A 72,089-nucleotide genomic window follows, 5' to 3' on the forward strand; every position below is an offset into this window, starting at 1 on the left:
CACAACAGTGAGAGGCCCGCGTACCGCAAAAAGAAAAAAAAAAAAAAAAGTCAGTTGAAAGAAGAATATAAGTTTAGAGGGTAGCAGGGAAAAAAACAATCCCTAAAACAATGGTATCATTTTATTTTTAATTAAAATCCAAGCCTGTTCCATTTCATTTATCTTCCAGATTGATAAGGGAAATGTGCTTTAGGAATAATCACCACAAAGTCACCAAGCTAAGCTTCTTACCACCACCCACCATTGAGAAAAAGAGAATGTCTATGGCAACTATGTGAAAACAGTCAGGCTTGGAGCACACAGCTGTGGTTCTCCTCCTAGAAAGACTGCCTCACACTCCCAAATTCAACAGTGAGTCCAATGCATGCATTTCAGGGGACTTTTTCTTTTTTCCCAGCATTGAATGATACAGAAGAAAGCGTGTAGAATAAATAGCCGTACACTCACCATCTATGTTCTACAGTCAATCTTTTACTATATTTCCTTTATCTTAAACCTAACTTCTATCTCTTCCCTAAACATCTAATAATCCAGTTCATTTATTTATTTATGTATTCATTCATTCATTTATTTATTTTGCTGCATTTTAAAGTAAGTTTGGATGAGAACATTTGCTAGTTCAGGCGGCCAATTGTTTTATTTGTACTTAATGCAATGAAAGCAAAATGAACAAATTGCCATGGCATCTGTAATGAGCAGCATTCGTGTGTGTTTCCATATTTTTATCTCTTGTTCTCATGAGGGTTGTTTTCCTATGGAGAACTGAAAACAACAAAAGCATTTTTCTGTATCATATTAATTCTTAAAATGCTATATATTTTAGTGTAAGAGGTAGATCCAACAATTTCTACGGCATATTAACAATTGGGTGGGATCTGAATTGGATGTTTGTTCCTTGGTCTCTCACCTCTGACATGATTTTCATGTTCTATGTACTGCATAGCTCAATCCAGTAATATATGTGTAGAATTCTTCTGATTAGATTTGATAATAACTGACGTGTGCTGAGTAGTAATACTAGCTACTATTTTTGTAGAGCATATGCTTCATATTTGGTGTTAGAAAATTTTCATGGATTATCTCATTTAATCCACAAACAGCTCTATTGCCATTATAGCATTGAGATTTAAAGAGGTTAAATAAACCTACCCAAGGATTTACAATAAGTATGTGTTCAGCAGAGCAGGGATTCACACTTATGTTCATCGCTACAATGCAAGCTCTTAACTACCACACAACACGTTATTACTTTACCGTGAACTTCATGTCCTCTTTGCTTGCATAGCAAACTTTTGAAAATAACTGTAGGGTTCTTAAAATGATGTTAATATACAGACAATGCATTAATTATATACAAATAGAAAATATAGATAAGCATAAAGAGATATAAACATTTTTTAATATCTTGGTCTACTTCCTTAGGCTCTTTTTTCACTTGAAAGCATTTTGAAAATAATATCTACTCTGACAATATTATTTATTGAGACTATGTGATAATAGTAAAGTAGTTAATTAATCATATTTTTGAACACATGATGGCTAATTTTATATGTCAACTTGACTGGTCTAAAAGATGCCAGAGAGCTGGAAAAAAACATTATTTCTGGATTTGTCTGTGAGGATGTTTCAGGAAGAGAATAGCATTTGAATCCATAGACTAAGTAAAGAATATCACCCTCACAGTACAGGTGGGCATCAGCCAATCTGTAATGGCCTGAGTCAAATAAAAAGGCACAGGAAGGGTAAATTTGTTCTTTGCTTGAGTCCAGACATTCATCATCTCCTGCCCTGAGATATCGGCGATCCTCGTTCTTGAGCCTTCTGACTAAGACTTGCCTCTGTTTCTCCAGCTTGCAGACAGCAGATGGTGGGACTTCTTGACCTATTCTTATACTAAATCTGTCTCTCTCTCCTATTGGTTCTGTTTTTCTGGGGAACCTTGACTAATACACACATGATGAAACAGAGTCTAATCTAAGTGTTTTACACTAAGGAGTGTTGACATATTTAATCCTCATGGGAATCCTCTGAAGCAGGTAATAGTATTTCCCCATTTTACAAATGAGAACCCCAAAGAAGGGAAATATTAGGTAACTTATCCAGGATCACCCAAAGAGTACTGTGTGGAACCAGGATTTTCTAAAACTCTAGAGCTCATTCTGTTAATCCCAATATGATACAGGATTATAATAAAGTAATCTGGAGTACACAAACTTTGTATTTCTATAATTTAGTTAATTGTTCTTTATTTTTGGCTAGGTTGGTTCTTTCCAGTTTTCAGTATTACAAACATTTCTATACACACATCTCTGTTTTCTTGCCTGATGATTTTCTTTGGTAAATTTATAAGAAGTTGAGTTGGTTGAATAAATGAATATCTTTCTGGTTGTCCATATCTGCTCCCATACTGACCTTCAGAGAAGCCAGTGGGATTTACCTTCCCACAAGCAAGGTTAAAGAGTGTTCATTTTCTGTTAAGCTTCTCTAACATTGGTTATCATAATTTATTTTTGCAAGTGACACATGGGCCTTAATTTGTATTATATTGTAATGTACATTTTCTTGGAAACTAATAAACTTTTGTCACAATTTGATGGGCACTTTAGATCTTGTCTTATTTGTACTCCATCACATCGCCTGTGCTTTTTCTTGGTATTCACATTACTTGGTATTGATTCGTGAAATCTCATTATTTTAAGATTATTGCCGGTTGTGTATGGTGATGATGGTGGAGGGGCAGGATGTGTATTCTTTGCCTTTTAACCTTTGAATGATACATTGTGAGAAGCTGATTACCTATAAGCGAAATGTAAACATCTAAGGATCATAAGCTGTGGGTTAGGTTCTAGCTTTGATGCTTTCTATGTAACTTTGGACAAGTCACAGCAACGCTCGCCCTGGGTTTCCTCACCAGGAGAAAAGAGTAGCTGATTTCTGCCATCCAGACAGTGCCTTTCATCTGTGATTCCAGCACACAGAGATTTGAGGCTTTGTGTGGAAGAGTGACAGCCCTTCAGAGCTGGACATTTCACACTCACCAAATGCTTCCCAAGCCACATCTCCCTCCTGTGTCTGATTCCTTCCCTGGATTATAGTTTCTAAGGGGATGAAATTATGTCTTGATCACTCTTATCACATTTCCCACTCCCCGCTTTAAGTTCTTAACAGGTAGATCTGAATAAGAACCTGAACCCGTTTCCTTGAATAATGCTCAGGTAGCTTCTTCTGTTTAAATAAATAAATAAATGCTCAAAAGAAAACACTTTAAGAAATTGTTTTAACAAATGGATTGATTTTCTCCCTCCCACTTTCTTTATTATTATTAAATTTTGATTTCTGCAATCTACATCTTTTTTCTCTGGAGTGTTTTAATTAGATAGTAGAATTTAAAAATAGGGTCTCCCATATATTAAGAAAGTTACAGTGGTGTTTATGTGGGACAGATGGTAGACTTTTGATTTGAGAGGATTTTTTTATTATTATTATTCCGTCATCTGAACTTTGCTTTGGTAATGCTGCAAATTAGCAGCTATTCATTCTTTAATGAACAAGGGTTCATGTAAATTCCAGCTATGAATAGGCAATTAGAATTTCTTTGGGTATAATGGGTTATTTACCAGGCTTCCATTTCAATTTTGAACACTTTGCTTCTTTAAACAGCATCCTATATAATTTTGCAGCCATCTAATTACTTATGTATATATTTACTGTATAGATACTGCCTTTGTACCTATATATGCCCCAAATTGCTTCATTAAAATAATCGCAAAATCTCACTCTACCTGAAGTGGATATACAATGATGAGTTCAATGAAGATCAGTTCTGCAAAGCCCTGATGGAATTGCAGGAGATGCTGGGAGCAGACATTTGGAATGTTTTTTAAAGGAAGCCTGGTGTCATGGCTGCAACGAAAAATGGCGGAACTCAGACACTTGCCCTTTTAGACATTTCATAATTTTTTTTTCCATTTTCCGAAAGCTTTACTTAGAGAATAATCTTCAGTTGCGGGAAAGATGATCTATTGTATCTCTGGTTTTTTTCTTGTCCATTTTCTGATATGTTTTAGACCACCAGATTCTGAGGCTTATGAAGACCCAAGACCACTGGCCTAGGTTTGGTTTCAGAGTCTGCATGGTAGACAGGAAACCTGAACAATTTAGGATTAAGAACGAGTGTAATGATTTTCTTGCCTCTAGCCCTCTCTTTCTCCATCTGACCTTATTTCCTCTGAAGCCAGCAAGGAGGAAACATGACAAAGTCTGCATATGTTCTCCCAGTGATTATGCCCACTGGTCCCTCGGGGATGACCCACTGGTTACCTCTCACTACACTCTCCTAGTAAGCACTCAGCAAGTCACGTCACCTGTCTGGATGTTACTTGTCTCCTCTTGAGAATAAATGGGGGTTTCAGAAAAGCTTATTTGTCTTTTAGGGACATTAAAGATCTAACCTTTAATGACATCTCTCCTCAGTCTAGCCTGAAATAATCTACTTCCAACACAATCACTCCATTTATGCATTTCAACGTGTTTATAAATATTATATACACTTTGATAGATACGATTTGGAAACCATTCATCATTCTCAAAGCTGAAATTTGCATCTTGTGTCATAACTGTGACTCAGCATATTCACCTGTGAAACTGCACAGAGTCCATGAGAGCCCAGCTGAGTGCCAGCTCCTCCTGTGATGTCCCCAGCTGCCGACGGGACACTCAGGACACCAGAAAATGCACAGTGAAAGCTCTCATACAAAAGACATGATACTGAAATTCTCCCAAGGCAAAGGTCACTGACTTTGCACCCTCTGGCCTCATAATGTAATTTCCAGGGTGACACAAAGCATCCAAATGGCTTCTATTTTTAACAGGATTGATAGCATGGCAGCAACTTTAGCTCCTTTATATAATCTATATATTTGCTGTAAAATATTACAAAATGACAGGCCGGCTTAACCGTTGCCTATGCCAGTCCACTCTCCGCTCCCTCCACTCAAGGCTCTCTTTGGATCTGCAAAATTATCAGAGATTTCCATGGCCACTGAGAAGAAGGGGCTCAATGCCCTCCTTCTTCCCTGACAGCAGCCCCGTCACAATCCTGCTGCTGGCCCTCCTCACAGGGCACGGCAGGGTCAAAACAGGAAGGTCTAACGTTGGCTCATTTCGCACATTCCAGGTGAGTGGAGAAGGCTTCCCTTTTTTACATCACCCGGATTTTGTTCTCCTATTGGTGTTTTGAGGCATGGGTACCCAGGTGACTCAGCCATCGCTGTATCTGTCAAGGAACATCCAGGGCATCTCCGTGCGCTGCACAGTGACCCAGCCTCCTCCACCTACCCACCTTCCCCTCCCAGCGGTGCTCGCAGAAGGGCCCTGGTCTTCAGCTGTACTGGAAAAGCAACAGGCTGCTCAACCCCCTGGGGCAGGATGTGTAACCTGCATCCCACTGCTGCTTGTATTCCTGAAGTGCAAATCTAAACACATCGTCTTCTTACTGGAAAGGTAAGAGCCTTCCTACCAGCCCCGGAAAGACCCCTGGACTCTGTGGCTCATTACTCAAAGCCTTAGGAGAGATCCAGGTCTGTGTCGCCAGCCCGCACTGCCCTCCCTGCTGGCACCCAGGCCTGGCAGCGCTGCCCTGCTGCCGCTTCCACAGTGGATAGCGCGTCTCCCCTCCTCTGCATCACCCTTCCCTGGGCTAATGTTTTCTTCTTTCTGGAAGCATCGAAACCTTACTTTCCCCCCAAGCGCTGTCTAGGTCTCCAGACTTCCCTCCTCCTCTGCGCTCAGTCGGTGCCCAGCTAGCCCCTGCAGTGGCTTGCAGATGGGAATTAGCTGGCACTGACCAGATGACCCCACTGGACTGATAGCAGCCTTGGGGTGAGCCCTGAGATTTTGGTGCATTTCTTACAAGTCATGGGTGTGCATCAGTACTAGTTTTCCATGATCCATTTGCGGGGTGGGGCTAGAAGCTTTTTAAGGGGCCCCTGGTACATCCAGTCCTTGCAGCAACACAGATCCTCCAGCCTGTGCCCACCAGTGTGTTGAAGCCACCCACAGCCGGGCCTGATGCCCGATCCGGGCTCAGTTACTCAGCCTCTCTGATGTCATGTCTCACCACTCAGGGCGCCTGCTGGCCTGACAGCCCAGCCAGGGAGAAAGGAAGGGAGGGGGCGATGACCTGAGGCCGACTCCCCATAGAGGCCAGCCAGGGGGCCTAGAGGCCTCTGAGGTTCCAGGGGGGCCTCCCCACTAGCTTGGATTAGTCAACTAGGTAAATATTACTCCTGGGTCTGTCTGGGAAGAAATAACACACAACATGTTCTGCAAATGGAAAAGCTGGTCCCGCCAGTGACGGAGGATCCAGGTGGGTCCCTGCCCTGCACTCCATCAGGGTAGGTCATTAAGATGCTAAAGACGCTGCAGCCAATCAGCTCCCATGGTGACAGCTCTGTAGCCTTCATGAATAATCCATGTAGCACCTGGAGGCATGAAATTTTCATAGGCAGCCTAGGTCTGGAGCTGTGAGTGGTGGGGAAGCGAGAGTCCCAGGCACGCCTGGTCTGGGAGAGGCCCACGATGATGAGGAGGAGACCCTCACACAGGTCCTGGGCAGCACAGGCCACATCCGGAGGCCAACATGGACTTCCGACACTCGGCAGAGGGCCAGGAGCTACTATGACTGGAGCACTTCAGTCTCTGTGTTACATGTAAGAAGCAAAAAATGGAATTCATTTTCTAAGAACAGATCTGAGTCTGGTTCTCTAACAGGGGGAGAGGCCCCTCCCCTGCTGCCCCGAAGTGCCAGTGGCCCCTCACTTACAGCCACCAGGATTCTGAACCTGTTCCTGTTAGGTGTTAGAAGAGCCCGGGCAGCAACCGCAAAACCCACTCCCTGACTGAGCTGCTTCTTTGTCCTTTCCTTGTTTAACTTCTCTGAACCTCTCTTTTGCCTTTTATAAAGTAGATAGAAGCTACCTACCCACGAAGATGTGAGAATTAAATGGGATCTAATAAAATTACTGAAATGGCACATTTTTTAAACATTAGGTCTCCTTTATCTCCCCCATTTGTGACTCACAAAGTCGGCCCTGCTCACCGATGAAGCTCACCTCTGTCCTCCAAGAGGAAATTCTTTTCTTAATCAGAATTTTACTCCAGACCCAGACTGTTTATTGAGCAATCAGGTGTGAAAGTCTTTTAGGTGATTTAAAAGTAGGAGGTGGTTGTTTCCAAGAGAGTTAACATACAAGCCTCTCATAAGTTGGAGTCTATTTATCACATTAATGAGTATTGTTATTTAAGTGCTTTGAGCTTTGATCTTCAGGTGCTGATTTAAATCACTGCTAGTCTCTCTAATTTACTCCATTATGCCAATAATCCTCCTTCGCTTTAATGATTCGTTTGTTTTCTTCTTTGTTCCATTTGACTGGACGTATTTTGATATTTCATGACTCACATCCTTTGTTTACCTACTTCAGATTTTATAAACACAAGTCATTCAGTAGACAGGAGGCGTCAATTCATTTCCAAAGGAACTTTGGTTCTTCATAGGAGATCTCCCTTGACCCTTTTCTCTTTTAAAGACTAGGGTGCTATTTCAGAATTATTAAACTGAGGCACAAAATAATTTACAACATATTAGTTTCATAAGAAATACTACCTTTTAAAATACCAAGTACAGGAATTGTACCAAGTACAATTATTAACAGGAAAATTGCCTGCATGTGGGTAGAGGCCTGGGGTAGCAGTGTGCACCCAAGTGGAGACATTCTGGCTTGGAGAGACCCAAGGCTGCATTCTTGGTACATTGCTACCTACAGCGCTTTCCCTCTTTCTTCAGGAACTCCTTCCCAGATTTAGGAAGATAATTGTCTTGTAAGAGCTCACTAGGCTACTTCTCCCACCCCTGCAGGTAGGACTGTCCTTGGCTTTGCACCTTGCTAGGTCAGCCTCATGGATAGACCCTCAACTTCAGTAGGCCTAACTGCTTCAGGACTCCCAATGAGAAGTTTATTCAAGGCAGGGTTTTCTGCCCTGTCCTTGCCCAACCTCCCCTGAGGTCAGCACATGTTGCCAGGAACTGATTTGGTTTCAGGCAGGATGCTCACCTGTGTTCTCTAGGGTCCACTGCGGGAATCAGGGTGTTGTCAATCTGAGGTGACACAGTTGGGTCTCTAGAGCATGGGGAAATCTGCTGATGACCATGACGCTCTGTGCTGTATCCTTTCGGGAGCCACAGGGTCAGGTGTATCAACATTGACAGGGGACCTTAGATCAGGCCTGTGTCCCCATGGACTTTTACGGGAGATGGGGCTGTGTGTAGTCATAGTCATATTCTTAATTATGAAGAAACTATGGACTTAATTCAAGGAAAAGCAAACTACCCACAGAGTTTCTACAGTCCAGGAAGAAAGATAACGTATTGTTTTTAGTTAAACAAAAATACGTTTTTTTTTTAAATTGAAAATATATTTGTACCCAAATGAGTTGAAAACTTACATGCAAAAACCTGGACATGAATGTTTATAGCAGCTTCATTTATAATGCTCAAAACTTGGAAGCAACCAAGATGTCCTTTAATAGATTAACAAATAAATAAACAATGGTCCATCCAGACAATGGAATATTATTCAGCAATAAAAAGTACACGAGTTATTAAGTCGAAAAAAAATGTAGATAAACGTAGAAGTGTTTTGTCAAGGGAGAGAAGCCAGTCTGAAAAAGGCTGGCTGACATTCTGGAAAAGGCAAAACTATGGAGACAGTAAAAACGTCAGTGGTTTCCAGGAGTTTAGGCATGGGGGAGGAGAAGAGGGGAATGAAGAAAGGGAACACAGGGGATTTTTAGAGAAATGATACACTTTTATATGATACTTTAATGGTGGATACATGACATTATTCATTTGGCAAAACCTATAAATTGCACAACACAAAGAATGAACCTTAATGTATACTATGAACTTTAGTTAATAATAATTGGTTTATCAGTTGTAAAAAATGTATCATACCAATGGAAGATGATAGTTAGGGAAACTATGTAAGTGTGGTTGGTGGGGGAGTGAAGAGAGAGTATATGGGAACTCCCTGCCTAATTTTTCTACAAAACTAAAGCTACTCTAAGAAATAAGGTCTATTAAATTAAATTAAAAATACATATTTGGACACCTTGAGTCAACCTCAGTGCAAACCAGAGAACAAATTATTAGAAACACATAAAACATCCATAAAGAGTTAGAAATATTCAACTCTTTACTTGGTTTTAGCATAGACAACTTTCAAATGGACAAAAACAAGATACATCTCAACATTTTGAACAAGCTGAGTTGATAACTGACTTTACAAGACAGTTTCAGTCTTTATAAGATGCATCAGAACACATTGAATTTCAAGTAGCTGCCATAGAAATATTCCTCAAAATCCATTAAACCAATGAAGGACAATGTCAGACAGCACTAAAAGAAACTTTAGAGGATGATTTCAATGTTCTGGAAAGTCTGAACCTGATTTCACAAGAAGCTGAAGGGTTGGAAAGAGGAGTGAATGTTGTTACCATACTGAAAAAAAAAAAAAGAATCTCAAGAGAGACTGAGTCCTTGGATGGATACTTGCAAAAAAAAGTAAGAGTTTGGGCTGCTGTTCTTGGAAAAGACAGCATGGATAGTAGGAACTTGGAAGTAGCTATAATCAATGGTCCTGAAAATGGAGACATCCTAGAAGATGAATTAAAGTAATTTCAGAGAAACTGATTGATGCAGCTGAATTAAATACATATTTTAAAACTTTTGAAGAAGAAAGAAACCAAATGTATACTAAGTTAACTGAAGAAGATGAAATAACCAATGCACTTAATGATCCAATGAAAAGTCTCCAAACTGAGAAAGCTTCATTTTTGTTAAAAAACCCAGAAAAGTAGAGGCAACCACTCCACTGGAAACTTCAAATCTTCACAGAAGTGCATCAAGAAGAAAAAATGAGTTTTCACCAAATATCCAATTTAGGAAGAATTTATGCTGTAAAGATAAAGGAGTTTTCCAGAGCAGATGGAATAGCAGTGTATACAAAGATCTGGATATCCACAAAATATATGCCAAAATTCACTCAGAAATACTTGAAAGCTTCAGTGGCTATTGTCAAAGGCAGCTTACGTCCTATGAAAGAAAAATTTATGATAATAGGTTGGGAGCTCTACTGACTGAGAGACATCTGGTATCTTATGGTAACTAAAGAAATGCATCAAACAAGATAATATTGAAGGAGAGTTTAAAAGTTTTAAGTAGTATCCATATACTTGATATTATAAATCAGGTGTTTGGCAGAAACCTGAGAGACCACCCAGGAATCCTCAGATTGACCAGATTCCAGAGAAGGAAGAACCTCGCTGTCTGTGATAGGTCCAGATCCAGTGTCCTGCTTCCAGTGTGGACCAGACACCACCCCCAACAAGTTCCATCAGGTCAATCCCATCCTGATGCATCAACTCCTCCACAAGATCAAAAGAGAGCTTGTTCTGGTGCTCCTGGCGATGGATGGGGTTGGGTCCTTCTTTCAGTTAAGCCTGCCTACCTGAACAGGGTGCTGTTGTCCCAGCCTCTGGTCCCCCACCTCATCCCCCAGTCAGATGTGCCAGAGGTCTCCAGGGAGAAGCCCCTGACAGGATAACCTCAGCCCAGTGCTGCCAGCCCTGCCCCAGCATGAATGGTCCCCAGTGACCATCCGATAGCATCTGATTTCTGCCCTGTTCAGAGAGGCTAAAGAGTCGGGCACTCACTCCTTCCTCACCCTGTTCATCCATCTGTCAGTATCCAGTGGGGTGGCAACGCTTCCAGCTTGAGTCCTTTGGAAAAAGATGGAAAATGGTCTTCACCTGAGAAGCTACTAAATGTCCATTAAAGCTCTAGCTGTACTAAATGAAAAAAAAAAAAATCCACCACCCCCTATTCCAGAAAGTGGAGCGAGGGCTAACGCCTCTGGGTATGCCTTTACTGAGGAACTGCCTTGTCTCAGCACACCTTCCCTTGGTCAGATGAAGTGTATCCAAACCCGGAAAATAGGTGTGTCACCTTCAATTTGATCCCATGTTCCAAAGAACCTACTTTTGAAGATTAAAATCCAAGATGAAGCAATGTTTTCCTCTATTAAATAAATTTGATTTTTTCTTTCAGTTTTATTGCTATTAAGTGATTATACAATGGCACAAATGGAAACTTGACAGGATTATAGTTATTAGTGTTTTTTAACTGCAGATTATTTAAATGTGACTCCTAAATTATATTTTTCATTTATGCAATCTATTTTCAGGTAGCATAATTATAGTATTTGTATTGTTGTTAACAGTCCACAGGATAATCTGGAAACATAGCAAATTTTTTATTTTATTTTTCTTGTAACATAATTTTGATTTTTTTCTGTTTAATTTTATCGCTATTATTTAAATGATTATACAATACCTCAAACAGACTTGATAAGATTGTAATTTGAGTTGTGTTTTTATAAATGCTCATTTTGTAAATGTATTAGTAAAATGATGTTTCATCTCATTTTATCTCCAGAGACTGTACATGTACCATTTTTGTAATTGCTATTTAACAATACCTCTATTGATCTAGAAAATAGCAATATTTTTCTTCTCTTAAAGTAGTTTAAAATTTTCTCTCATTTGGTTTCACTGTAGACAAGCAATTGCATAATTACTCAGATGAAAACTCGATAGAATTATAATTCGTATGATAGTGTTTTATATTTTTTCTTGTTTAAGCATGAATTTTGTGAGTAAATTATTTTCTTTTTCCAATCTCGAGCTAGCGTGGAGATAGCATTTCAGTTGTTGCTGTTTACAATCCTCTGAACATTGGCAGTAGTAAGAATATGACCTGAGTGTTTCACAATTATAGAGATTTGAAACTCAAAGATTATTTCTGCATACCAAGGCCTACATCTTCTCTGGTTATAAGGATAGTACACTTAACCTCATAAATTTATGTTTTAAAAAATAATTTGGGAAACACTTTATATGTCTAAATATCTTTTACTTCAATATTCATCATGTACTTTAGCTTTTACAGATTTTGGGAAGCTGCCTGCTTTGCCTATGTAATCCAACTCTGGGAAAGAATTAGCCACGTGCAGTGGGAGTTTTCCTGGAGAGGTAACCTAGTGTCCCAAATTTGTTTTCCTACAGTACTTTTCTCTGTCCCTATAACATTGATCCACATCTCCCAGGACCAGCATTTCACTGAGCACACTTAAGGAAAAGAGTTGTAGGTATGATGGAGTCATTGGGGCGTTTAACAGGGAGTCTGAACTTGCTTTAACTTTGAAGCCACAAATGGCCCCACTCTCCTTGAGCTAATCTCCATGGGGTTTTCTGCTGAGAGGGAACATTAACCTTCACTGAAAAAGTCTCTAAGTGGACCCTGAACTCACTCAGGTGTGTTAATTGACTCATTTCAGTGAGGCCACCACCCTTCAGTAAGGCCAACTCAAGTATTTTAAAACTTTCCTCTTTTAAGCTTTATATTAGATATACTCCTACCACTAGAAAGTTTGAATATTCTGAATATAACTACATATTTACCTTTACCAATGAGTTTGATACTTTTGTGTTTTCATGTTACTAATTAGCATCCTTTTGTTTTAGCTTGAAAAACTGCTGTTAACATTTCTTGTAAGGACTGTCCAGTGGTGATGAACTTAAGCTTTTCTCTGTCTGGAAAACACTATCTCTCCTTTAATTCTGGAGGACAACTTTGCTGGGTACAGTATTCTTGTTTGGTGGGTTTTTATTTTCCCTTTCTTTCAGCACTTTTAATAAATCATTCTACTCCCTTCTGGCCTGCAAAGATTTTGCTGAAAAATCCACTGAGTCTTATGGGTTTTGTTGTTGTTGTTGTTGTTGTTGTTGTTGTTTGTTTGGTTTGGTTTGGTTTGGTTTTTAACATAAGTTTATTCTCTCTTGCTTCTTTTAAGCTTCTTTCCTTGTCTTTAACTTTAATGACAATTTAATTATAATCTCCTCAGTGTAGGTCTCTTTAGATTCATCTTTTTTGGTACTTTTTAGGCTTCCTGGATCTTCCTGGATCTTTCCCTGTGTTAGAAAAGTTTTCATCCATTATTTCTCTGAATTAACATTCTGTCCTTTTCATGCTATTATAAAATTCCACTTTCTGATTGGTTGTTGCTGGTGTAAGGAAACACAGTTGATATATATATATTTTAATATTAACCTTGTATAATATGAGCTTTCAAAATTTGGTCATTAGTTCTATAGATTTTTGTAGATTCCATAGCTTTTTCTATCTAAACAATCACATTGTCTGTGACTAAATAGAGTTCACCCTCCTTCTATCTAACTTTATAATATTGATATATTTTTCTTACCTTTTGAAGCTGACCAGGACCTCTTGTATAATGGTGTGTGGAAGGTATGGAAGAGAAAATACTTGCATTATTCCAGATGTAAGGGAATTGTTTCAATAATTACATAAAGTATGATGTTAGCTATAGTTTTTTTGCAAAACTCCTTTATCACACTGAGGAATTTCCTCTCTATTCTTTGTTTTCTAAGACTTCTTTTTTAATAATGAATGAATGTTGCATTTTGTTACATATTTTTATCTAACTGTTGAGATAATCATATTTTTTTTCCTTTATGGAGAATTGCATTGATTTACAAATATGAAACCAACATTGATTCCTATAATAAATAATTTTGTCTAAGATGTATTATCTTTTTACTCTATTACTGGATTTGATTTGCTCTTTTTAAAGGATGTTTTTGTGTATTTTCATAAAAAAGCATTGAGCTCTAGTTTTCCTTTAAAGCTTTTGACAGATTTTGGTTCAGAGTTATAATGTTTTCTTAAAACACATAAAAAGTGCTGCATCTGTCTCTATTTTCTGATTTTGTATCAGAATTTATTCTTATTTTTTCCTTAATGGTTTGAAAGAATTTACTATAGAAACCATCTATGTATTGAGTTTTTGAGTGCCTTGAATTATTCTAATCTTGAGTTATATTTCTGTAATGGATGCAAGAGTATTCATATTTTTAGTTACTTCTTTTGTAAGTTTTAATAAATCATGTTTTTAAGAAATTTGTTTTTCTACCTTTTTAGATTAATGTTATATATTTGTTTATAATATTCCCTTGTTATCCTTTAAATCCTGTAGAATCTTTAGTGCTATCTTCTATTTATTTTTCTGAGGTTAATTTATGTTTTCTCTCTCCTTCTTTTAAATCTTGATTGAACTCTACTACTTTTTTAATCCTTTCATGAAACAAACTCGTGACTCTCTGCAGCCTAGTCATTTGCCTCCTTTACACCAAGAAAGCCATAAAGACTTCTGTCCCACCCTAAAATTGTCTCTTCCTCTCCAGTTTCCTTCTCATCACATTCCAGCCCCAGACTCTGCCCTGTAAGTTCATTAAGGACATTCTGCTCTGCTTGGGCTCCTCCTCCTTATGCCATGATCAGATGCGTACTTCCAGGCAAAAGGCCAGTGTACATTTAGGGCTCACCTAAAGATCACATCCCTGTGCTGCTTGTTACCGAAAATCTAAAAACAGTTGCCTCATATATATTTTTCCCAGTTTTATAGTTGTTTACCATGGGTGTAAGAGTTACTTCATGGTGGCTGGAGATAGAAGCGCCTTTTTCATAACTGTGGGTAGTTTGTTTGCATTTATGGCTGGCTTTTGTTATTTGTAGACATTCCATACATAAATATTTTATATTCTCTATCTTATGATTTCAACACCTGTAATCTCTGTGATCTAAAACTTCTATGTGCTGATTATCAATTATTGTTTCTAGTTCCTTTGTGTGTTTGGGGATCTCTGATTATAAATTCATATTGATGGAGTGGAATCTCCAGAAATCCAAAGAGCTTAAGTTGAAAATATCTTCTTCCAAAAATAAATGTTTGTACCAGAATGTACTGCTCACCCGGTTCACTTTAACCTACTTCTAGGGTCCCAGACTTAATGTAAGAATCCCAAATTCAGCATGTCTATCTACTGGCTCAATATTCTGGTAAAAACCTGAGTTATGATACTGGTATTTCTCTTCAGCATACCTTGTTCCCCATTTTGCTCCATGCTTCTCCTTAGAGAGGGTCTACATTTACCCTAGTTTCATTTTTTTCCCAAGGGAATGGGAAACTTTGGGAATTATTCCTTTTTCCTTCAAGCCCAATAATATATTTAAGAGCATGTTTGATACAAGGTCTAGTTGTTTTATACTTGGAGGACACACCATAGCTTATCGACCATAATACGGCCAGAGACAAAAAAAAAACAAAAACAAAAAAAACGAAAAAAGTATTTACAGGCTAGTCCTCAGCCAATGCAGGAACAATTATCATGAGACACAAACTTTGGGTAACTTGCTCATATTCATATTGCTAGAAAGTACTGTGGTTTGATTAAGATAATCTGATTCCAGATCCTATGATTTAATGGCTGCATTGGGAGGCTCTGTGTAGATGTCTTGTTCTATTAATATCTATTGAGTTAACAAAAAAAATCATGGATGAATGGATGCATGTTTGCATATATACATATATGTCATCATTGAAATAACCATGAGTGTGCATAGAAAGAGATCAGTTCCTTTTAATAAACTCCTCCACAAGTCACAGGATTAGCAAAGTTGGCAAAATACCATTTTCCATTTCACCTGGAAGCATGCTTAATTTTGTGACTACTAAATACAGTTCTAGATCAGAAAGTTATAACAAAATAAGTGCACCCTTGACACTGAACAGACCCTGAAGTCAAGCTGTGGTGCTGATGCAGGGGTATGCCGTCATTTCATAGTTTATGTTATGAACACATCCCCAATTACTCTTCCCTGATATTTTCTACTCAATTTACTTTCCTTACATTCTCCCCACCCCCTTTTATAAGTGCCCCACTGTGTCTCCTCATTACCTCTGCATACATGAAACACTCCCTTCTTTGGTATGTGGTTTCCATTTTGTGGTGTCTTCCGACTCTGGTGAGAGTTAAGGCAAAGATAGCAAGGTGACAAGTGTATAAAATCACCACCGAGAGTTTAATAGGTTAAGGTATCCTGCCAGCAAATGTGGCAGAAGTAAAAGGGAAGAGTGTCCATGGAAAGTGTAGTATGACAGACACCGTGGCACTCAGTAGGGCACACGGGAAAGATGCAATAAGGAGGAGTGGTGGCCTAGAGCAGGGGGGACTTGGATACTTGCCCCCTTTCAGGTGTCAACCACATGTGTGTAATTGGGTAAACAGCTTCTCTCTCTTTAGGAACTCGGTTTAAAAATTAGAAGAGTAGGAGCCCTATGGTTCTATAAACATTCTCCTCACAGAAATCATTTTTGAAACTTTTTTCTCTACAAAACAAATACCATTATTAAGTAAATTATTCTGTTTGTGCTATTTTTTGTCTTTTCAAGTGTTCGTGTTGCTACATTAAATTAATATAATTATGTCAAAACTGCTTAAATTCTCGTGTCATTTTTGCATTGGTGCTAAGAGCTCAATGACCCAAATAGGAACCGTGTAAATTTCAGCTTTAAATACTCCATTTTTATGACTAAGTATAACCCAGCATCCTCAGCAGCAGCTGTTGCATCTCTATCTATTGTAGAGTTCTCAAAGTGCTTTCATGAGCATTCATTAAAGTTTTTTGTTTTTGTTTGTTTTTGTTTTTGTAGTAATCCCTTTCTAATTTAAGTGAAGTCCATGTTATTGCCATGGTTCAAGTCTTTTTAATAAAGTGCCTTACTGAAAGTATCATTCTTAGCTAGGTGACAAACCTAAAACTAGAAACCAGATGTCTCATTGAGAATTAAGAAGAAATAATGTTTCTAAATCACTACTTATTGAATCTCTACTAAGTACCAGACTCTGTACTAAGGGTTTTCAGGCTTTATTAAATTTATTACTAAAAATAGCAAGGTAAGTGACATTATTGCAATATTATAGGTGAAGAAATTGAAGTTTAGAAAGGTTAACTAGCTGGTCCAATGGCAGAGCAAGAATTTGAAGCCAAATGGTTTTGACTGTAAAACCCATTCTCCTTCCATTTTGTCAAGCTGTCTCTAATCCAACAGTACTTCCATTGATTAAATAGCTTCTCTTGTGTCAGGTTTTATCTTCTTCTTTGCCAGGCACTTTCACATGCAAATCTCATTTTACCCCAGGGAAATACTGTGCAAATTGCTTTTTTATAATAATATACAGATAGGAAAACTGCAGCTCCATGAGGAAGGGACAGTTTCCCAAAGATCACATGACCGTTATGTAGCAAAATTCAGATACTACAACTGAGTAATAAACCTATAAGGCTGCATCACACATTTTCTGGTTTTGTCTATTCATTAATGTGATCCTCTTATTCTACTGTCAGAGTCCTTAGCACAAGGATAATTTCATACAGCATAGTGGTGAATTCATCATAGATGTTCAGTAGATGTTCAGTCTAATAATTGAAAATAGGAAATGCATAGGACTGAGAAATCCCTTTCCAAAAATATTCAAGAAAAGGATCATGTACAAGATATTTCCTGCCTTACAGACACTTTCTCTGCATCTCCACTGTGTTTCCCACCCCAGGAGGCTGACCACATGGACACCATAAATCAGTCCTCTTGCAGTCCCTGGCTTTGCTTTGTTCAGCCCAGGCCCAACCTGCTCTTTCTTTTTGCAACTGCCATGAGCATGAATTTTGAGTTAGACACACCTCATTCTCTTGCCTAAGATCAATGTTTATGGGCCAACCATGTGCCAGGCAGCATGCTGGTTCCATTGCTATGAAATCAGTAAATCATAGTCCCTGCTCTCTATAAGAATGGGATCAAGCCCAGCATTGTCCAATAGAACTGGAAAGCAAGCCATACATACAATTTTAAATGTACATACTAGTACCTACAATAAAAATTAAAAAGCAAGTCCAATAATCTTAACAGTGCATTTTATGTAACCTAACAGACCCCAAATATCACTTCAATGTGATATCAATATAAAAATTATCAGAGATAGTTTACCTTATTTTTTCATACCAAGTCTTTACAATGTGATGTGTATTTTATACTTACAGCACATCTCCATTTGAATCATCCACATTGAAGTGCTCCAGGTGGTTTATGGCCACCATATGGGAGAGCCCAGGTGTAGTAGAAGAGGAAAAATATGTAAGCAAATAAGTATAATAATGTCACCTTGTGCTGAAATAATGTGTGTCTCTGTGCTGTGCAGCAGCTCTTATTCAGCTGGTAAAGAAGAGTACAATGTCAGAATAAAGGGGAACTTCCTTTGATCATATACAATTAATATTTGTAGTGATGCAGGGGGTGGGGGACAAACTTACAATTAGAGGGAAAGCCTTAGCAATATAAGAAGCCTGAGAAATATGCTCAAAATTCTCTAGAACTGTCTTCATTTGGAACAAGCAGCATGTGGTTGGCTGGCTTCAAACCCTGCTCTACTTTCCATGTTGTTAAGCTCTCTAGTAAAGCCATAAACACATTCTACAAATTGTTTAAAAAAGATAATTGATGGAGAAGACTACTCGCAGAGTCAGAGTTTAATTTTGCTGAAACTGGGCTGTGTTAGGAATGGACATGTTTAAGGACTTACATCTCAAGAGAAATCAGAATTGAATATGGCCCATTGACCATACGACACAGTGAAAATCCAGTGGAGACGTAATTGTGTGTGTGTCTTTACTAAGATTGCTGGAGTTGCTTCTTAAAATTATTTATTTATCTATTTATTCATTTATTTTTAGCACTTCGGTGTGAAATTTCATGGGTGCTGAGTGCCGGTACACCAACAGCAACATAAACCCTGTTATTTTTACTGTATAGTTTTGCATAACAAGAACTTTTTCAGTAAAGCCAACTGTGTTAGAGCAGAAACACCTGCATTTCAAGCATAATGGTAGAAAATGCATTCAGTTTTATGTGTAGGTCCAAAACATGTTTCAGACAGGAGGATGCAGTTCAGCTAAACTTGAACTGGGATCAAATTGTAGCTCTACTGATTTCTACCTAAGTGGTGTGGACACATTTCCTCGCCCTCTTGAGCCTCAGTTTTCTCATTTATAAATATTTTCCTTGCAGGGTAGTGCCTTCTTTACAGAATAGCAGTGAGAACTAAATAAATGTCTGTGGGGCTCGTGACCCTATGTAAATACTTTAGAAATGTGAATTCTCCTCTGAGCCCTACAGGAGAACAGGACACATAACACCTTTGTCACTCACCTGCCACATTGGCAGAATCCATGTCTTATGAATCTTCTTGTAGAAACTTTAGATCAACAAGGAAGCTAGGTGTAGTCTATAGCTTTGTGGAGTCAGAATATACTCCCCTCTGACATGTAGCTTCACACACTCATCTGGGTTTGACACTCTGTGAGTATGCCAGAAAACAAAAACAACCCCACAACTTCTCTAGACGGATTGCACACTGGTGGCCTTCAGAAATATGCTTTAATAACCCTCATGTGTTGACTTAGAATGGAAGGACACAGGTAGTAACAGATACTGTTGCTCTTCTGTAAATAGCACATGCTGGGCACTCAGGGAGATCTTATTATTTTTTTTATTTCGATGAGTCAAATTTCTTTATAATTAACTTCAATTTCTAGTTCATTCCCAGTAAATCAGGCAGCTCAAAACTCAAAACAGTAATGGAGCAAAACATAGAAGGTGACCAACGACAGGTGCATCGGTGCTCCCTGCCCTTGTTCAAGGTGAAGACACTCAAATGATGCTAGCTTTTCCTCTAGAGAACAGAACACTCTCTGAAGGGACCTCCAAAGCAGGAGAGCCTCGGAAACCACAGGGACATTCTGCTGGCCAGAGGTCAAGGAGGCTACCCCATAGAACACTCTTTGTTGTACCACCTTTATTCAGCTACATGTCTGTAGCCTTTTGGGGGTGGCCGTTAGACATCGCCAATACAAATACAACACAATTGGAAAAGCAAGGGTCCCCTTGGGACTTTCCTGGTAGTCCAGTAGGTAAGACTCCACACTCCCAATGTAGGGGGCCCGGGTTTGATCCCTGTTTGGAGAGCTAGATCCTACACGCATGCAGCAACTAAGAAGTCTACATGCCATAACTAAAGATCATGTGTGCCTCAACTAAGACCCGGTGCAGCCAAAATAAATAAATAAATAAATATATATATATATATTTAAGAGAGCAAGGGTCCCCTCACCATCTCCTTTCCATCAGGTTCTCTTCTGGAGGCCTATTTTGAACATCTTGCCTGTCTGAGTTCAGACTTAGTCATCGTCTTCTACTGTAATCATCCTTGATGTGGCTGGGAGGTATTTAAAGATTCACCTTCTCACTCTTGAAAGCTTTAGGAAGTTCCCAGGGGTAGCTTATTTCTGGGCTGGGAGAGGTGCATGCTCTTGCCCACACACCCTTGCTCTGAGATCCACTGGCACCAGCAGTTGGCAGGTTAGCTGCTCAGGGACCCCAGGAGCAGGGGACACAGAGAGCTCTCTGGGTTCCAGCCCTTTGTTGCATGTATGGCAGACTCTGTCAGAACCTCCTGGTTCCTGGCTCATGGAGGGCAAAAAACTACAAAACATCAACTTGACCTTTGCTGTCACTAGAAGGGGCTCCTTGACTAACTATGCAGAGGAGACAGGACTCCTCTTCCCTGTGACAGACGCTGCACGGTGGCCCCTCTGCTGCCATCCCATTGGCCTCTGCTGGAAGCTCCACACTCCCAGTGACACCCAGATGGGAGGTTGACAGGCTGCCTTTCCAGGCTTTCTCCTGACATAACCTCGCTGTGATTTTTAAAGTGTTCTGAGAGGTTTGGGCTTGCCTTTGGTCTACAGAGACTCTAAGCCCCTCATTTAATTAGTTTATTTAAATTCTGAACTTTTCTAGGTTATCAAAAGAGGTAGAAATGATAGTGGAAAATTAATTCAACCAAAGAGGTAAATGTAGGGAAAGGTTGAGTTTCTCTATTGGAGTATTAATGCTCACAAAACCTGCATTCCAATTATCCATAAAATGATATTAATTTTTAAAAGTTTATGTCAGGTTTGGTATTCAAAGCAGACAATGGTTCTGTGAAAGAAAAAAAAAAAAAGTAACACAGCTATAGAAATTAGTATAGACTCCTAGGCCCAGGGTCTTTCAAAGAAATTAGGCCAGACTAAAACAAACTCGAGCTAAGGAAAGGTAAGAGATAAACACAGCTTTGAATATGCCTCCCTTCCAGACAGCACCATAAAAATTCCTGCTTAGAGTCACTGCCAGCAGACACCACCTTGTTTTGTCTTGGTTGTTTGGTTTATTTTTTCTTGTTTCTCTGCTGCAGTTACCTGTAGCATTTTTTTTTTAAGTTTTCAGTAAACTTGTTAAAAAGAAAACCCTCTGGGAACAGGCAGCGGTAGGGGGAGACACATATTCTGAGAGTTGATCTTCCTCCCACTTTAATTCTCAGACCTCCTATGTCACTGGCATGGAAAGATTTCACATGTGAACTCAGAAACATGTGGATGTCATTTGATGCTTCTGAGCTGCCTGGTCACTCCCTGCACCCAGAAGTGTCTCCCTCCTCTGCACAGGCCTTAGAGACACTGATCAGACTCACAAATATTATGCACAGCCTGGACGTTGCAAGGGTTTATATGTTTCAGTTTACCTAAGCCTGGAGAAGCTGGACACTAAAGCCCTGTCAAGTGTAGCTCCCAGCATTTACAAATATCTTTCACATCTCATTGCATAGCCTAATTCTGAGAGGTAGGTAAGAGTAGAACATTCCACAAAATTGTATGGCTTAAATAATGCCCACATGATTTTCTCACACATTTATGATGAGGACAGGACTGAGCGAGGCTCCTCATCTCTGCTCCAGCTGGTGTCAGCTGGGCAGCTGGAAGGTCTACCAACTCCCATTCCCTTTAGTATACTCCCCAGGCAGGGGTGCACCCTCAGAGCTTTGAAGAGCAGCAGGAGTGATAGGCAGCCATCCTGGCCAATGCCATCCACCAAGGTAGCGTTAATATGCCCATTTCATTGATAAGGAAATGTAGTGCAGGGGAGGACCTCTCCAGCGCCTCGGGGATAAGAAGGATTAGCACTCAGACCTGTTTGCTTCAAAGATTTCCGCCCTTTTCTTTCATTCCCCTTGTTTGCTTTTGTTGGTGTTGAAGCTGGCAAGTAGCCCAGCCAGGATGTAAACTCTGGCTCTTCTGACACTGAACCCAAATGTAGACTCAAGATCTAGACATTCTTCTTTATTTTGCTATTACAGGAGGTAGGGGGATTGATCAAAAGCTTAATAGTTCTGTTTTTCATCATGCCCTCTCTGTCTTGTACCCCTTCCTGCAGAGGCTGTGTTCCCCCCAGGACAGCATACAGATCTAGTCCTGGACTCACCACACAGCTCCATCCATTTCCTGGCTCTTTGGCTTTACAGTTTTGGGTAGGTGGGTTGCTTATCGCCTAAGCCTTAGTTCTTTCATAGATAGAAAGGGACAACCATAAGGTATGTCCCAAACGTCTGTGGGGCATGGGGAACCTCCCTGGGGGTGCCCAGGTGAGCCCTCAGGGAGGCTGTACTCCAGCACAGGGGCTTCTAGATTCAGCACATGCCTGCACCTTGACCTGTTGGAGCAGGAGAGACACCTGTCTTCAAGACACCATTCAAGCCAAGACCATGAGGACATCAGCAGTGATCTTAATGAGTGAGAGAGGAAGTCTGTTGACATTCTGGGAGCGTGCAAGCTGGCTAGATTCTTATGGGGCTTTGTAAGAGAGAGGAGTTCCCCTACCAAAATGGAGACTGACTGTCCCACCTGCCATGTGAATTGTGGGTACATAGTCAGGTTCGATTTAATTTAAAAGAAACATAGCATTGCATCCTTTCCTTTAGAATTATGTTTTGTAATAAGAATCATGCAGTGGAGTCCTCCATGGTTCTCCACTAGAATTATGAAATATTGCATCTCACTGAAAGGGAAACTTCCTTTGAAGTTAACTGGCAGAGTCATAACCCTCATGCCTTACATGTGTGGCTCCCTTAGTTTACTTGAGATCATTCCTTCCCATTTTTGTCGATACCCAGGCCTATTCTGTCCTTCTAGGCACACGTCAACCAACCTTTCAATATACATTGCATCTCTATGGGGCTGGCAAAGCACTGGATGCTCTGCTTACATTGTCTCATTTCATCTTTGTAACATCTCTGCAAAGGAGACCCTACGCTCGTACTGTAGAAACCAGATGAGGACGTCGAGGATAACTTCAGTGAAGTGGCTCACCCAAGATAATGTATTTATTTATTTTTATTTATTTTTACTTTTTTTGGTCAAAGCCAAATAAGGTTTGTTGTAGGTTTCATTAATAACATGACAGCTTTGAATTTGTTGTCAGCTTTGAGTTATGAGCCTGATTTATAAATGATAATATGGATATCAGTTTATTAATGCATCTTTTGTTAAACTTTATTAATTGAAGTATAGTTAATTTACAATGTTGTGTTACTTTCAGGTACATGGCAAAGTGCCTCAGTTACACACACACACACACACACACACACACACACACATATATATATACATACATGAATATATATATACATAATATATATATACTTTTTCAGATTCTTGTCCATTATAGGTTATTACAATGTATTGAGTATAGTTCCCTGTGCTATACAGTAGGTCCTTGTTGTTTGTCTATTTTATATACAGTAGTCTGTATATCTCCAATTCCAAATTTATCCCCCCCTTTCCCCTTTGGTAACCATAAGTTTTGTTTTCTATGTCTGTGAATCTATTTCTGTTTTGTAAATAAATTTGTTTGTATCAATTTTTTTTAGATTCCACATATAACAGATACATGATATTTGTCTTCCTCTGTCTAACTTACTTTACTTAATATGATAATCCCTAGATCCACCCATGTTGCTGCAAATGACATTATTTCATTCTCTTTAATGGCTGAGAGATTTTCCCACCAAATTGATTCAGATAACCTTGTGTCCAGGAAGGTTCAGGAGACCCAACAGTACCAGAGACGCTATGGAATGGGATGGCCGTCTTGAAAACTGGATCATTCAGGGTCACATTTCCTCCAAGGGTTTTATTTTGCCCACAAACTTACCAGCAAGGCAGGGCTCAACTCTGCCCTAACATCAGACATCAACTACCATGGGGAGTAAAAGCGATCTTTGGGTTTGGACAAACAAAGTTATGGCTTTAGCTTGAGGCCAGAGGGCAGTGGAGGAGGAGTGTCTGTGAGATACAACACAGATGCACAAGGTTCAGTGGGGCCATAGGAGGGGCACAGACACAGGGGATTATGAGTAATATGAACAGGTTTGAAGACTGAAGGAAAAGAGCCATGGGGTGGGAATGGGGGGGGAGGGAAAAGACCAAAGGAGGCTGAGAGAGACAGAGAGAGTATATTATTTCACTAAGGCTGCCATAATGAAGTATGACAGACTAGGTGGCTTAACCAACAGAAGTTTATTTTCTGACAGTACTGGGGGCTGGAAGTCTGAGATCAAGTTGTTGGCAGGGTTGATTTCTCCTGAGGTCTCTATCCTTGGCATGTGGATGGCTGTCTCCCTGTGTCCTCACATCTTTTGTGCATGTCTGTGTCCTAACCTCCTCCTCTTATAAGGACACAGTCAGGTTGGATTGGAACAAACTCTGATGACCTCATTTTAACTTAATTACCTCTTTAAAGACCTTATTTCCAAATCAGGTCAAATTCTGAGGTACTGGGGGTCAGAACTACACCATATGAATTTTGTGGGAACACTATGAAATCCATAACAGAAAGAGTGCCCCAAAGAGGTGCTTATCTGTGTGCCTTGGGAGTGAGGGTGAATGATTGGTGGGGTCTCAGGAAAGGCAGGGAGATGGGGATTCCAAACACAGGGTTACAGATTAGTCATACACAGAGTTGAACTCTACAAGCTTTACGATTTTTACACTGGAATTCTAATTCTGTGACATTTATTAGTCTCTATTTTGGCCTCAACAGAGTCTCACACACGTTTTCAAAATGAGGGCATCAGAGACAGAAAAGGCTGGAGGAAGTTTGGTCATCGTCCTTCCACATCCCTGATGGTCCCTTTCAAGATCTGGGTGGACACTTCAGGGTGAAGTTGGGAAGGGAGGACCCCCTGAGAATCCACTGAAACTTGCTCTGAAAACACTGTGGTTCCCGCCTCAGGCTCTGTCTGGGCTCCTGTGGTGCCCCATCCCCATCCACTTCCTCATTCTGTCCCATAAATCCTGCAGAGACAACTCTTGCTGGGACTTCAGCTCCCTCAGGCCCTGGCTCCATCATCCCTGGCATGTTCTGCTCAGCCCAGGGAAGAGGAGAGATGCACACTGTCTGTTGAGCACCATGCTTTGGTGTTTCTTCTTCCTAAGTCCTTACAATATCCCTTCCAGGTAAGCATACTTATCATCTCAATTTAGAGATGGGAAACCAGCTCCCAGCATAACATAGAATAAGGGCAGAGGTGAGGTTCTGATAGCCTGCGTCTGACACCAAAGCACAGACCAAAGCTCCTCTGTGCTTGGCCAAGACCAGGGAAGGGCTGCGTAGGTGGGATTCCTGCAGTGATTTCCCTCCATGCACTGATTTCAAAGCTTGATTAAGGACTCACTCTCTAATTAGACACAGTTTAAGTCTTTTCTCCTCAGTGAGATAATGAATTTAAGCAGGTACCCCCATGATTGCGTATTTTTCTTGAATTCTATCCCTGTCCTTGTTGCTGGCCACAGTATGGTACTCAATAGAGGATTATTCATTAGATGGTCACTCAGGATTCTAAATGGCTTTCTTTGGGATGTGAAAAGGATTTTTGTTATCCTTGAGGCATAAAATGTAAAAAGTCAAGTATCTATGAAAGACAAACCAAAAGAAGTGTTATTATCTCTGCTTCGCCACATGCAAGGCTGAAACACTGAGTGGTCAGGTGGCTACCACGTTGACCCAACAGCCAACAGATGTCACTTCCTTGTCTGCCGCATCACTAACAGCCATATAGCTAAGTTTATGAGGCCAGTGATAACTCAGAGTACTTGAAGAAATTATTTACAAAGTGTTCATTCTCTTGGGAGAATTTAGGGAGAGCACTGTCATTGATCCATGCCTTTGCCATAGTCAACATTATTTATCCAGAACTATTCCTTCCTCTTCTGTGCTTAACTGCTTAGTAAATGTATCTTTCATTTTTCTCTACCTCAGTTTTCTCTGTGAAATGGGACTCATTATACTTCCCTCACTGAGTCATAGCACTTACTTCACACAGTTGTTGTGAGAATAAGGAAAGAGAAAAGCTGGTGGAGTAGAAGGCCTGAGCTCACCCCTTCCCACGAGAGCACCAAAATCACAACTACCTGCTGAGCAACCATTGACAGCTATGAGAATTAAATGAACAACAGTTAGAAAATAATTCAGCCCAGTACCCAGAATACTGTAGACGTGGACCAAATATTAGCCCTAAGTACTCATTCTATATTTAGCTTAAAACCCCTTGATAAGCATTAGCTTAGTAACAATTCATTTTTGAAGGGAAATTAAGAGTTATTACTTTTTACACCTCTTTACATTCATTTTTATTTTTTTTTACCATTAGCATCTATACTGAGTTTTTTTATAGCCATTTAACATGAAGAAATGACCTTTTATATCACATTAAAAGAACAAAATGAACAGAAAGTAACCATGTCAGGTTGAGATACACATGCTGTGTATCACCTACGTTTCCTCACTAGCGAAAGGAGTGGATTTCAAAACAAAAGGCACATTCCCCCAGCTGTAATGCTGGAAGAAAATAATAGGATTTCTAGACATATTTACTTTGCTCTAATATGTTAAAAAATAAACTGAGCTGTACTGATAGTTCATGTGCAGATCAACAAATATAGGTAAAAAAAAGGAAGAATGAATAAATTTATATATTAGCCAAGGAGACATGTTCTTTTTTCTTCACTAATTGAAGTGCAGGATCGGAAATGTCTGGAAGCTATAGATTTAAGTGACGAGCACCAGTGTTGTGGCTGGGGTTCAAAGTGGCACAGAGACAGCTGAGTATTTAGGCCAGGGAACTGTGGACCCTGAATACTGTCTTCCAGAGGGAGAGAGCTATGTCCCCCAAGGTAGGTGCAAGGTCTGATATATTGTATGAACTCAATAAACGTCAGCTGTTATTTTACTCTGATTAACGAGGCCCTATGCTGAGCGCTCTACAATATCACTTTTAATTAACTCTCATGATAGTCATCCAAAATGATGCCATATTCTCTTATTTCAGGCACAGACACCACGTCCAGGAAGAGTATGTGATTCGCCCAGTCAGGCAGCCTCTTCTTTCTTGAATTGAATCTGCAACCTGTGTGTCAGCAGCACAGGCCTGGTTCCCTTGGGTTTTGTCCTCACCTAAATGGAGGCAGATGGGAAGGTGACTGCAGTCCAGTGAATTGAGGAGTTTGGTGAGAAGGACAAAGGTCTTCTCTCTCACTCAGTGGGCTACCTGGGAAAGTTCCAAATCGCCGACCTTCACAGGGCTGATTTTAGGATTCAACAAAACACCACGTATGATGGGATTTGGTAACTGACCACACGATAGCAGTCCTGATGTGGAAGAAAGAAAACACAGGTTTCAGAGCCGCAGACCTGGGTTAGGACCCAGCTCTCTGCTCTCTTTATTTGGAAACTTGAGTCTTTCTTGCTTTCTGTGGCACTCAGGGATGATAATATCTAGCCCTTAGGAACTTTAAGATAATCCAAGATAATGTAAGTTCCATATACACAGATCTATGGAAAAAAAATGAAATAGCTGCTACTCTATTTTTTGTTGTTGTTTTGTTTTTTGGTGGAATTTTTTTTTTTTTTTTTTTTGGTGGTACGCGGGCCTCTCACTGTTGTGGCCTCTCCCGTTGCGGAGCACAGGCTCCAGACGCGCAGGCTCAGCGGCCATGGCTCACGGGCACAGCCTCTCCACGGCATGTGGGATCTTCCTGGACCGGGGCACGAACCCACGTCCCCTGTATCGGCAGGCAGACTCCCAACCACTGCGCCACCAGGGAAGCCCTGCTGCTACTCTATTTTATGTTTTTTTTTTTTTTTTGAAAGGAAGAAATATTTGCACCCCAGCTAGAATTGAATCATGGAAAACAAGTCAGTTGTCTTACAACAGCCAGAAACCATATCCCAGACAGAAAGGACCATAACTCCTATCCCTTGTCCCTTCTTTAATGTCTTCTATTCAAATCATAGACCCAAAGGGGACCTTGAGGACCCAATCCTTTTCTCATTTCTTAGTTACAGGAAATGAGGTCAGAGGGTTTATATTTCTTGCTCAGAGTCACACAGCAAGTTCACATCAGTGTCAGGACTCAACCCAGATCTCAGGACTCTTCCTCCAGAAGCCTCTCCTTTCTTCCTCCTTGCTCCCTCTCATCTGCCTCCGCCTGACCCTGGCTTTACTTACCTGGCATTTTCCCCCATCCACCCCTTGTGAGACTCCAAACATTCAATGAGTCCATGCAAAAAGTTGTCCGTATAATGATGCTGTATGGCTTTGTGTCAGTCCTGTGCTACTGGCTCCTGTGGGCACCTCTGGACCACTGTCTTCATCCTTCCTCACATCCATCTCCTCTGTGTCTGCTGGGATAATTCATCTGGAGCTCTTGGGGACTGAACTGTATCCCCAAACCATTCCATGCACTGTGTGGTGTCAGCTACTTGGGAGCCTTTCAATACTTGAGTGGTTCCAGATGCACACAAATGACCCCAAGCACACACGGTTCACACATGCACACATACACATGTGCCCTCACACACACCCAGCTCACACATGCACACACACCTACACTCATAGAGGTCAGAAACTGCACACACAATACATTGTGCACACAGAGACAAATGGGCACACGTGCACACACACACACAGAGCTCACGTGGCACACACATACACACAGGTGCACACACTCAGCTCACAGTGCACACACAGGCACATGTGCATACGCACACACAGCGCTTCCAAGCTGTGTCATCTACTTTGCAGCCTAGCCCTGAGTGAGTGATTGGATGAACCAGAAAGCATGTGGGCTCCGTCTCATCTGAAGACAACCTATGAGACACAATTTCCCTGTGATGGTGAAACTGTCTGGCATCTGCAGACTTCAAAACCACTTACAGATATTATAAAACCAGCTCTGATTGTGTCATGATGATTGCTGACATTTAGTGTCTGTCAGCCCGGGGGGAAAAAAAAGGATGAGAAAAGAAAAGAAAAAGGCTTTGCCCCCCGCTAGGATCTCTCCAGCTGGTGAAGCTGAGGCCCTGGTGTCGGGAAAGTCTCTCCATCTTGTCAGTCCTGATGCTCCAGTAAATCCTTCCCGAGGCCAAGCACCCTCTGGCCGCTGGGTGCCCATTGCCCCTCCTCACCCCGGTTCCTGCATACCTCACACCTGTCCCTTTTGACTGATGCACTGGAAAGGTACCTGGGAACAAAGGCTGTTACATAAAATCCAAGGCAGCATATTAATATTTCATTAGCATTTCTTTTCTCTCTGAGGCTGACTGGCAGCTCAATCGAGATAGTGGCAAAGCTGATTTTAATTATTTTTTTCAACGTGCATCGCTTCCCTCACTGCCTTTTCCTGCTGTAAATCAGTCAGAATGTTTTCCTTCATTATTACCATAAGCGCTCAGCAGTCTCTAATTACTCTAAAGAATTTATCTTTTATTTCTAAAGCTGAGATTTTCAAGAGAGAAGGAGAAAGAGGGAGAGAGCCATAATTAACCATGCAGCTGTTGGTGGTCTGCCCGAGTCTAGAACTGAACGGTCCCCGCCTGTTTGCTGGGCTGTTTGGGGGGACTGAATGCAGCCGTGATATGACAGTCTTCAAAGCAGGGAGAGCAATGTGTACCACTCCCAATACTTTAGAGAGGCTCCTCGGAATCCACTTTTACTATCAAGATGATTAAAAAGCAGGCTGGGAAGGCATGACACACACATGCTCAGTGTGAAGCCCTGCATCCTGGGATCCCAGGGAGGGAGCTGTCCCAGGCTGTAGGAGCACGGTCTAGGGCACACCCCCAGGCAGGCACTCTCCATCACCTGGGCTTGCAGCCTGCAGATGCAGCTAAACACATTTCCTGCCAGGAAAAGTCAGGGAACACCCATCATAGATTTCTCTGCTGGGCAGACAGCATGACTGGGTTATTTCCCGGGAAAAAGTTCTTCCCTCTTTGTGAGAGTACAAAGCAGAGAATAGGATAGAGACCATTTCAGATGAGTGACCAAAAATATATAACCTCACCACCCTGGAGGTATATGGCCTTGTCATTATATATATCTTCTTTCAGGGGATTGCATTAGCTTCCTGGTACTATGACTTACAAGGGACGGGTAGAAAAATGCAAATTGAGGGTTTTCATGATAATCCGTCTTTTCTATATTTCCCCAGAATTGAATCTGCCTCTGGCTGTCTCTGAGTTTTATTGGGTTGATGAGTCTCAAACTGATTATTCCTTGGAAATAAGGAAATAAACAGAAATGAAGGTAGAACACAGAGCATCTATCTAATAGAAATATTACCTATAGCCAGGATCCAGAGAATGTTTATGTTTATGTTCTCTTTTGGGTGACATTCTCATCTGGGCAGCTGGGTAAATGGAAAGGAGGAGGAAAGCTGAAGTTAAGCCATGGGACCATTCCAGACCAACTGTGCTATCAAGCCGTTCAACATCGATGGCCCTCTTACAACCTAAATAGGAGCCTTGCTTCTGATAGGGGGAGACCACCTGCACTAATGAGCCCATGATTATTCAGCCCCTTGAATGGCTCGCTCTGGACATCCTTTCCGGAGAGAAGCCCTGAGGTTTTATTGAAGACTAAACTGAGGATTTTTGAGGCAGAAAACACCTATTGGGGACTAGCCAAAGGCCCGGCAACTCATTCAAATGTTGATGACTAAGAGTTCAAAATACAGTGTAAAAAGGTGAAATGCCACCCCCATCACTCTGATTTCCTGACAAGCACGTGTAGTGGGAAATCTAACAGATGTGTGTACCCCGTGATGCTACAGGCAAGGGCACCACTGCAGAGTCCTATAAAGTCACAGGAGGTGTCAGCCACGCTCAGGAGCCCTTCTGAATCCTGACTGGGAAGCAGATCAGGGTTCGAGCTGCAGAGTGCTTGGGAAAACCAAAAGCATGGAGGCAGGAAGTGCAGAATGTCTTGCTATGATGCTAAGGAGACCCTCAGCCGCGCAGAAAGCCCCCTGACTGTCTTCCTCCTTTGCCCTCTCATTCATCGAACAAGCAGCATGCTTGCTGTCCTACCTGCCTCACCACGCTCATGAAGAGAATTGATGTAAACACACTGGGACCAGAGTAAAGTCAGCAAAAATAAACCTCTTGTTTTTTGACAAATGGAAAATTATATATACTTACATCGATGCAGCATTTGGTTTGATTCTGCACCTGGGTAAAGGCAAGCTTGCCCTTAATAAGACTTTTATCCTCTGAGCCAACTTCCTTGTTATTTAAATCATATTTTGTCATTATCTATTCCCTAGTTCACTAATTTTTATTTAATGAGGAACCTGTGCTTAACCAGGATCTGGGGTATCATTCCTCCAAAAATTAGTTTTGATTTGATATATGATAGAGGAATGTAAATTTCTCACTCCACATTGAATTAAGAACTTCCAGGAACACGCATTTCCATGGTGGTTTAAAGAAATGGCATGATCACTTTGGGGCTCTCTGGCTTTCTCTCTGTGATTTAAAGGCGAAAGCATTGACCCAGCCATTAACAAGCCGCTGAGTCAGCACAGCCAGGGGAAAGGCACAGCTCTGGTTTCCCCTTCTGTAAAATGAGATTGATAAACTCTTGCCACCATTATTCCTGAAAAGGATGTGTGAGCACGACAGGGATGACATCTGCTGAGAGCTTTGCCTACTTGGAGAGGATGCACAACAATATCCACTGGGACCAGCAACTACTAATTAATATTATTTACGTAGAATAATAAGAATGGTAATAAGATGAGTTCTCACCTGCACAGCACTGCAGTGGTTTCTAGAGCAACTATACGTGTATTCTTTACCATTGCAGAGAAAGAAATTGAGACGGAGGGGGTCTAAGTCATTTCTAAGGTGATGAAGCTAATAAATGCCAGCTCACACCTGGCATCTGGGAAGTCCACTTCTCACACTTGCCTTTGCACTTCGTCCAGTACCATCTCCTTGCTCAGGCCTGACTCTATCAAGTCAAAACATTTACTTGCCTGCCTGGGAGCTGGAAAATTGGACCAAGAGCCAGGAGACCTAGAATCTACCCCAGGTCTTCCTTGGGAAACCTCTTCACATCTAAGAATGTGGGGCTGTTTACCTATGAAAATTTGATGCCATCTGAAATTCAGTGAGGACTCTCCAGTCCTATAATTGAATGCATGCCATAACATCAGATAAGGATGTAAAGACAAGGAGAATGAGATGCTGTTTATTGGATCTATTATATATTAAAATTTTACTATATATTATTGTTTATATAAATCATATAATGTGTGATATTTAGTACATTTTAAAATATTGAGTATTTGGAGCAAGATTTATTTCTGAGGAAACTTACTACAAAAACCAAATAGCAGAATAAGAAAAAAAAAAACGGATTTATAAAAGTTAGATTTAGACTCTTTCAAGACTACTTTCTTTCTATTAGAGGATGTGACACTATACTGTGGATAAGCAAGGTCCTCAGGATAAAAAAAAAAAAGCTATAGGCATTTTTTTTAAGATAAACCAAATTTTAAAAATTCTGACTTTTACCTTGAAAACCAGACGTTAAGGCACTCTAATCCCAAGTAAGAACAGACAGATTGGTGCAAAAGTGGGCATTAAAGACCTATCTGAAAACACCTTTCTTACTTTCCTGAAATTTATCCTTTTAATTGTTTTATGTTTGTTTTCTAAAGACCTTTTGTTTCCAAAAATTCCTATAAAAAAGCAAATCTATAATGTGAGAACACTATACTCTTTTCATTAGATTTTCCTATCATCAATCCGTTATATTACCTTACCATTCACTGAGTGAGTTCTGGAAAAAGTAGTCAGAGGACAATGATTATTGAAGAAGAAGTTAAACAGAGAAGGAAACATCCAAGAGGGTAGAACATTCAAGAATACAAGTGTTCCTAATGGGTAGTGGGATAGCTGAGAACATTGCTGTGGGAGAGGGAACTAGCCAAAATTCCTCTCTTCCTTTACTTGGAGGTGAGCCTGTGTTCCAAGGTGACAAAACACATTTTCAAAACTGAAAATCATAAATGACAAGACTTACCTAAAACAGCTAATTTTCTGTTGGGAAAACAGATTTTATGGCTCTTATCCAATCCATTAAAAGGAAAATGGTAAATTCGAGTCCAATCAATTCAAGACAGTGTATGCTGTGCACATGTTCCTGACTAGGGGACATGACAAGAACCATGGTAGAGAAAAAATACCAAGACATGGGTATTCCTCACCTCTGGTTTTCAAGCCAGTAGGAAGACTGAAATGCACGCCCTTATCCTCCTGACACAGTATAATCAGTTCTTTACTCTTTAAGTGCTTGTTTATACCCACAAGCACCTGGAAAGCAAAGAGTATGTCTTAATTTCTGAAGTCCCTACCTGCTGACTCTGATATCCATTATACTAACATACAGTTAACCAATATTGGTTACATTAATGTTAGAGGTACTAAAGCAATGGAATTTAAAGTTGTGACAATTAAGTAGGTAAGACAGATATTACTGACCATTTTCTGGGATTAGTAGTCATTGAGGTGTGAGTTCCTTGTTAGCAAAACAACATGGGAGTTGAGTTTCCATGTTTATATAAAACCTCAACAAGAATTTTTATGAATCACTAAGCTTTTGTGTTACTTCTTCTCTCTCCCAAGAAATAAACTTAAATCTGTCTAATCTAGAAGAAACCACTACTCATACACTTCAATTAGCCAAGCTACAAAGAATGCTCACCTGCAGCTCAGGACAGCAAACTCCCCTCCAAATTTATCCTTTCACATCTTCAGTAGTGGTCACCCAGGCAAACGAGAGGCTATTGTAGGTGGTAGATATGTTAGTTCTGGTACAGTTGGGCTCTGGTATCTAACAGAGAGAAAAGATGTCAATAATTTGTGAGGCATAGTACCTGGAAGAGGGATCCTGCTGCCCGTACTTAAGGTCTCAACAGGAATTAAATGCATGGGGTTTCCCTGGTGGCACAGTGGTTGAGAGTCTGCCTGTCGATGCAAGGGACACGGGTTCATGCCCCAGTCTGGGAAGATCTCACATGCCGCTGAGCCTGCACATCTGGAGCCTGTGCTCCACAACGTAAGAGACCACAACAGTGAGAGGCCCACGTACAGCAAAAAAGGAAAAAAAGGAATTAAATGCATGAAACAAATATAATAACACAAATTTCAACTGGTATAAACCCTTTTCAAAACTGTATCTCACACGGCTTGAATATTCTCCAGCTTTGAAAGAGAAATAGAAGCATACAAAATGATTTGAGAAATGGAATGCAAAGCAAGCCAAGTGTTCACAGAGCTGTGAAGTAGTATGGCTGAAAATAATTCTATGTATCAGTGTTTCTCAAAATACGGATTAGAGAATTACATCAGGATCATGAGGTTTTGCACCTCCCCGCAATCAGATTTTCTGGCTCCCTTTAAAAGATTTAAAGGATCTGGGGTGGGTCCCAGAAATCTGCATTTTTAGAAAGCACTTATTTTTTTTCACTGATTGACTTCTCTCATGTGGTAGTTGTATGAAATTCGATGCCCAGTGGGGAAGTCCATTCACAGTGAGGGAAATGGGCCTTGGAAAACTCACTGCATGAAATTGATTAAGGACCAGGGCAGTTGTATGGTACTAAGAGGTTCCCATCAGCGTTCATCTTGGCAATGAATGGCTCTAATGGGAAAGACTGACTGGATAGTCCTGCTTTGTCAGCATGCAGGATGGGGCTGAGGGTGCAGTGTAAACTAGAATACATTTTCATCATACAGGCAAAATCTGTGCCATAGAGATGGGTGTGAGTGTGAAATTTAGTACATGTAAACTTGGGGAGGCAGCTTCTTCTGGAATATAGGAGGTTAGCCCAATCTTTCTAGTAAGATGGGGTTGCTAATTTGTAAACAAACAACTAACAAACAAAGGGCGATGATTTTTATCTTTACAATAAAGAAGTCTGTCAAGGGCCAGAGAGTGAATTTTTTAGGCTTTGAAACTATATAGTTGACATAACAGCCATTCAATTTAGCTTGAAAGCATTGTATTAGACAGTACATAAACTAACAAGGGTGTCTTTGCCTCAATAAAACTTTATTTACAAAAACAGACAGTGGTCCAACTGGACCTGTGGGCTAAAGTTTGACAACCCTGAATTTATAGCATTAATGCCTTAAACTTTCATGGCCTGTTGTAGTTATCTGTTTAGCAAAACTCTGTAGTTTTATGGTCTTACATAGGTCCCCCATCTTTTCTTAGAAAGAATGGCAGGTGTGTTAATAAATATTACAAATGAAACCTGCGGTGTCTTGGGCCATGTGAACATCTTTTTGAGTGGACTTTATTCAAAAATAATTAGCATAAGCCTTTTAGTTTAAATCAACTTTAAACACAAAAGTGTGTCCTGTATATGTAATTTTACCAATTTTATTACCATTTTCGTAAACTTTTTATGCAGGAGCACAACAATGTCCATAGCACTCTTGCCCTGGCTTTTCTAGGTGAGGGGGTACCTCTTGTATATGTATCCATTCTACACCTAAATGGCATCTAGCAATCTCCTGCCTCTTCTGCTCTGGTTCATCCATAGGGGACCATGTGTTGGCCACTGCAAATTCTTCTTTATTCCTTTGTTGCAAGTGCCCAGTCTGTGGGCACTAAATCGACTTGTGTTGGGAACTACCACCCCTGGGTTTTTTTCAATTTTTTTCATTTTGGCTGTGTTGGGTCTTCATTGCTGCATGTGGGCTTTCTCTAGTTGCAGTGAGTGGGGGCTATTCTTTGTTGTGGCACACAGGCTTCTCATTATGGTGGCTTCTCTTGTCACGGAACATGGGCTCTAGGCATTCAGGCTTCAGTAGCTGTGGCATGTGGGCTCAGTAGTTGTGGCTTGTAGGCTCTAGAGCACAGGCTCAGTAGTTTTGGCACATGGGCTTAGTTGCTCTGCGGCATATGGGATCTTCCCAGACCAGGGCTCAAACCTGTGTCCCCTGCATTGGCAGGTGGATTCCCAACCATGGCTCCACCAAGGAAGTCCCTTGCCATCCCTGTTTGATAACTACACTTCACTGAATATAAGTTTTCCTTTCACTGAGTACCTTCATTGCTAGGCTGATTTGGCTGAGGTAGAAGAGCAGTAAGGTGGTATGAAGAAAAGTGAGGAGATACGTCTCTTTGTTTTTGGGTCACAGTCTGTCCTAAAGGTGTTTGTAGAGCCTGGAATTGTGTCTAGTTATTTTCAACAGTTTTAAAGGAGTGCATTTTACGTTTTCATCCAAAGTGCCCCCTCTCTCCTTCTCTCTTTCCCTCTCTCTCTCTGAAACCCAAACCAGGACCAAGACAAAAACTACTCAGAGACTTTTGACAGCTTCTCCTGTTCTAAGTCTCTGTAACTGTGGCTCCAGCTTGCATGCTCTCCAGTTGTTTCTCTAAGGAAGGATCCTCATCTACAAGTCTACTCAGTTCCTCTGCAAACAGGTGAGTAGTGCGGCCCCCAAAGGAGAACAGATCCCAAGAGTCAGCTTAAAGATTCATCCTTCCAGAAGAACTCCCTTGTCTAAGTGGTGGCTCCTTGGTCTCAGCCATTTTTTTCCTTTGAACCAGTTAATTGTTCTTTATTTTCCCATTAAGTCTTGGTGTCCCCAAGGCTCAATTCTAGGTCCTCTATACTTTTCACTCCCTACTCTTTGAATGATTGTCTCCTTCCCTAGGACGGCAATGAGCATATATGGTCAGATGACTCTGAAATTAAAATCCCCAACATAATTTTTTCTCTGGAATTCAAATGAAGAGACCCTATACCTTCTTAACATCTTAAGCTCAAGTATCTGAAGACACCTGAAGTTTGTTGTGGGTTCTCATTGTTTTCTTTGTCCTCTTTCTGTGTTCCCTACTATGAATGGCACCACTGTGGGAACCAGAAACCAAAGAATCACCCATGTGCTGCTTTTCTTTATCTCCCTGCCATATCTAATCATGTACAATATCCTATATATTTTTCCTTCTAAATTTCTTTCAAATCAAAATGTATCTTTTCTGGATAAAAAAGAAAAGGAAACTTGAAGATATTGTTATTTTATTAGAAACATACATATTTTTTACCAAAGAGAGAAAGTATATAAAATAATGTAGAAATGATCTCAGCTCCCCCTACAACCACACTGATCCTAGAGTTAACCCCAAGAGTGCTGTTTTTTTCATATAAGTTTATTGTAATGCAAATGTATATTCCCATATACTTATTTATAAATGGTTTCTAGCAACCAATTCAGCTGTACCTACATGATTTACTATATTGTTCTAAATATACTTTTAATTGAATGCAGTTCTGCCAGCAAATGTGAGAGAAAGAACACTAAACCCCAACAAAAATGAGGTTCTGTGGTCAAGATGATTCTTTTAGAATAACTTGAGTTGTGGCTTGAATGGATAAGCAATTTTTAACTGGTTTGTCTTTCAGTCTTGGGATTTAAGCACAAAGTGAAATTAATCTCTGTGCTGAATTGTGAGGTGCTAAGATGTTTAAGGTCTCATTTTTAGGGGAAGGTGGAGGAGAAGCCATACTTAGAATGTCCATGTATCACAACGGTAAAATGAACACATGCTTTGTCTCTGTGTGTGATTGGCTCCAATCCAGCCTGGCTATGGTCAGGCTTTTACTGTACTTGCTGTAGCCTCAGCTAAAAGCCATCCACTGCCGCCTCTGCTTCCATCCATCCTTCAAATGATTTTCCAAATGGCTGTGCTTCTCTTTACCACCGTTCAGTGACTTCCCTTGCCTTCAGGATGAAACCCCAATTTCTTAGACCCAGACAGGAATATACAGCACTGTACTGTCGGCCCCACCTCCTCTCCAGGCTCATTCTCATCTAGAGCTCCTGGGCTTCATTCAGATGCAAGACGTACGAGGCTCACAGCTCTGTGTAATCCCTGATGTCTTCTCAGCCTAAACCACCTTCCTCAACCTCTTCTACCTGGGATCTTGCTACTCATTCTTCAAGATTAATTTAAACATTTCTATAGGTATTTGAATCCTGTGAGAAGCAATTCCTTCTTAATCTTGATTTCATCCACTCCCAATTATGATTTTGTGTACTTTCTCTACACTTCTCAAATCTACAGCATTCTAATCTCAATCTCTTTTAGCAACTATCATTATTCTGTGATGGTTTCTTAAGAAGTCTATCCTGATGGTCAGGACATGCACCCATTTTGAGATTGATACTCACCTGTCTCCTGTGCCTGAACCCCAGCACCCAGCAAGGTGCCGGGCACAGGGCTCAGTAAGCGATGAATGAAAGAATCAATGTATTAGACCAAAAGTTACCAAGAAGCAGGGCCAGCTTATGCAAGCTTGCCTTTTCTTACCATCACCTGGATGGGTGAGCACAGGGAAGTTTCCACCCAGGCAAGAAAGTATTACAATCCGCATCCCCAGCAAAAACATGCTGGCAGTCTCAGCATGAAAGCTGTCTAGGAAAATCTAAGTAATAGTGGAGTGTGGATAGATCTTATGAATATTCATGAACCAAGGGTCTCAGCAGCCAAGCTAAGCACAGAATTACAGCAATTATCTGAATGATTTAAACACACACAAAGCCAGGCCTAAGCAAAATTGTCGAGGAGGTTGGAAGTCGGCTGTCCCTCCTGCCTGGAGTGCACTGCTGCCTTTCAGTGTGCCCTGCAGGGGCTCATGCTCTCTGCCTGCCTGGGGGGGTCTCTTGTGCCAGCTCCCTCCAACCACCCTCCTCCCACTTCCTCCCCTAGTGACAGGTCTCACGTGACTTCAGCATTTCCCTCCAAACTCATATGGCTCTATTCCCCCAGAACTTAAGTATGTAACTAGCCAACCCAGCCAACAAATTTGATATTTAAATTCATGTTAAGATATAAACTGGTCTTGCTTTTTTATTTCACTATCTGTTGTTGATATAGAGCCTTATTTAACAGCCTTTTGTTGTAAGGTTCCTTAACTCAATTTCAGGTACGGGAGGCTATAAATGTATCTAGTAAATAATTAAATAGATGCTGAAGGGTGGCAAAAGCTTGATGATGTACTTCAATATCACAGAGCGTTAGAGCAGGGAGCAACTTTGTAAGCCATTTAGTTTCACTTTCCCCACATTGAGTTTCACATGACGTTAACAGATCATTGATCAATGAAGTATTCTGTGAAACACACACACACACCCAAACATATGACAGGTTAAAAGTTATCTATAGAAAGATTATCAGAATTTTTATGGTGAATCACTAATATAGTGTTAATTGCTTTCTAAATGTATATATAAAAATTCTTGGTCACAATATAGCTATTTTATTTAAGATATTTTATTCCATAGAATTATAATTGGAAAATGCTATTCTAGTCCAACCCTTTATAATTCAGGTGAGGAAACACCAGAGAAGGGAAATATTTGCCCAAGATGACACACTTGGGATCAGAGTTCAGATTTGAGCCCAGATTATCCATCAAGTAGAAGTCCCATTGTTCCATCCAGCTTCCTTTCCCTTTAATTTGTTTTATTTGAACAAGGGATTTGAAGCTCTTCATTTAAAGTACATATTTGTGACAATGGCTGACACTTGTGCCCTGAAATCCATTCTCTCTTACTCACATGGTAGAGTAATTTTTTATTTGGGCCCATAGCCACCTTGGTAAAGGCCACATTTCCCAGCCATCTTACTATCAGGTACATCCTGTGACTAATCAGACTGGTTGTGACCAATCAGATGAGAATGGAAATAACCTGCCTGACATTGGAGTCACTTCCCTAAAGGGAAAAACTATGTTTTCCCTTTTTCTGCTCCTTCTGAATGCTTCCTGGAATAAGGATCTATTGGTAGAGGCTGAGCCAAAATATGGGACATGTGTAGAGAATACAAAGGAATAAAATCCAAAAAGCCCATGTCCCAACAGTTCATGTGTATTGTCTAATTCTGGCTGATTTTGAGCAAAATTGTATAAGAGTAAGAGAAATTCATGCTAAACCTAGCTAATCTCTATGCAGATATGAAATACAATGAAGAAAAATTTTGAAGGTTTCCGTGCAAAATTTGCTGCTTCAGATGGTCCCAAGGAAATCACCATATAGTTATAAGACAATGGGTGGTTAGAAATCAGAGACCAGTAAATAAAATCAGGCAGTCTTCAGGCTTAAGAACTGCCTTCATATCTATCGATGTGTTTTGACGATGATTACTGACATATGGAAAATACCAGAAGGAAAAAGTCCAGAAGATTCTGGTTATGGGTGTGCCCCTACAAAATTTTCATATATTGAAGTCCTGAGCCTTGGTACCTCAGAGTGTGACCTTATTTGGAACTAAGGTCATTGGAGTGATAATTAATCTAAGATCATGCCAAAGTTGGGTGAATCCTTAATCCGATATGATCCATGTCCTCATAGAAAGGGGAAATTTAGACATAGACATGCATTGGAATGGAGCTAAGTTGCCACAATCCAAGAATCTAGAATAGATCCTTCCTAGGAGTCCTGAGTGAGCATGGTTCTGCAGACAACCTGATCTCTGACTTCTGACATCCAGATATGTAAAATAATAAATTTCTGAGTTTTTTTGTTTTTTTTTTTCTTTTTGCGGTATGCGGGCCTCTCACCGCTGTGGCCTCTCCCGTTGCGGAGCACAGGCTCTGGATGCGCAGGCCCAGCGGCCATGGCTCACGGGCCCAGCCGCTCCGCGGCACATGGGATCCTCCCAGACCGGGGCACGAACCCGTATCCCCTGCATCGGCAGGCGGACTCTCAACCACTGCGCCACCAGGGAGGCCCCAAATTTCTGAGTTTTTAAGCAAGTTTGTGATACTGTGTTATGGCAGCTCTAGAAAATGAATAGTCCAACTGAATTTTTTTAACATCTTATTGGAGTATAATTGCTTTACAATGTTGTGTTAGTTTCTGCTGTATAACAAAGTGAATCAGCTGTATTTGTACATATATCCCCATATCCCCTCCCTCATGTGTCTCCCTTCCACTTTCACTATCCCACCCCTCTAGGTGGTCAAAAAGCACTAAGCTGATCTTCCTGTGTTATGCAGCTGCTTCCCACTACCTATTTTACATTTGGTAGTGTATATATGTCCATGCCACTCTCTCACTTTGTCCCAGCTTCCCCTTCCTCCTCCCCTTGTCCTCAAGTCCATTCTCTACATCTGCGTCTTTATTCCTGCCCTGCCCCAAGGTTTTTAATAACCATTTTTTTTAGATTCCATATATATGTGATAGCATATGGTATTTGTTTTTCTCTTTCTGACTTACTTTACTCTGCATGAAAGACCCTAGGTACATCCACCTCACTACAAATAACTCAAGTTTGTTTCTTTTTATGGCTGAGTAATATTCCATTGTATATATGTGCCACATCTTCTTTATCCATTTATCGGTCGATGGACACTTAGGTGGCTTCCAAGTCCTGGCTATTGTAAAAAGAGCTGCAATGAGCATTGTGGTACATGACTCTTTTTGAATTATGGTTTTCTCAGGGTATATGCCTAATAGTAGGATTTCTGGGTCGTATGGTAGTTCTATTTCTAGATTTTTAAGGAACCTCCATACTGTTCTACATAGTGGCTGTATCAATTCACATTCCCACCAATAGTGCAAGAGGATTCCCTTTTCTCCACACCCTCTCCAGCATTTATTGTTTGTAGATTTTTTGATGATGGCCATTCTGACTGCTGTGAGGTGATACCTCATTGTCGTTTTGATTTGCATTTCTCTAATGATTAGTGATGTTAAGCATCCTTTCATGTGTTTGTTGGCCATCTGTATATCTTCTTTGGAGAAATGTCCATTTAGGTCTTCTGCCTATTTTTGGATTAGGTTTTTTTTTTTGATATTGAGCTGCATGAGCTGCTTGTAAATTTTGGACATTAATCCTTTGTCAGTTGCTTCATTTGCAAATATTTTCTACCATTCTGAGGATTGTCTTTTCATCTTGTTTATGGTTTCCTTTGCTGTGTAAAAGCTTTTAAGTTTCAGTAGGTTCCATTTGTTTATTTCTGTTTTTATTTCCATTTCTCTAGGAGGTGGGTCCAAAAGGATCTTGCTGTGATTTATGTCATAGAGTGTTCTGCCTATGTTTTCCTCTAAGAGTTTGATAGTGTCTGGCCTTACATTTAGGTCTTTAATCCATTTTGAGTTTATTTTTGTGTATGCTGTTAGGGAGTGTTCTAATATCATTCTTTTACATGTAGCTGTCCAGTTTTCCCAGCACCACTTATTGAAGTGGCTCTCTTTTCTCCACTGTATATTCTTGCCTCCTTTATGAAAAATAAAGTCACCATATGTGCATGGGTTTATCTCTGGGCTTTCTATTCTGTTTCATTGATCTATATTTCTGTTTTTGTGTTAGTACCATACTGTCTTGATTACTGTAGCTTTGTAGTATAGTCTGAAGTCCAGGAGCCTAATTCCTCCAGCTCTGTTTTTCTTTCTCAAGATTGCTTTGGCTATTCAGAGTCTTTTTTGTTTCCATACAAATTGTGAAATTTTTTGTTCTAGTTCTGTGAAAAATGCCAGTGGTAGTTTGATAGGGATTGCATTGAATCTGTAGATTGCTTTGGGTACTATAGTCATTTTCACAATGTTGATTCTTCCACGCCAAGAATATGGTATATCTCTCCATCTGTTTGTCTCATCTTTAATTTCTTTCATCAGTGTCATAGTTTTCTGCATACAGGTCTTTTGTCTCCTTAGGTAGGTTTATTCCTAGGTATTTTATTATTTTTCTTGCAGTGGTAAATTTGAGTGTTTCCTTAATTTCTCTTTCAGATTTTTCATCATTAGTGTATAGGAATGCAAGAGATTTCTGTGCATTAATTTTGTAATCTGCTACTTTACCAAATTCATTGATTAGCTCTAGTAGTTTTCTGGTAGCATGTTCAGGATTCTGTATGTACAGTATCATGTCATCTACAGTCAAGTGACTGCTTTACTTCTTTTCCAACTTGGATTCCTTTTATTTCTATTTCTTCTCTGATTGCTGTTGTTAAAACTTCCAAAACTATGTTGAATAATAGTGGTGAGAGTGGACAAGCTTGTCTTGTTCCTGATCTTAGAGGAAATAGTTCCAGTTTTTCACCATTGAGAATGCTCTTGGCTGTAGGTTTGTCATATATGGTCTTTGTTATGGTTAAGTAAGTTCCCTCTACACCTTTGTACTGGACGGTTTTTATCATAAATGGGTGTTGAGTTTTGTCGAAAGCTTTTTCTGCATCTATTGAGATGATCATATGGTTTTTCTCCTTCAATTTTTTAATATGGTTTATCACATTGATTGATCTGTGTATACGGAAGAATGTTTGCATTCCTGGGATACACCCCACTTGATCATGCTGTATGATCCTTTTAATGTACTATTGGATTCTGTTTGCTAGTATTTTGATGAGGATTTTTGCATCTGTGTTTATCAGTGATATCGGCCTGTAGTTTTCTTTCTTTGTGACATCTTTGCCTGGTTTTGGTATCAGGGTGATGGTGGCTTCATAGAATGAGTTTGGGAGTGTTCCTCCCTCTGCTATATTTTGGAAGAGTTTGAGAATGATAGGTGTTAGCTCTTCTCTAAGTGTTTGATAGAATTCACCTGTGAAGCCCTCTGGTCCCAGGCTTTTGTTTCTTGTTAGATTTTTAATCACATTCTCAATTTCAGTGCTTGTGATTGATCTGTTTATATTTTCTATTTCTTCCTGGTTCAGTTGCAGAAGGTTGTGCTTTTCTAAAAATGTGCCCATTTCTTCCAGGTTGTCAATTTTATTGGCATGTAGTTGCTTGTAGGAATCTCTCATGATCCTTTGTATTTTTGCAGTGTCAGTTGTTACTTCACCTTTTTCATTTCTAATTCTATTGATTTGAATCTTCTCCCTTTTTTTCTTGATGAGTTGGTCTAATGGTTTATCAATCTTGTTTATCTTCTCAAGGAACCAACTTTTAGTTTTATTGATCTTTGCTATTGTTTCCTTCATTTCTTTTTCATTTATTTCTGATCTGATCTTTATGATTTATTTGCTTCTGCTAACTTTGGGTTTTTTTGTTCTTTCTCTAATTGTTTTAGGTGTAAGGTTAGGTTTTTTTTTTTGAGATGTTTATTTCTTGAGGTAAGATTGTATTGCTATTAACTTCCCTCTTAGAACTGCTTTTGCTGCATCCCATAGGTTTTGGGCCATCGTGTTTTCATTGTCATTTGTTTCTAAGTAATTTTTGATTTCCTCTTTGTTTCCTTCAGGATCTATTGTTTATTTAACAGTGTATTGTTTAGACTCTATGTGTTTGTATTTTTACAGTTTTTTCCTGTAATTGATATCTAGTCTCAGAGCATTGTGATCTGAACAGTTACTTGATATGATTTCAGTTTTCTTAAATTTTGCCAATGCTTGATTCATGACCCAAGATATGATCTATCCTGGAGAATGTTCCATGAACACTTAAGAAGAAAATGTATTCTGTTGTTTTTCGATGGAATGTCCTATAAATATCAATTAAGTTCTTCTAGTTCAATGTATCATTTAAAGCTTGTGTTTCCTTATTAATTTTCATTTTGGATGATCTGTCCATTGGTGAAAGTGGGACGTTAAAGTCCCATGCTATGATTGTGTTACTGTCAATTTCCTGTTTTATGGCTGTTAGCATTTTCCTTATGTATTGAGGTACTCCTATGCTGGGTGCATAAATATTTACAATTGTTATATCTTCTTCTTGGATTGATCCCTTGGTCATTATGTAGTGTCCTTTGTCTCTTGTAATAGTCTTTATTTTAAAGTCTATTTTGTCTGATATGAGAATTGCTACTCCAGCTTTCTTTTGATTTCCATTTGCAATGAATGTCTTTTCCATCTCCTCACTTTCAGTCTGTATATGTACCTAGGTCTGAAGTGAGTCTCTTGTAGACAGCATATATACAGGTCTTGTTTTTGTATCCATTCAGCCAGTCTATTTCTTTTGGTTGGAGCATTTAATTCATTTAATTTTATGGTAGTTAATCGATATGTATGTTCCTATTATGATTTTCTTAATTGTTTTGGGTTTCTTATTGTAGGTCTTTTCCTTCTCTTGGTTTCCTGCCTAGAGAAGTTCCTTTAGCATTTGTTGTAAAGCTGGTTTGGTGGTGCTGAATTCTCTCAGCTTTTGCTTCTCTGTAAAGGTTTTAATTTCTCTGTCGAATCTGAATGAGATCCTTGCTGGTTAGAGTAATCTTTGTTGTAGGTTTTTCCCTTTCATCACTTTAAACACGTCCTGCCACTCCCTTCTGGCTTGCAGAGTTTCTGCTGAAAGATCAGCTGTTAACTTTATGGGAATTCCCTTGTATGTTATTTGTTGTTTTTCCCTTGCTGCTTTTAATATTTGTTCTTTGTATTTAATTTTTGATAGTTTCATTAATATGTGCCTTGGCTTGTTTCTCCTTGGATTTATCCTGTATGGGATTCTCTGTGCTTCCTGGACTTGATTGACTTTTTCCTTTCCCATATTAAGGAATTTTCAACTATAATCTCTTCAAATATTTTCTCAGTCCCTTTCTTTTTCTCTTCTTCTTCTGGGACCCCTATAATTCGAATGTTGGTACATTTAATGTTGTCCCAGATGTCTCTGAGGCTGTCCTCAATTGTTTTCATTCTTTTTTCTTTATTCTGCTTTGTGGTAGTTATTTCCACTATTTGATCTTCCAGGTCCCTTATCCATTCTTCTGCCTCTGTTATTCTGTTATTGATTCCTTCTAGAGAATTTTTAATTTCATTATTGTGTTGTTGATCATTGGTTGTTTTCTCTTTAGTTCTTCTAGGTCCTTGTTAAATGTTTCTTTTATTTTCTCCATTCTATTTTCAAGATTTTGGATCATCTTTACTATGATTACTCTGAATTCTTTTCGAGGTAGACTGCCTAGTTCCTCTTCATTTGTTTGGTCTGGTGTATTTTTACCTTGCTCTTTCATCCGCTGTGCGTTTCTCTGTCTTCCCATTTTGCTTAAATTACTGTGTTTGGGGTCTCCTTTTTGCTGCAGATTTGTATTTCCCATTGTTTTTAGTGTCTATGCCCAGTGGCTAAGATTGCTTCAGTGGGTTGTGTAGGCTTCCTGGTGGAGGGGACTGGTGCCTGTGTTCTGGTGGATGAGGCTGGATCTTGCCTTTCTGGTGGGCAGGACCACATCCGGTGGTGTGTTTTTGGGTGTCTGTGGCCTTATTATGATTTTAGGCAGTCTCTCTGCTAATGGGTGTGGTTGTGTTCCTGTCTTGCTAGTTGTTTGGCATAGGGTGTCCAGTACTGTAGCTTGCTGGTTGTTGAGTGTAGCTGGGTCTTAACATTGATGTGGAGATCTCTGGGAGACCTTTTGCCATTTGATATTACATGGAGCCAGTTGGTCTCTGGTGGACCAATGTGTTGAACTCAGCTCTCCCACCTCAGAGGCACAGGTCTTACACACAGCTGTAGCACCAAGACCCTGTCAGCCACATGGCTGCTAGTGTTGGAGGGTCTTCTGTAGAGGTGGGGGATGGCTGTGGCTCACTGCAAGGACACTGGCAGGAGAAATTCTGGGAAGTACTCCTTGGCATGAGTCTTCCCGGAGTCCACAATTAAACCCACCACAGAGCCTGTAGCCTCTTACTCAATTTTTGAGAAAATAATATTTCAAAAAAAAAAAAAAAGGCTTACCCAACTTTCACAAATCTGAGACTATTTGATGTTGCACCTCTGAGCTGCTGGTGATGTTGATGCACCAGTCTGCAGGGAACACTGTGCAGCCCCTCAGATGAGCAGAACTTCCAGTGAGGTTGTGATGAAAGAGGAGAACCTCCCTGAGGGGTAAGCTGGGGCAACAGAGAATGATGGATACAGGAGTTCCTTCCAGGGAAGCATTGGCACCTGTCAGATGGGAATACTAGTGCTTCCTTCACTACCAAGTCAGATAATCACTTTCAAGAATGTTCCAACTTAAACTGATTATTGTTAAGGAAAATGACTGCTGTGTGGGTTTCTCATTTTTTTTTTCTTTTCCAAATGGTATTTTATATTGTGGCTCTCCCTTTTATAACAGATAATGGAATACTGGGTATAAATGGTAGATAACATAGTTTAGTTCAAAGCTAGCTGAACTGTTCAAAGCCACGTTCAAACTTGATGTAGGGGATGGTTCATCACCAAGATCCTGGCATTCAATCTAGATGATGTAATGGAGTAGCTGGGTGTTCTTTAGAGAGAGTGTGTCTTACATGGAAGAGGGTGAGCATAGTTATTGGGTGGATGAAGGTGTGGACTGTGTTAGACACTCCTGGTTGTCCCCTAGAATCCTCAATAACAGATGCCAGTGGAGCACAGGCAGAAGAAACATATACAAGGTTAAGATCATGCCCACAACATCCCCTTGTACCAGCCCCTTCACTGCCGTGTGGAAATGCTGAGAGATGCTAGAGCTGTCAGTCTTCTTGGACCACAAGGTAGAAATCAAGTGTTGAGGCTGGCAGATCAACACAAAGTGAAAGGAAGCCCAGATAGAAGGGTCCTATTCTAAAGCAATAGTCTAGAGGAGAAAAGATGAATTCAGGTGTCTCGGGGAGGTTAAATAAATTGTCCGCACCAATCAGGTTAAGTAAATTGTCCACTAGTTCTTTCTCTTATTGATTCTCTTTCCACTATACAAAGCACCTACCTCAGAATAAAAGTAAAAAAGAACACCATAATAAAACTAAATTTAAATTTGGATACTAGCTTTTAAGAACAATGGTCTTCAAAAAAAATATAGGAAGTTATATGACCGACCAATGGTATATATCCAAGGAATTTATACACATCGATATGGAAAGTACTAGTTTTCTATTAGGTAAGTGAAAATAGAAATGCTTGAATAAGTAATTAACCAAAAGAGAAATACAAATAAACAATAAACACTTGAACTATATAAAACTCTATAAACACAAAGATAAACATTAATTTCATTGCTATTTATATTGGCAAATAAATCCAAAATCATCTAAACGTCACAAAAGTGATGTAATGTTTAAGTCATTTGTGATTCATAGATGAATGCAACAGTATTTACCCATTAAAAAATATGGTCATAAAGACAAAGTAATAATACAGAGATTTGATTGTGTTATAGTTTTAAGTGAAGACGCTGAAAAATAATGTTATGTATGATGTTAAGTCTTTCAAAACGTCATGGAATAAAAGACACAAAGGGAAATTCTCCAAGTATTTTATGTCTCCTGACCATGTTCTTAGAAGGGGTTTTTATTTGCCCATGTCTGTGTTTTTCCTCATTTGCTGTAATAGCACATGATCAATTCACAGTCAGTAAAACAATGTTTAAAATCACCAATGCTTCCAAATTCAGAGCAAAGAGAATGTCACCCTGACATCTAGAGCTTTCACAGCGTGTCCCCCACATGTTTCTCCCAGACCTGTAGCAATCTCTTCCAGAACTTTCCGTCCCCTGGCAATTACAGGATATTTGATCCTCCCTCAGTCTGAACTGTTCATATGCTCTTTCCTACATCACCCATCTTCCCTCCTCCTCTGCTGAGCAAACTCCTTACAGACTAAAAGTTGCCTGGAAGGAAGAGGTAACGTGACCTATGAGCGGCCTGTGCTCTGGTTCACCCGGCAGTACTCATGGCCTGGAGCAGGGACCCTGTCTGCAGATGCAGGCTCCTCAACACAGCAAGTAAGGAAACAGAAACGACAGATTAATTTGTCTCTTAAATCTAATAATAATGATGCTGAGGATGATGTTAGAGCTTGTGTTTTTCATAGTATTTAAATCTTAATTTTCAATACATTTTATTTTGATTGTATTTTACAAATAATATCTGTCCACACAGATTGGAAATTTTAAAAAAAAGTAACAAAAGACTAAAGCAAACCCAGATCTGGTTCCTCACCACAGATACTTTGAGAAGCAGAGTGTTGCGGACCAAATCTCTGCAGCACATGAGAGAGAACGCCTTCTGATTAGATGGCCCTGAGCCCAGAGTAAGCTGCAAGGAAAACATGGGCAGGAATGACTGGAGGAGACTGGATGAAGATGGCTTTCTCCGGATTGCCTGGTGGGGAAGGGAGCTGGGAATGACGATTCCTGTTGAGAAAAGTCCATCCAGAATAAAAATCCACCAGCAACCAAGGGAATCTTTGTTTCCCTGGCTCTTCCAACCATGTCTTTCTAAAAGCTCTCTTTTGCCCTGTTGTAGGAGTGAAGTGAGTGCCCAGATGTGCAGGGAGATCAGGTTACCCTCCCAGCCCCCAGCACACACCCTCTCCCCTGGAAAAATGATACTGGATGCAGTTTGGAGGGAAATGCATGAACGATTTCACGTTTCTGTCCCCAGGGCACTGGTAGACTAGGTGCTTCCTATTTGTTTGTTAAAAAGAATCTTATGTTTTTATAAAAAGCAGAACCAACAAAAATCCCCTCAGTGCAACCTCGTTGTTTTCCTTGTGCTGCATCGTGGCTCGGCTCAAACAGAGGTAGGATTATGTTTGCCAAATTAAACTAGGAAAGTTTGTAAAATTTGATATTGATGAATAAGAGCAGAGAGTTATTCATTTCAATAGAAGTCACCCCAGCCCCTGAGATTGGAGTGATCCCCCTACTTTGTTATGGGATTAGATGTGGAATCATGGTTTTGTTTCTTTGAGAGTCCTGAAGTATCATGGTTCTCATTTTTATTACCTGCTCTTATCAGCTAAGAAGTATTATAATGCTGTCTACATTTTTCCATCATGCTGTCACTTTATTGCAGTGAATTTTGAATATCCCTGAAGCTGTCTGGCAAACGGGAATATACTTCAGATTACACACACAAGTTGGGCCCCAGTGTCTCTGACCCCCAGAAATACAAAGAAAAGTGTGTTAACAAAGAGTGCCTTATAGCTGGTTTGTCCCTCTCACCAGAGGATGAAGTTAATGAGCCCAAGGTCAGGAGATCAATCACCATATGAGCCACTTAAGCCGAGGCTGGAGCAGAGCTCTGTCCGCCAGCCAAAGCTGCACCCTGTCATAGCCATCTTGTAAATGTCAGCCATCAGCCACAAATGGAACTAGAAAATAAAAAAGCAGGGGTAGTTCTAAACAGTTTCTAACCAACAACTACAAAATAATTATAAAATAAAACTGTCATCATACTTGCTGTGATAAGATGTCTCCGTTTTTAAAATATTTGTGTACACATTTCTTCATTGTCTTTTAAATATTATTTATCACATCAGCCCTTTAAGGAGGTAAGTTAGGTGGTGTTGTTTCATTTTAGAGATGAAAAAACACACAAAAATGTTATTCAAGTGATAGATCCAGGACCTCAGTAAATATTATCCAAAAATGAATATTTTAGCAACAAAGAAAAGATACATAAAAGGTGAAACTTCCTTTTTGGTACAGTTTTATTGCAAGGACAGTGTATATTATCACAGAAGGTAAGAGCAAACTAAGTTTGGGGAAGGTCCTTCGGGCTACATGGAGACCGTCTTAAATATTTGGGTGGGCAGGCTGTGCTTGTGGGCTTGGAGGGAATGTGAACTTGCTGCTTTAGCACAGATAGATAAGGGCACACGGCAACTCTGTCCTGGGTATCACCTCAGGGCCTAATATTTTATGAGGGGACCTGGAGAAGTTGCTCACACTAGCCACTTGTCCCTGAGAAGTAGCTAGGGTCCTATTTCTAATGTCCTAATAGGAACAACAGGCCTGGCGTAGACGAAGATTCAATATTAGGAGAACATGATCCCAGGCTGGGGTTCTCTGGAAGCCAACTCAGAGTTTGGAGGACAAGGTATTTGTTAGGGATCAGTACCTCTCAAAGAAGGGGCAGGGGCATACCCTGGCCAAGGAAGAGTGTTACCCCCAGGCAGGCACGTGGCATCAGCAACCCTGCAGGGCATTATGGACAATGGCGCCCATTATGCTAACAGGTCTGGGCCTTTACGGGTGACCACCAGCTGGGTTGCCCTGGGAAGGACCAGGCGAGGAAGCCATCCTCAACTCTGTGCTGAGGCTCTGTGCTGACCACAGTCACCACAACGGCAGCAGGATGGGATATAAGTCAGCGTGTCTAGAAGTCTAACAGGACCCATCCCTGGACCTGGTGGGCTGGCACCCAGTGTGCACACAGAGGAGACAACTCATTCAAGCTCATGTAGGGTTGGCACAGGAATTTGAAAGTAAATCCACTGAGCAAGATAATATCTAGACACATAAATCCAAACAAGAAAAAAAAAAAAAAAAAAAGGCTAGATTTAATGGCCCCAGACAAAAGGCCAGAAAGCAAAGCCTGAAGCTAAGCTGTGGACTAAGGCAGCAAGACAGAGCCTCCACATAAACACTCAGGGCTTATCCTCAATACAAAGACACCAGGACGTTTGTGAAAATAAGGCTAATTTCTAAGCCCGATGGCCATAGGGGCTAAAACTCCTAATCTCCTCCTGTCCTGAGACTGGCTAAATAATAGAGGTGGTCAAACTTCATAAAGGAAGACCCAGGTGATGGAACCCAGGAAAAACAGCCAAAAGTTGTTTCTTAAGACAATGGTGGAAGAGCCTCTATCAAAGTCTTCTTTATAAGCTCAAAGTCTCCTGACCTCCTCATACACATTAATGATATTTCCTTTCTTCCAAGGAATTAACAAGTGATGATTATTCTACTAAACTAAAGTGAATGGCACTAGGATCCTGTGTACATTTACCGGAAGGTTCTTTTCACAGATGCACCAAGTACAGTATCTACCATTGGCCAAGGTTCTGTGAGAAAAGTCTGCCGTACATGTGACAGCTTGTTGTTTACTGTCCATTGTTATGAAACAGAGTAGAATCATGGTAGGTGACAAAATGAGGCCATCAAACTGGATTCACCCCCATCTAATTGGACCTCATCACAGCCCATCATTTTCATCCTCAAAGAAATAAAAAATGGGTTGGAAATGTCCCCGTCCTCTTCATGAAAATCATCCAGTGCTGAGAAAAGTCCTGCATCCACTATTCCTCCCCCAACTAAGAAGTGGAGCGTGCAGATTCTCTAGATTTTGAAAGAATTCATCTTACTCTCAGGAGGGCTGAAGTCACACAATCTGGGAGCGGAAATCCATGTGAGAAAAACCAAACACAGCTCTACATGGTTTCAAGCAAAGGATCTGTGGTCAGTGAAATAGCCCCTTGATAGGTCTCTAGTCTCCTCGAATCCTAGAATTTCAACTCTTTGCCAAGTAAAAACAATAAACTTTAGCCTCAGTCTCTGCAAATGGTCATCCTTGGATTTGTAATCATCTAGGAAACTCAGAGTACATACAAGGAGAAAGCACGTTCCCGCAGAGCGCCAGCTGATCAGATACCCATCACAATGCATCAATTCATTTGAGGTGACCTTGAAAAAGGATTTAACTCCAGTTGCTCTAATTATCTATCGATCAAAGAAGCTTTTCATTCTTGCTTGTGTTTTTAAGCAGTATTTTTCTACTGAGAGTGCATATGCTCAAAGCTTGACATAAACATGCTGCTCATTTACATTATTCATATTTAGCTAACACAGGCAGAATGCCTTCTAAGGGTGAGGTACGAAGACAGACGCTTTTACACTCACTAACACCAGGACCCACCTTTTGATACCCCAAAGCCTTTGGGGCTCTGCACCAAAGAAAAGATGATGAAGACTAGTGTGCCTCAAAATCTGAGTGGATCGGGACACATGCTGATTCACACAAGTGATCACACAGGTACATTCAGGTCCAAGTTTTTACAAGTCCCCAAATGCCTTCTCCCCTTGTAGTATTTCACAGCCTCTCCCTTGGGTAGTCCTCTCCCTTTGCCATAACAACTCACATCACATGCAGTTGCCATGGCAAGCAGAGGAGGCATTATTAAGAAAGATAAGAGCTGAGACCTTAACTTTTAATTCAACCTTGGTAGTTTATTTTTTCTCTTGAGTTCTTCGTATTTTATGACCGACTTCATTTGCCTATGAACTCCAAATGGTTTCCAGATGGATCTGGACTTTATCAGATGTGTAGGCAGCAAAAGTCCTCCTCATCTTCCCTCTTATGCAGCAGCAAAAGATAAAAGTACCAACACCATAGAATCTGTGGGCCAATTATGACAGTGTGATGCAAAATTATTCTAAGACAAAAGAGCAACATATTTAGCACCGCTGACCTTATAAAGGGTTGTAAAAATGTTTAATAATGGAGAAACAAGTAAGAAAATCACAAATGTTAGTCAATGAAGCCTTGACTCCAGGTTTAAGCAGGGAATTCCAAATAACTCTCTCAATTCCAATCAAAAGCACTTTGTGCATTTGAATATGTCAGCTTCTTTAATAGGATAAAATAGCAACCATGTAACAAGCCTGGTACTGTCACATCCACCTTACAGGTAAGAAAGCTGTAATTCACAGTCATCAAATTACTTGCTAAGGACTGTTCCAGGTGACAAACAATAGACACAGATCTCTAGACCTTGATTCTGCCACACTTCAAGGCATTCCCCACTGCTTCAGCAATACTCTTCTTCATAGATGAATGCTTTGCATTTGCTGCAAGGTGGTCTTTTGCCAGTTTAAATAGCATGAGCAAGACTTATTGTTGCAAAGCCACCCCTGGGGGTGGCCCTGCCATGCAGAGCTGTGATATCACACCCTTAATCCAAGCTTCTCTAAGTGCCGCCAGAAAGAACCCTGAGCCTTGAACATTTTACTCCAAGTGAAAAGTGGTTCTCACACTTGCTGCACATTGGAAACACCTACTAGGATCTAAAAAGAGTGACTTCTTGATCCTAACCTCTTAAATTCACCTTTAATTGGTACAGAGTGTGGGTTGGGCGCCAGGCTTTTAAAATCTCCCCAGATATTTCTAGTATGAAGCCAAGTTACAGAACCACAGCTCTGAAAGTTTCCAGGCAGGTTAGATTCTATAATGGTTTTCTCTAAACCCTGTAGTGCATGAGAATCACCTGGATATCCTGGTAAAATGCGCATTCCCAGGTCCATCCTGTGATACTGATTCAGTGAGTCTGGGATGGAAATCCAATGGTTCTGATGTAGCTAGTTGATAGCTGGTGATCTTTGGCTCCTAAAATGTGGACACATTAGACACATGGCTTATCTCAGGCTCTTGGAATCAACTGAGCCCTCTTAACTATTATGACTTCCAGGTAAGTTTATTTCTTAAACTCAGTAACAATTACACATACTTTCCTCATCACAATTTGGCTGATCTCTTAGAGAGAAGAACACACTGGTCCCCAGTCTCCACCAGCCTATTTGAAGAGGACCATCCTATGTTGGCAGCTGTCACGCAGTGATGCCTGGTTCATCCAACCCTGGACATCTGCACTGAATCCACATCACTGTTTAGGAATTGCTTTCTCTCCGAAATACCTGTTAATTTCATTTTTTTCCCCTCAGTTGCTTCTTTATTCTCATTATTTTGACAGGAGGACTTGAGATATCAGGTTGATGCAAAACTTTTGGCAAAGCTCCTTATCTGCTTACAGAATCTTCCAAAACAAGAATCAGTGACTGGCTTGCTAATAAAATGTCATTGGAGATGTCTATCATCAGCTACTTCTCTATTTGTGTTATTTGTTTTTAATTTTTGGAACCACCTGTGCCCTCCCCTTTCCGCTCATGCCCCACCCTTAGGAGCCTGAGGCTAAATTAGCTTACTTCCCTCATCAAATCAAAACCTATTCTACAGAAAGGGCCTAAAACTCATTAGCTCCTTGATATGAGATCTTGAGAATAACTTAAAATGCTACCTCTCTTATGAAGTTCATATTTATGCCTGACTACAAAAAGGTGTGTAAGAAAGTAGAACCCAAATTGAATGTTTATTGGACACCACCATGTACTCTGTGAGGAGCAGGAAGAAGAAGAGTGTGACAGAGCCCTGATTTTAAAAGCTTGCAACTCTGTGGGAGATACATATTAAGCCAAGGCATGTCCTGTGGTGAACTTGAACAGCAAAAGCTTTAAGAGCCATTGGTTTTGTCAGCCACGCCCCTTGTTTGCTTTCCCCTTTGGGAACTGTTGGGTCCACACTGCCTCCGATCCTTTACCCCAGATGAACAAGTTTCTTTCTTTCCATCTAGCACTCAGCAGTGGATAAATCAAGCTATGTTTGCCTAAATGCTGCTTAGGGTCTTGGGCCTGTTCTCATTTCGACTTTGCCCCACTTACCCAGATTTTTGGATTCTATTCTCCCACCCAAACTCACCCCTTGATCTTGTGGACTTGATGTCAGCAACTGGTACCCTCTACTTCTTGCCCCTTGACTCCAATTAATCCCTCATGGACTCTGCTGGGAATCCTCTTGTCCCTCCTCCCTTTCCGTCCTCCCCAGCGCTTCCTTCAAGATCTGGTCCCACAGCTTTCTGCAATGGTCAGATCTGAGCAGCTCCCATCTGGGGGATTGCTTGAAGGGGCTAGATTGACACTCATTACAGAGACTAATTATAGGTATTCCTCCTTCTAAACTCAACTTGTAAGAGAGGATTATACTGAGTGTCCTGAAGGAGGCCATTCAGATCAGGAGGACCTGGGTTCTAAGGCAGATCTAGTGGCCAACAAAGCAACTTATTTCAGATTCAAGTGATGTCTGCCAAAAACACACCACAGATTTTCCGTGAAACTCTAGATGCATTGTCACCTTAATGCTTTCTTTTGGATTCAGGACATTAAGGCTGTATTAGTATATCCTATAGCTTAAGAATATAATGACAATTGTAAAGTACTGATAAATTATAGCTAAAATCAAAATATTTTCTGAGCTATGAAAGTTGCTATGAGCTGAATTGTGCCCCCTTCCCCCAAAGTCATACATTAGAGTCCTCATCTCAATATGATGGTGTTTGGAGAAGGAGATTTTGGGAAATAATTAAGTTCAAATGAGATCATGAGATTGGGGCCTTCATGATGGGATTGGTGTTCTTATAAAAAGAGATACCGGAGACCTTGCCCTCTTTATCACCTCCCTCATCTCCATCTGTGTGTGTGTGAGTGTGTCTGTGCATGCTCACACAAACACAGAGGAAAGACCATGTGAGGACAAAGCAAGAAGATGTCCATCTGTAAGCCAGAAAGAGAGCCCTCATCGGGAACTGAATTGGCTAGCACTTTGATCTTGGACTTCCCAGCTTCCAGAACCGTGAGAAATCAATTTCTACTGTGTCAGCCACCCAGCCAATGGTATTTTGTTACTGTAGCCTGAGCTAACTAGCATAAAAGGTGATAAGAGCCCTGTCTTTTATAATAGGTCTGACCCGATTTTCAGTATTCCCACTTACTGGAATTATGTAAAAATAGAACCTTTGGTTGTTCTTTTGCTTTAGAATATTTCTTATTTGGGAACCAATGGACCTCTGCTCAGTCATAGCTTACTGCATTCATTCATCACCTGTCCTTAAAGAAAAAATAATAAGTTAACTGAATGGTGAGGTGTATTAAATTATTCTCTAGAGCTGTGGAGGGTGTTTCATGCTCCCTAGATGGTATATAAATGCCTGAACATTTGTATACAAATTGAGGAAACATGCAAATCAGTAATCTGAGACTAAAAAGATACAGAAATGATCTTGCAAATTGCATTTAAGAAAAAAAGTGGCAGTATCCAGTTGATAGACACAAAAGAACTTTGATGAAAGCAGCTGTTAAATTGTTAATTTAACATAAAGATGGAGCTGATGATTCAAAAATGATCAACTAGGTTGAAGATATTCTGTACTCTGAATAGCATAGACTGTGCAGCATTCAGCCTTATCCACTGCTATAATTGGGGGTTGCATTCTATCTGCATTAGCAGAACTGTTAATAAATCACAGAAGCAAGAAATGAGGAATTGAAAATCTCCAGGTGTTTGATAATGCCCCAAATATCCTCCCCACATGTTCCATAGAAGTCATGTGAGTTCATAAAATGATGTGGTGATCACTCACTCTGGATACAGCCTCACTTCTACAGGATAAATTAAAATACAGGTTAGGATCATTGCAATGATTCCTCTTGCCTAACCCTCAGGACTTTCTTAAATCCTTTGTATACATTAGGTATATTGGCCCCTTGGTCATTCCTTCTCTGACACTTCTTTTTCATTATGAAACACACACACACACACACACACACACAAACAAACTTGCACAGAGAAGATCTGAGCTGTGACTGGAATGGTAAAGGAACTAGTTATGAGAGATGTGCTTGTGTGCTCTCCATGCTTCATGGAGAAGCTATTATTCAAAGGACTATGCTTAGTGTGATGACTGAGAAAGGATGAGCTGAAGGCTGTGATTAGAATGTAAACTCAAGCCTTGGCACCTAATAGTAACTGAGTAATTGAGCATCAGAAGTGAAACGGCTCATCAGAACCAATCTTACAAAGCACGTATAGTTTTCTGTGAGATAATATGCAAGACAGGGGACCTGGGGACATTTAAGATTCAGGTCTTGAGCTCTTGGGTTTTTTTCCACTGTATATGATGCCTTTCAATAATCCTAGGAACAAAACATTAAAAGGGCAGAGATGAACTGGTCATCACACACAGGTCACCTGACCATTAGGACAATGCCCTTTATTCTTATCCAACATGATGTACAGTAAAATCTTCCTTTTCTTTTTCCAATCAACTTCTAAATAGAGGTAATCTAACCCTGATTTGTAAGTGTGTTTTCCAATGGGTTTTATAATATAATCTGCAAATCATCAAGAAATGGAAAAACCCTAGATACTTCTCAAAAAATGTGAGGATACATAAATCAACCCTCTTGACAAGATGTTCTGTACGCAATGCTTTCTACCCAAGAAGGATCATCATGTGACATTAACACAGGGCTCTTCCTGCCTTTGAACGGAGAGGGCAACTGCCAAGTGTTTTGTTTTGAGAAAGCACCAGAGTTCCACCAGTCCACAGCTATTCGCACCAAGATGTAGATCTCGGTTTAGATTTTTCCTCTTAAAAATATCTAAAAGTTACAATAGATCCAGGAAGGAAGGGGGTTGTCACCAGAAGACCCTCTACATTAAGTAGAGATGAAAGGAGGGGCCCTTCCCTCTTCATGTGGCACAGTTTCGGGGCAGAGCACACGCACACACCTCTGTACACATTCCCAAAAATATCTGATTCAACTAGCCATTTTCCTGGTGTCATGATTTTTATGCAACAACCGATGAAAGGCAAACATATTTTGACTCTAAGAGCATCTTATCAGGCAGAGATATGATTGTGAAGAAGTTGTTGGGGGTCCAGGATTCAGAGGCAAACTGCTAGTTTTATCTTCCTAATCCTCATTACCCTCATTTACTCATTTTATAATCAGGACAATAATAGCTTTTGCATTATGAGGATTAGATAGCACAATAAAGTACCTGTTGCAAAATAAGTACCCCCCCAAAAAATTATTAACTGTTTCTATCTATCTCTCTATCTATCATCTTCTATAAACTTATATTAGAGAAAGATGTAAAATCCCCTCAAAAATTACAAGAATAAGATGATAGTGAGAAACTTGGATTTCTATTAAAAAGAAAATAATTCTTATTTAACTTGAATAGGTGATTTTAAACGTAGTCAAGTATGTGTGGATAGTATTACTAGCATTTGGTCGAAAAATTGTATTAGAGCAATAGCAATGATAGTTCTATTTACTTTAGCTAAACAAATCATCTCAGAGGACTACATCCAATTTTTATTTCTACTTATTAATATATATTTAACAGAGAGGTACAAGAACATACTCAAAGAAGAGCAACCAGGATAATTAAATTTCAAATCAAGATATGGAGAAACAGGTGCTGAGGATAAGGGTATAAAAAACATTCAGATGCATAATATAATTATCTTCAAGAATTTGTTAGACTGACATGGGAGAATGGTTAGACATACTTCAAATAGTTTTATGTAGTAAATGATCTGGAGGAAGATAAAAGAAACAGAAATGACCTCAAAATAGGGAGAGCATTTCTAATAGTTGGAAATATTTACATAATGCAGGACTCCTTGTAAGATATAAAAACTGTTCAGTGTCATTCTATTCAACAAAAATTGTCAGATGCATATTCTTCACAAGGCACCCATTTGCTACTGTAAGGATTCAAGAAATCTACAAGGTATTGTTCCTTTCCTCGGGAAGTTTGTAGTCTTGCAGCCAAAACAAGTACTGAATAATTATATGATTCAGCAGAACATGGTGCATGATGGAAGCAAGGTAGGAAGACAGTGTTAAAGGAGAGAAAGGGAAAATGTTTCTTCTGTATTCATTAAAATGGTAGATTTCTCTCCCTGTTCCCCAAAAGAAAAGTCTGTGAAGTTTAGGTGATGAAAAAAATGTTTTATTTAGGATAGAAGAAGATAAATGCTGAAGTCAGATGTAAGAATAAGACTTGACAATTAACAAGGAGAGAAGAAAGATAAGTATTTTCTTTTTTATTCTACATTGTTCACTATGCATTCTCAAAGAATGCCTTTTAAAGGATGTAATTAGGGGTAATGAGGTGCAAAATTTCATGTACAAAAATGATCTTGTTAAGGAAATTTTAGGCAGATAGTGCAACTGAAAAAAAATTGAATTCTAACTCTCTATTAACTCAATGTAAATATCATATATCCCTGACTCTTCTTTATATCTAATTCCAGTGGAGTTTTAAGAAAATCGGGAATTTAAATAAATTTGCTATGCAAATCTCCCTTTGATCACTATTATTTGATTGCCATGTTTTTTTTTCTCATTTAAGCAGTGGCCAAATGTTATCACAATCTCGAATAATCATAATTTTGAATAATCCAACGCCTCTTGTTTGATACTTATTGAACAGTCACTTTCTTACCCATATTTGTCAAGTTCAAGAACTTGGACGAAGTAAGTGCTCATCACAGAGATTCTTTTTCCCCAACTGCCATCATGGAAGGAGTCAACCTGAGTGCTAACAACCTAACCCTCCATATCAAAGGGCAGAATACTATGTGGGCTGACACTCAGACATGGATGGTTCTGGGACTCTGTTTGCAAAACCTGTTTCTCAACTCTAACCTTTTAGTTTCTGTCAGTGGAAAGCTAAATACCCCAACATTCAAAGTCAAATTAGTATGCATGGATTTTGAACCATTATGGGGAAGCAGGTATCAGAGTAACATATATTATAAACCTAGAAAAGTGGAAAATATTCCAAAATGCCTCTAGAATTATCTTATTAAACTTGGTCTCTATTTGTGACAAGTCCAACAAAACTCCAGGTGATTCTTATTTTGGCATTCTTTTCAATAAGCATTTTATTGAATGTTTTCATTGTGCCAGGATTTGCCAGGCAATAGAAAAACTCCCACAAATACTTCCAGACTATGTGGGAGAAACATACAAGGACAAGGACATCAGTGGCCCCCCTACGGCATGGTAAGTTCTGAAATCGAGATAGCATAGGGTGATGGGGTACCCTACCTAATGGGTCTCTAAATCCCATGGGACATGCAAGGTAAAACTTCCTGAAAGAGGTTAGACTTATACTAGATTTGGGGGGGAAAAGAGTTAGCAAGATTTAAAAAGAAAATATATATATATATATAAAAGGAGGAAGGACAATCCTAGCAACTCTGTTATTCCATCATAGGCTATAGCAATTTATGACTCAGAATGTACATTTGCAAAAACCACTGTTTACTCAGAGCTAAGACACATCTCTGTCAGAATGCACAGTTAAGCATGGTAACAAGGGGGGAGGGGTCATTCATTCCACAGGTGCAGGCTGATAGTCATTGCAGGCTTTTGTTCATGGGAGAACCCATAGAACAACTGAGATGTAAGAAATTTATTTTATACTTAGAATGCTTCTTTATGATCAGAGTCAAATATGTGCGGAAATGACAAGAGAAGAGATTAGGAAGGTAGTAAGAAATGAGACTGTGAAGAGTATTGTGAATTAAGGATTCAGACTTTATTCCAAAAGCTATGGTGAGCTAACGAGGGGAGGTACAAAGATGAATAACGTTGCGTTGCTAGTAGAAATAACATCAAACTAATGCAAAACCATGCAGACAGTAAAAAGATCAGTGGTTGCCAGTGGTTGGGGCTGGATAAATAAGTAGAGCACAGAGGATTTTTAGGGCAGTGGAAATACTCTCTATGATACCATAGTGGTGGATACATGTCATTATTCCTTTGTCCAAACCGACAGAATGTACAACACTGAGAGTGAGCCCTAAGGCAAACTATAGACTTTGGGTGATCATGATGTGCCAGTGTAGGTCCATCAGCTGTAACAAATGGACCACTCAGGTGTGGGATGCTGATGGTGGGGAGGCTGTGCATGTGTGGGGCAGGGGGTCTATGGAAACTTACCGTACCTTCCTCTCAATTTTGCTGTGAACCTAAACCTGCTTTAAAATAATAATATCTAAAAAAAAACAGATTGCCTTTCTGAAATTAAGAAAAACAATGACATCGAACTTATTAGAATGTGTGTCCTTATTTTTGTCTCAGAAAGTCTGAAGAACATAGCTGTTCTCCCTGACTCTTCATCATATGATTCCAGCTGTCGTCCTGCTCTCTGCTCTCTTGAGAGACAGGTGCCCACTGAAGGTGGCACTGTCCACCCACCAGTGGGTGCGTGACCAGGGTCAGTACAGGTGAGTTATTTTTCCCTCCACGAAATTCTTTCCCTTCACTAGGTTCAACTGATCATATTCTTCATAAAAATACCTAGATATAGTATTACATTATTTTTTATAGCAACTGAAAACTTGGTAAAAATGTGGTTCTCTCTACTCAAGTAACCTGTAAACATGGTGTTGGTGGCCTGGGCATGAAGGAGAAGAGATGCAGATGCTGAGGAGGAACTAAGGTAGAAGAAAAGCATCAACGATGTCATTCCAGTAATAGCGACATCACATCGATCATTCTCTCCCCTTGCTCCCCCTTCAGTGCAAAGTGGGATGGGGCTGGAGGGTGGGAGGTGGAAACATCGGAGGTGTTAGGAGAGCTCACCTGCCAGGGTCACCGGATTTTCACAAACTGAAGCAATCGAGGAACATACAAGTTTACAGTAAAATATAACTATCCCGAAAAAGAAGGAAGTTGACAACCAACCTCCTGGTTGTGCTCACTGCCTGCAGAGCTGCGCCTTGCATGGCTGTGTCCTGAGGACCTAGAGAGTGGAGGATGAATATGAAAAGATAATGACCTCATATCCCAAGGAACTAGACTCACATGAGGTGTGGCTCCATAGAGACAGGAGTCACACACCCAGCCTGGAGGCTCTTGGAACCCACCAATACCTGAGATAGGCAGAGGCCTGGAGTGGGGACCTTCTTCAGTGTCTTGTTCTCTTCTCTCATGTTCAAATAGAGCATAGAGAAAGCAGTGTGAGCTTGAGTTACAGATCTGGACTCAAATAAAAATCTGCGTGGCATTTTGCAAATTGTTTAACCTCTCTGAGGCTCAGTCCCCGAACTGGGAGACAGAGATTAGAAAACTTTTTTCAAAGTGTTGACATAAAGTAAAATAGAGAATGTAAGGAACTTAACGCAGAGTCTAAACTATTCCAGGTGCTCCAGAATTTTGGTTTCTATCCGTTTCTCTATCCCTTCCTCTTCCACGAGAACTGGAAACAGAAAAAGTGCAGGTTTTAGCATTAGAACCCATGCTTTTGTGGCTATTTTTTTTTGGGGGGGAGTGTTTGTTCTCAGAGAGATAGATTAAATCTCAAATTTAGTTCTACTGTATGCTTCCCTAGAAAATAAAACATAAAAAAAAGGTAGTTTTCTCTTCACAGGCAACTGAGGGGGAAATATCCATCAAGTTCTTATCTCTGGGAAAAATAGGTAGATCCATGGTAGCCCAGAGTAGTCTGGGCTGAAGTGGGATCATTTTCTGATTACCCACTGCCTTATAAGCCATTACTGATCTTCAAAATGCTGCATCCTGTGAAATAATGACTACATTTCTGGGGTTTCAAAGAAAAATTCAACAGAAACAGTCCTGGATATATTGCATCATTTTAAAGGAAAACTGCACTTTTTTTAAGTTAAGACATTGGTTAAAAAGTACTATTAATTATATTTTTGGTTAATCGATTTACATTAACTTGCATATATCATATACTTACCTAAATTTTGGTCCAGTTGCCTGATACCATCTCTTTGGTTGCCCCTTTTAACTGTATAAACTCTTCAGCTTTAATATTCATTTCCTGTTTTGCATGTATTTAATATTACAAACCCTACAAAGTCCTCTTTTTAAAAAGAGTGAACATATGAACACATGTATCATTTATATTTATGACTGGATTTTTTGGGGTCATATGCATTATTTTTACTCCCTGCATATCTAGAAGAGGAAAGTGTGCCCTATTTCATTCATACACGCAGTGTTTTATTCATTACTATAAACAACGTTAAAAATAAGTACCTATTGTTTAAATATTGTTTGTTCAATGAAAAAATGCAGTGAAGTGAAAAGCCAAATATCTATAGAACCCAACAGTGTTATAAAGACAAAGTATGATAAGTATACAAAGAGTGTAGACCTTCTAAAGTTGCCAAGTTCTTCTAGAAATAGTGCACTGTGTACACCTCTCAAGACCCTAAGTACCACCACTTACTCACCATCCACTTCTTTTATTGTTTCTAACTAGCAAACATCAGAGCTGTCTTGGTAAGAACTCTGGGTAAAGCTAAAGGTATTTCCCATTATATACTCTGCTTTTCTTCTCACACAAATCTCCAGAAACACAAAAATGCTAGTGTGAACTCTGTGACTTTGAAGTGCTGCGGTCAGTAGCTATAGGTAAAGCTGTATTTAATAGTTAACCTTGAGTTAATAACTTTAGGTCACTAACCTTTGTTTGAACCATGTCGTGCCAACTGTTTCCACTTAATCATTTTCTCTCAAACAAAGGCACATCAGACTGATCGGTATTGCGGGTTAGTATAAGATGTACAAATAATAAATTGTTTTTGGCATTCTGGGTCTAGATTCACAGTGATTTTTAAACTTGGCTACCCATCAGAATTACCAAGGTGATTCCAGCATATAGTCGACTTTGAGGACCATTGATGTAGAGAAAGGAGAATAGAAACAAGCTGGAAAAAACCTTCTACATAGTGGTCCTGGCCATTCATGGCACCACGTGAATCCCAAACATGAAGACTGAGATACTTCTTTTAAAGAATTTTCTCTTCTGTATTTTTAGTTTTCCAAAAGATTCCATTTTGAAACCTAACCATAAGTATCACTTTTTGTCATAAAGCTGAATTTGCATTTTCCAAAGGGAATATCATGAAAGCATATGGATAGTAGTAGGTATAAAATGAGAAATTAGAAAAGCGAGGAAGATTCTCTTGGACTACGCTTCCTCGATAGACCAAAGTTAACCTAGACACTGAGGGACATAGAAAACAAACTGATGGTTGCCAAAGGGGAAGGAGGGGAGGGGGATGGATAAATTAGGAGGTTGGGAGTAACATATACACACAACTGTATATAAAATAAACAACCAGGACCTACTGTATAGCACAGATAACAGTACTCAGTAACCTGTAATAACCTATAAGGGAAAAGAATCTGAAAACTAATATATATTCTATTCTAATCTATTCTATTCTATTCTATTCTATATGTATGTATAACTGAATCACTTTGCTGTACACCTGAAACCAACACAATGTTGTAAATTAACTATACTTTAATTAAAACAAAAGGTCAGAAGATTAGTGGAATCACTGGCCTCACTGAGAACAAATAAGATAAAATAAGTTTAAAAACAAATTAAATTAAGTTGATTAAAATCACATTGAGTCCCTGGTGGCTGTCTCCTGGCCCCAGGATTCCAAGGAGAAATTCCTGCTCCAGCCACAAGGTGGCACGTGGGCTTTGCACGCAGTCTTCCCAGAGGTCCCAGGAACACCCCTGGCCTGAGAAACTGGCAGTTCACTGAAAATTCAAAGAGGCCCCTAGCAAATCCCAGAGTGGGTAAACCGAACAGGGAAACAGAAACCCTACCACTCTGCAAAGCAGGACTGAGATTTAGAGAACAAGGTCTGAGCATTTTACATTGGGGGTTTAGATTCTTTGACAGAAACAACTTCAGTGGAAAGCTGGGGATGGTGCTGGTGGCCCTGTGATGGACTCCATCTCAGGCTCATGGTGTATTTAAAGAGAGTAAAAAAACAAAACAAAACAAAACAAAACAAAACAAAACAAAAAAACAACCCAAACCAACCAGTTCTAATTTTACTTTTAAAATAATAATAATATTAAGTAAATCTAAGTTTTTTTTAATTCTTTAAAATTTCATGGAAGAAGAGATTGAATCTTGATTACTTGCCATGTTTTCTCCAAGGATTACATAGTAATCAGCACACAACCAAAGTCTGATTAGTATTTGTGCTTGAGTGAAAATAGCACTCGAAATACTACTGAAAAAGAAAGAATGGCAAAGATATCATTTGAGTTGCCTCAGGAGGACCTGGAATGTAATAAAAGCATAATCTGAATTTTGACCTAAGGTGGATCTGGGTTCATATCCATACTTGGCCACTTATCTTGATCTTGGACAAGCTATACGATCACTCTGAGTGTTTATTGAGCTTTAGAATGAGGGCTGGAATGTGTAATAATGCTTCTGTCTCAGGGTGGATGCAAAGATTAAAGAAAAAAAGAAGTAACATACATACCAAGTAGTAAGTGCTCAAGAACCAATAGATACCTCCTTTCCAAAATTTCAATCTGAGAAATACATTCTATGGTGCTAAACAACCAATTTTGACTTTGAGGCCAGAGCCATGCAAAACTGTTCTGTGACCTGCAAATAAATTTCCAGATGGCGGGAGTCGCTGGAGCATATGCTCTGACCATCTGGCAAGTTCCCATTGTGCCACTGCCAAGTGAGTGCCCCTTTCCTGTGCCTCTGAGAAGCCCTGGGACTTGGATTCACATACATTGCAGAGAAAGTGTTCCCTGAATACAGTGGAGCTGGGGCATTCTGCGAAAAGTCATGGTGTCCCAGCAGTTTGCCAAGAGTTAACCTGAATCTATCTCATACCAAGCCTCCTTTAATCTCAAGTCGGAGTGAGATGATTGGACCTGTCAAAAGTATAAATGTTGAGAATCTGCTATGAATAAAATATACCTTTGATAGTTTCCATCTAATATAATGTTACATTCAAGAATTTAGAGGCTCCTGCATAATTCATCATTTTGCAAGTATAAGTGATCACTAATAATACTGCATTGTTATTTATTTATTTATTTTTTATTTTATTTTTTTTTTCTTTTTGCGGTATGTGGGCCTCTCACTGTTGTGGCCTCCCCCGTTGCGGAGCACAGGCTCCGGACGCGCAGGCCCAGCGGCCATGGCTCACGGGCCCAGCCGCTCCGCGGCACACGGGATCCTCCCAGACCGGGGCACGAACCCGCACCCCCTGCATCGGCAGGCGGACTCCCAACCACTGCGCCACCAGGGAGGCCCTGCATTGTTATTTATTAACATTTATGCCCACCACAATTCTATTATGTAACTAATACAACAGATTGTCCAATTACATATTTAATACTTTGGGTGTTTATTACTAATAACTGAGCATATAGAACTTGATGCTTGGTGAAGAATGAAGATGAATAAAGAACAAGTCCAGTGAATGTTTTATGGATGGAATGTACATTTGGTATTTCAGGAGACATGTCCAGGCAAGATCAATGCTGGATGTCATTTTTCCAGAACAGAAGTAAAAGACAAAGCATGGCTTTTTAAGAGTCATAACTGGCTCTGAAAATACACAAGAGACACTATTAAGGCAAAATATGGACTTTAGTCCATCGGTGCTACTTAACTGTCATTCATTCAGGAAATGCTTATTTGTTATGAGTGAGGCACTAAGAATATAATAATAACCAAAACAGACATGGTCACCAGCAAATACTGAACAAAATACTTACACAGTAGCAATGAGGGTAATGAAGAGGGCGGCCAGGGGAGCTATGGAAGGTCTTTTTAAGGAAGTGACATGTGAGCTGAAATTGGAAGGATGGCTGGAGATTAAGTAATCAAAGACTTGGAGAATGCATGTTCCTGGCCTGGGGTTGGACACAGTGTTCTTCATGTTTATGAGATGGATTCAGACAGACTTGTCCAAGCATTATATCCATCACTTATTAGCTCTGTTTGGTTTTCTAAAGTGTGTAGCCTCTTCCAACTCTATAGAACAGGGAATGTGGTCTCAGTCTTAAAGGACATTAGGGGGCTTTATAGAAAATAGGATGTATACATTTGCCAAGTATAACGCCTGGTGCAAAGTAGGTCATCAATGTTGATTTCTTATATATTTTTTACTTCCTAATTTCTACTTATCCTCCCCGAAGCCCCTACTCCACACCATCCTCCTTTACCCTAGCTTCTCCCATATATGACACATGTGCACATTTTCCAGTGTAGAAGATACGGATTTTTCTCCTATCTCCATTTTTCTTGGGTTTCAGATTGATCTAAAAAAGACAAGGTAACAAACAAAAATTCTTGGGGTAAAGGAGAGAATTCACTAATGTAAATGACAATACCTTTTGGAAGTTCACCTCCCCCAATATGAATAAACCCTCCACGTGATTTGTGAGGAGGTCTGACTGCAGGATTTCATTTTAGAGCAGGGGAGATTCGTGCTCTAAAGCCAGAGGGAATTTTCCCATCAGCTTCCTTCTTCAGGCCATTCATCACCTAAATGGCCCTCACAGGGCTTCCAAGGGGCTGGAAGGGACATCTAACCTTGCCAGCCTCCGTTCAGGAGTGTTGGGTGCTGAGTGTCAGCAGCCTCCATCTGCCTTTTTGGTCCAGCACTGGGTCATCTGCATGCTGGCTGGAGCAAAGTCATTCTCAGTGATAGCATCTCAGTGATTTTGATTTAAGATGATCAGATCCACACACACTGTTATCTCAGCGGTAGACAGGGGCACCACCTTCCCCCAGCCCCACTCCCGGGCTCTGAGAGTGACGGTTGGAGGACCCTCTCCCTTGGACATTTCCCCCACCTCCTCCTTGATGGCCCTCAGCCAGCTCTGCCATGTCAGGTGAACACCATTAAGCTTGCTGCTCAAGGACCCTCCATCACCCAAGCCGAGGAGAGAGAGCCTTGGCAGATGCTTTGGCAACAAGCCAGGCCCCTACACACTTGAAGCCCCTGAAAGAACCAAGGCTCTGAAAAGGCAAAGCACACAATAGGCTGAGCCTGGGTTCTTCTGCATTTGATTTGTTGGAGAAGGACATCTGCTGGTGGAAGTCAAATTCTGTGTTAAAGAGTTTCCTTCTCCGAATCTTGAACACATCAAACCAAAGCTTGCTGCACAGTAAGATAGCCTTTCTCTGGCCTGAAAGGAGAAACTGAGGGGGCTTTGGGTGACCCGGTATTCAGGTTGGTCTCCGTGCCATCTCACTGCGTTGGACAGTGATTTTGATGAAAGGCGTCTCCGTGTGTCCTCGGGGACACTCATCTTGATGCTGCGTCCCCAGTGCTTCAGTGTTACATGTCGATTCATGACTTTTTAAATTCCCTTTGCTGTGCTTTTCCAGGACCTGATACAGTGTCTTTAAACATTTTTTAGTGATTTTTTAAATTGAAGTATAGTTGATTTAAAATATCGTGTTAGTTTCAGGTGTACAGCAAAGTGATTCAGCTATCTATCTATCTATCTATCTATATATTCTTCTTTAGATTCTTTTCAATTATAGGTTATTAAAAATATTAAGTATAGTTCCCTGTGTTATACAGTAGATTCTTGTTGTTTATGTTATATATAGTAGTGCATATCTGTTAATCCCAAAATCCTAATTTATCCCTCCCCCCTTTCCCCTTTGGTAAACATAAGTTTGTTTTCCATGTCTGTGAGTATCCTTCTGTTTTATAAATAAATCCATCTGTACCTCTTCTTTTTAGATTCCACAGTGTATTTAAACTTTAAATAACATGGTTGATCCCGCCATCACTTTTCTCTTGTTCAGACTTTGAAGTTATCTCACTGCTGTTTGTGGTCTTTCTCAGATCGGCTCCAACTTATAACGGGGCATAATCGGTGTCGCATCCCTGGGCACGTGAACACTGAGCAGGTACCAAGACAACCATTCTTGTCCTGTGCTTTCATTCACCATCTTTCATTTAGGGAAGTGATGAAAACACGTATCATGCCATAAACCCCATCTGAGGTGGAAACCTGAGAGAGGCTGCATACAATTTGGCAAACTCGACTGTTTGAGGAGGGGAGCAGGGCAGCGGTTCTCTGACACCTGCCCACGTGTGGCCTCCGACCACTGGGCCTCTCCCATTTCCCACTCAAGCACCCCCTCCCGTTCACTTCAGCTCTTTCCTCCCAATCCTCACTCACCCACAGTTTCTGTGGAGCCCGGCCGAGCACTTTTGTTATCAGCTCCAGCGTGATTTCACTCCATGATGCCTTCATTCCGTTAGTCACTCTAATCCCCAGGGCCTTTAATTCATTTATGAAACTGAACTGTATAATAGCATTTTCTCCTCTTATTATCCTCGGAGATTTACAGATGTCCGTCCTCTTCTTCAGCCCTTACTGGGTCTTCCGCCTCCATCTGCTTTTCTCATCATTTGCCAGAACTCTTGCAAATTCTTACAGACTTTTCCACTGTTTTGGACTTTCAAAAATTCACAAGTTAATGGCCTGATTTGAGAAGCAGGACAGGGTTGTTCCAGGGGAAGAAGAGGTCTGTAAAATGCTGACACATGGGTGTGATGGTGAACGGCATAGGGCTGTGCTGTCTAATACAGTAGGCTCTGACCATCATGTGGTTTTCCAAAGTAAATAAATTAAAATTGAATACCATTTAGAATTCAGTTTCCTAGTCACACTGGTCCCATGTGGCTAGCTATTATAATTTTGGACGGTGTAGATCAAAATATTTCCATCTACAAATGAACTTGCTTTCAAAACAGAAATAGACTCATCGACATGGAAAACAAATTTATGGTTACCAAAGGGGATAGCGGGATGGGGGGAAGGATAAATTAGGAGTTTTGGATTAACATATGTACACTACTATATATAAGTAAAATAGATAAACAACACGGACCTACTGTATAGCAGATGGATCTATACTTAATATCTTGTAATAACCTCTAATGGAAAAGAATCTGAAAAAGAATATATATATATATGTATATATATATGTATATACATATATATGTGTGTGTGTGTGTGTGTATAACTGAATCACTTTGCTGCACACTTGAAGCTGACACAACATTGTAAATTAATGGTATTTAAACTAAAAAAATAAAATAAATGTACCACAGCTTCTTTATCCATTCCTCTGTCGATGTACATTTAGGTGGCTCCCATGTCTTGGCTACTGTAAATAGTGGAAACAGAGAAAGACAGATATCATATGATATCACTTATATGTGGAATCTAATAAAAAAATGGTACAAATGAACTTTTTTTACAAAATAGAAACAGACTCACAGATTTCAAGAACAAACTATGGTTATCAAAGGTGAAATGTGGGGAAGGATAAATTAGGAGGTTGGGATTAACGTATGCACACTACTATATATAAAATAGATAACTAACAAGGATCTACTGTGTAGTACAGGGAACTCTACTCAATATTCTGTAATAATCTATATGGAAAAGAATCTGAAAAAGAACTGATACAGGTATATGCATAACTGAATCACTTTGCTGTACACCTGAAATTAACACAACATTGTAAATCAACTATAATCCAAAAAAAGTTAATAAAATAAAATAAAATATAAATTAAAAACTAAGGTACATTAAAATAACTTTTCCACCACCACAGAAAGTCCTGTTGGACAGCCCTTGTCTGAAGAAACAGCCCAGGTAATACCACTTCAGGGAGGTAAGGACTCAGCGGCTGGGCAGGAAGTTGGGACGGCAGCACAAATGCTCAGATGGCATCCTCAGGCTACAGCAGGCCCGGGGATGCTGAAGGGATGAGGGCAGGAGGATGGAGGCCGAGTCCTGAGCCAGTGTGGGAGCCGGAAAGGCAGCTCCGCAGCGTATAGGTTTGGTCCCCAAACCACAGCCTCCTTGTGTGTACATGTGTATGTGTAAGGCAGAGGCACACATGTTGGCAAGGTGTTTCAGAATTCTGTCTGGCACATAGTGGGTGCTCAAAAAATGGATATTAAACAGAGAAGTGGCTCAAGTAAATGGATTAAATGTTTTTATTTGCACAGAAATCCTGAGACCTGGGAAATTTTAAAGTGTAAAAATCCATCCTTCCTGACTTTAAGATCCAGGCAGCATAAATGCCTACCTGTTGATTAGTCAGGATTAAAAATGCTCAGCTGGGCCCACCTTACCTTCAGGAATTGCCTTAGGTACTGGGTGTTCCTCCTTTGCAGTTCTCACCCTTGACTTGTTTTAACTATTTGGTTGGTTTATTCATTGATTCTTATATCCACTCCATAAGTAAGTAAGTACTGCATATTTATTTATATAAGATAAAACACAAGGCATAGGCTTTCTGCTTCCTCTGGGCTCACTGGGTTTCTGTTTTCTGCTCCAAGTCTCTCTCGGAATGTTGCCCACCCCCGTTATGGCATCGGGGTCTGCTCCCCAGCTCCTACTTTGGTGTCATACAGGGGTTCACTAGAAAGCAGAGTCTGGGGAGAGGAGAGTCTGGGGGAGAGGTAGCATGGTCTTAGGGGAGCAGTCGAGGAAGAGAAGTGAAAAATGAGGGTGTACTTTTACCTGGAAGCCACTGCATGTAAGCTGGGGCTTGTTGCCGTGGGTACTGAAGCAGTAGGGAGTGCATCTCAGGACCACCCATCTGCACAGAAAGAAGGAAGCATTTACCTGCCTAGTGCCCCTCACTTTGG

This window comes from Mesoplodon densirostris, chromosome 14, assembly GCF_025265405.1.
Source record: "Mesoplodon densirostris isolate mMesDen1 chromosome 14, mMesDen1 primary haplotype, whole genome shotgun sequence".
Classification (NCBI taxonomy): Eukaryota; Metazoa; Chordata; class Mammalia; order Artiodactyla; family Ziphiidae; genus Mesoplodon; species Mesoplodon densirostris.